This window comes from Mustela lutreola, chromosome 13 (assembly GCF_030435805.1).
Source record: "Mustela lutreola isolate mMusLut2 chromosome 13, mMusLut2.pri, whole genome shotgun sequence".
NCBI classification, from domain to species: Eukaryota; Metazoa; Chordata; class Mammalia; order Carnivora; family Mustelidae; genus Mustela; species Mustela lutreola.
The window spans coordinates 5,353,396-5,425,484 of NC_081302.1; the positions used below are offsets into that span (position 1 = coordinate 5,353,396).

Below are 72,089 nucleotides of genomic sequence, written 5' to 3' on the forward strand. Positions count from 1 at the left end.
TAAATAACCCCAAAGAGTGAAATAGTCAGATAAATTACAGTGTATTTACTTGAAGAAATACGATACAGAGTAGGATGTAAAACATGTTTATGGTATAGACGGAAGTAATTAACAGAGAAAAATATAGTCAAGCTCTGAGGACAATGTAAAAGTTCACCTGCACTGAAGAATAAGGGCCTGGAAAGAAAGGCACCTGGAGAATTAGGAATAGTTTTTAAGTCAGGTGGAATCATAACTGATTATTCCCTCTATTTTCTTTATCAGCTGTAATGTGGTCTGTATCCGTTTCATACTAAAGAAGATCTTATTAAATATTTTGGGCAGTATTATTCTCTTTGGGCCATATGGACAACAATTCTCTCATAAATACAATTTTGAATAAAAAGGGGAATATTAATATTTATGATCTTTATATCATGGTTTTGAGTTCCTTTTTTTTTTTTAATGAATGCAAGACTACGTGTGCTGACATATTTATCTTGGCATCCGGGTTCCTTGGTTTATCCCATTTATAAACATGTACCTTAGTGAGTTGTTGTAAATGTGCTCTGAATCTTGCTTGGCTAACAGTTGACAATCTCTTGAAAGATCTTTATTTCCAGGATTTTTTCCTTTCCTACTTGGCCAAGTCACCAGGGACTGGGGCAGCTGCCTACTCCGTGAAGCTCCTCAGCTCTTTGAAAATCAAGACCCGATTCTCTGGGACATAAGCAGGGTCCCTACTAAGCTAATATTTTCAGAATGCAGAGACCAAGAGCCTGTCAGCCCCTACCTGAAACCTCTCTCCCAGAGCAAGGATTGAGGTGAGAGATGGGTGGTTTTTCCAGTTTCTATGAAGGATCGGGCTGGGGAAGCAGGGAGGGGCTTTCTCTAACTTCAATTCCAAAGGCCATGTGGCAAGTTCTGGTGAAGCTTTGCTGAAAGTCCATCCAATGATTGATTAAAAGAAAAAAAAAATAAGAGAAAAAAAGAAAAATAAAGAGAAAGGATGAAGAAGGTGGAAGAAAAATTAAAATACCTTTAAACAATGACTGCAAATTATCCAAATCAATCCCCACGTTTAATTTTGGAGGGAAAAAATGTAATAATGTCAAATAAATTTATCCTCATTTCTCTCGACAGGAAACTGGAGGGGAGAAGGTGGGGAGGAGCCAGAGACTCAGTCCAGCACAGGAGAGAAACTGAGGCACAAGAGAAAAAATGAGGTATGGCTCAGGGACCTTGTGGAGAGCAGAAAGGAAATTGTAACCTTCGAGTCTGGTCTCCAATGAGAATAACAGGTTTCTTCTACATTCTAGTTAAGATGCAACATATGATTGAAAAGCTTTATGTATAACTCTTTTCTAACCACAAAACACTATAATGCAGTTTTAAAAACATGTTTTCTCCAAGGTGAAGGCTGACTGGCTCACTGAAGAGAGCCCTCCCCTCCCTGCCAAAATCTGATTGAAGCTAAAAATGACATAAATCACATAGAACTATAATTTGCAAATTCATTGTGTGAAGTAATTAATCAAAGCATGGCTGAGTTCTAGGAGTTGGGACTTTGATCTGACAAGTGGAAGAAATATAGTGAAACTAGTCGGAATCAGGCTGTAACGTTAGGACTTAAATGGCTTTCCATGCTAGTCACAAGTTTAATTACTTCTTTTTTTTTCCCACTGACAGTCCCAAATTAAAATAAATGGACCACATCGAGACAAATCTCGGATGCATGTAGTGCTTAAGAATATATTGTTCCTGATACAGGAATAGCTTGAAAGCCATGAATAAGTTTGCTCCTCCCGTTCCCTAAGTGGTGAAGGAGTGGGCCATGGGGGAAAGCCACCAGCTCATCCAGAACCAACGTCCACAGACTGCTCAGGGAAGCTGGGAGTTCTGCTTGTTGTACACTCGGGATGCATGCTGTTGTGAAGGTTTTAAAAGAAAAGACAGCCAGGGGGGAAGTGGAATAGACAAATGCCCTGTGGTCACTCAGTGTACCGGGCCAATTCCTTTCTAAGTGCAGGTAAATTGTCCTATATTTAGTGACAGCAATCGACTCTATTACGAATTCATGAGGGGTCGGAAGCTTGATTGGAGATTGTCTGCCCACACAGTTGCCATGATAAAAAAAAAAAAAAAAAAAAAAAAAAAAAAAGACTACTCATAACTTGAAGCAAGGAGCTATCGGAAGACATCAGGAGGGGGAGTTCTAGAGGCTTTGCACTGGCTACACCATTTCCAGGAGTCGCTTTGAGGGTTTCCCTTCCGGCTCCTCCTCGCCCTCTGGTGAACTCCTGGTCAGCGTTCTCACTTTGCCAGACTCCATCACGCAGAGTTCTCATGTCACCCGACCTTCTTGTTTTTAAATTCCCGGTTTCCTAGTATTTTCCCAAGACACATTGTATCTCATTAGAATGACCTGGAAAGTCGCCGTGGTCTAAGGCAGCAGTAAACAGGAAGAGAGCTGCCCCCTCAGAACCGGGGCCTGCTGCCCTCATGCTATTCAGGCTTGGGAAGCAGAGATAAGCCAGCGCACAGCAACAGTCATGAGTATGTGACACTTTGACCAACTCAGTGAAGGGGCTCAGCAAACATTTCAAACAGGCTTCATCCCAGAGATGACGTTCTTCCAGCCGATGTCATGTTTTCACAAGTAAACCATGTGTGTGTCTGTGTACACGGTTGTGTAATCTTATGTCCATCATGCACACCAACACTGGACAGCACAGCCAGAACTCGTGTAATCTTAGGTCTGTCATGCACACCAACACTGGACAGCACAGCTGGAACCCGTGTAATCTCGCGTCCATCATGCACACCAACTGAACGGCCCCACCAGAACTCGGCACCTCTCTCTCCAGTCTACCACAAAGCCTGTTTCCAGCTTTTTAGTTTTCCACACACTTCCACTGACCCAGCGTCTCAGTAGTCCGCCACCCCTCCTCCTTCACAGAGTGCATAGGTGGGTGGGGAGAGCAGCTCTCCTCAGCTTCTCACCACTAAGCCAGACAACTGAAGTATAAGTGCACCTGTCTCCCAAAAATCTCACGGGCTCCAATCCTCCAGACTTTGTTCTTTCCTGTGTCTTCAAAGCCTTGCCTCATTCAACCAGTTACTGAAGGCCTTTCCCTTCACCAGACACTGGCTAAGCACCTTTGGTCATCTCTGTGAAAATATAATGATGGAAAGGCTCCACTCCCTCTAGACTACACCTCCTGGCACTACACCAAAGCTGAATCTCAGCCCCAGGGTGACCCCCTCCCCACATAACCCTACCCTCTCCCTGCCATATCAACACGGCTGCTTATGCTGTTCCTTCAGACCCCAGTGTTCAACCAGTTCCATGCCAGCTAGTTTTTTTTTTTTTTTTAATGTAAATAAAGAGAGGAAGGTAAGGAGACCCAATGTCAAGATCTTCTCCTCCTCTAGCAAACCCCTATTTCTCATACACAAGCTTTCTGGGAGTGTGGTCTCTATGTTTCTAGTCCTCACCTTCCATCTGGTCTTCAGTCTACTAAAATCTGCCTTTTACCTGGTTTCTTTGCTGAAATCACTGTCATAAAAATCTGTTTTGTTCTTTGTCACCACTGGTGTGCTGTGGTGTGGTGGGCCACTCCCTCTTCTCTGGGTTTCCATGCCCATCCCCCCCCAAAATGCCCCTAGTTTCCCTTCTATCTCTCCAACTGCTCCTTCTAAGCACACCTCGGCCAGCCCCTTGAATAGTGAAGTATTTCCAGTTACTGTCTTAAAGTGTTTTCTCTTTTCACTCTCATACTCTCACTGTTTGGTCCCATTCATTCCAAAATTTCAATTACTGTATCTCTCTCAATGACGATCCGGCTGAAGAGCTCCTGAACTTCAAACCTACAGGCCCAAATGCCCAATGGACAGCTCTACTTGGATGGCCAACCAGCTCTCACGATCAACGAATCTCAATATGAAACTTTCATAGCTCAGCAAGGGATATAACTAGGAACTCAGTTGCCCTTGCCAGCAACTAGGGCAGGCTCCCTATTTCGACATTCTTTTCCATTCCCCTCCAAACTAACTGACAAGTCACCTCCATTCCGTTTGCTAAGTGGCTCTCAGCTCTGGCCGGTGGTATGCTTACGCTCACTACCATCTCTCCAGAATTCTGAGTGTCCTGCTTTTCCAATCTCTCTTCTTGTCCATTTCTATTCCACTTTCCAGAATTATCTTTCCAAAGCGTAAGTATGACTTTGCCCTCTGCTGCTTAAAATCCCTTTGCTTCTCCTTGTTGCCCAAATACACAATCTAAAACTCTTTACAGTGGCTTCTATGGCCCTGCCTAACCTAACGTCTGTTTTCTCTGTCCTCATCTCTCAGTATCGCCTCTGTACACTAACTTCCTCTGGCTTCTGGAGCATATCTTACCTCTACTGTCCCACATACCGTTCCATCTGCCTAGGATGTCAGCTGTCTGATCCTCTACCCAACCACTCTGTAGCTCTAACCCCGGCCCTTCAAAGTTGGACCTGGCCATCACTTCCACTGGAGAGCTTTCACTGATCCCCAGCATCCTAACACCTCCAGGTCTGGGATAGGTACTAAAGAAATTAAGGAAAATTACTGAGTTGCATAAGTTATGAATTCAAAGAAGTGTCTAGCTTTGATAATGTGAGAGGCAGGTCTACATTTTCCCCATGTTTCAGCAATGCTTATCTCTGGCATGGACTTCATTCTTGTGTTAGCTTGCTTTGGGAGGCTGGAATAATGCCAAGGCTGCATCGTCACTGGCTGCTGTCCCAAGGAATTAATAACAAGAGTAGAAGAATGGAAAATCAGGAAGGCGGGGAAGTAAGTAAAAAACAAAAAACCAAACAAACAAAAAAACAAAACACAAAACTGTAGTGGTCCAGGAAAGCATCTTTTAAGCTTAGTAGAGGATAACAAAATATATTATACATGAAGTCCTAGATCTTTTCTTTTTTTTTTCTTTTAAATTAAGGATTTTATTTATTTATTTGACAGAGAGAGCACACAAGTAGTGGGAAAGGTCAGAGGCAGAGGGAGAAACAAGCAGGTTCCTTGCTGAGCAGGGAGCCTGGTGGATGTGGGGCTCGATCCCAGGATGCTGGGATCATGACCTGAGCCAAAGGTAAATGCTTAACTGATTAAGCCATCCTAGATAATTCTTTTTTTTTTTTTTAATTTTTAAAATTTTTTATAAACATATAATATATTTTTATTCCCAGGGGTACAGGTCTGTGAATCTCCAGGTTTACACACTTCACAGCACTCACCATAGCATATACCCTCCCCAATGTCCATAACCCCACCACCCTCTTCCGACCTCCCTCCCCCCAGGAACCCTCAGTTTGTTTTGTGAGATTAAGAGTCTCTTATGGTTTTTCTCCCTTCTGATACCATCTTGTTTCATTTATTCTTTTCTTACCCCCCAAACCCTCCATGTTGCATCTCAGGGAGATCATATGATAATTATCTTTCTCTGATTGATTTATTTCACTAAGAGTAATATCCTCTAGTTCCATCCACATCATTGCAAATAGCAAGGTTTCATTTCTTTTGATGGCTGAATAGTATTCCATTGTGTATATATACCACTTCTTCTTTATCTATTCATCTGTTGATGGACATCTAGGTTCTTTCCATAGTTTGGCTATTGTGGACATTACTACTATAAACATTTGGGTGCATGTTCTCCTTCGGAGCACTACATTTGTATCTTTAGGGTAAATATCCAGTAGTGCAATTGCTGGGTCAGAGGGTAGCTCTATTTTCAACTTTTTGAGGAAACTCCATGCTGTTTTCCAGAGTGGCTGCACCAGCTTGCATTCCCACCAACAATACAGGAGGGTTCCCCTTTCTCCGCATCCTCGCCAGCATCTGTCATTTCCTGACTTGTTAATTTTAGCCATTCTTACTGGTATAAGGTGGAATCTCACTGTGGTTTGATTTGTATTTCCCTGATGCCAATCAATGTGGAGCATTTTTTCATGTGTCTGTTGGCCATCTGGATGTCTTCTTTGCAGAAATGTCTGTTCATGTCCTCTGCCCATTTCTTGATTGGATTATTTGTTCTTTGGATGTTGAGTTTGATAAGCTCTTTATAGATTTTGGATACTAGCCCTTTATCTGATATGTTGCTTGCAAATATCTTCTCCCATTCTGTTAGTTGTCTTTTGGTTTTGTTAACTGTTTCCTTTGCTGTGCAAAAGCTTTTGATCTTGATGAGATCTCAGTAGTTCATTTTTGCCCTGGTTTCCCTTGCCTTTGGCAATGTTCCTAGGAAGAAGTTGCTGTGGCTGAGGTCGAAGAGGTTGCTGCCTGTGTTCGCCTCAAGGATTGATGGATTCCTTTCTCACATTGAGGTCATTCATCCATATTGAGTCTGTTTTCATGTGTGGTATAAGGAAATGGTCCAATTTCATTTTTCTGCATGTGGCTGTCCAATTTTCCCAACACCATTTATTGAAGAGGCTGTCTTTTTTCCATTGGGCATTCTTTCCTGGTTTGTCAAAGAATAGTTGACCATAGAGTTGAGGTTCTATTTCTGGGCTTTCCATTCTGTTCCATTGATCTATGTGTCTGTTTTTGTGCCAGTACCATCATCCTAGATAATTCTTTAAGCCATCTCTCATCACAGCCCAAAATGACCATTCTTTTCTATCATGAGATGATTTCAGGAGTTACTGTGGATGGGGTGACAAGCACTGGGAATACACAATTAAATAAGACATGATTTGTCTTCTGAATCTGGACAGACTGTAGGTTAGTGAGCAGAGATGATACCAAGGTCCAGCTGTTACAACGAAGGAATGCTAGATGATACGAAGTCCACGGAAGGAGTGGAATCCATCTTTGTGGGTAGAGTCATGGTTGGAACCGTGCACAGAGGGCCATTTACACTTGTTTCAGGGTTTGGGGTTTATCCAAAACAAGGCAATGAAGAAATTTAGGACCAGAAGACAGACAAATCAACTGAGATAAGAAAGGGGTAGGACTGCCATGGCTTCAGCCAAGGCTGGCAAGCATAGGAATGGGGATGAAAGGAGAGACTAGAAAGCTCCTAGAAGAGTATAGAGGGTTTTGGGGTGATTTAAAAGTGGATAAAGAAGGAGAGAAAAGAATTAAGAATTATTCTCAAGTGATTCTGTAGAGTTATTTACTGAGCTCAGGAAGACCGTGTGGGGCAAGTTGCCTATAGTACTTATGGTATGACCAACAATCATGGCCCTTGACATATTGCTTCCAAAAAGAAATAATAAAGGAATCAGCTTCCCTTACACTGGAAAATACATCCTAATAGTGATGGTGACATCTGTGTTATACTCGTATGAGTCTACTAAGGAGGACAATTAGGAGAACAAAGACCACCAAAGAAGCTACAAGGATCCTAACTTGAGAATTCTCCAAGTGGGATTGGAATAACCATGTGTGTTGAAGGGCGAGGCAGAGTTCTGTCTAACCACTAGACAATTGTATGTATGTATGGTTTTTTTTTTAAGATTTATTTATTTATTTGAGAGTGAGAGAGAGCATGAACAGGAGGGGCAAAGGGCGAGGGAGAGACAACCTCAAGCAGACTCCATGCAGAGCCAGATGCAGGGATCAGCCTCATGACCTTGGGATCATGACTTGAGCCGAAACCAAGAGTGGGTCGTTCAAGTGAATGAGCCCCCCAGGGACCCACAAGCCACGGTTTTTAAAATTGTTTTTCTAGACTGTTTGACTCAACATCTTACAATCACATTGGATGGCAGAGATGCTTGAAGTGTTCTTTTGATTGCTGAAGTGTTTAATTTTTATCCTAATTCTATCCAGAATAATTTTCTTCATATCCAGAATCCTCTTCTTAGGAACTGAAACTCTGAATTTAGCAATTTTGCATTACTGGGTAGCACATTAATGAAGAAAAGTGAAAACTATAAATAGCCTTGATGATGACACCTTATCAGATCAAATACCACAATGAATGCTTTTCATTTAAGCATTTTGAATTATTTCTTTAAAAAAATTCTCAGAATCCTGAAAATCAGGATAAAACTTTCCTTTATAAAATGCCCAGAAAACTGCCTGTGTTTTAAGAAACCAAAGAGCAGTGAGCTCAACAAGAAAGCTCAACTAGAAACTAGAGAAAGATGTTAGTCTGCAAACTAAAAGAAGGAGAAAGTAAGAAGTATCATTTAACGGTAACTAAGTTCTGTGTCTCTCTAACCTAGTTGAATCACTATTCCCTCTTCTCTTCAAAAGAGAAGCTACTTAGGAAAAAGTTCTTCGTGGTAGCTGGACTATTTTCAGTCAGGCTGCCAGTTAGGTATAAATGAAAAATGTATTTGTTCAAGTTCTATAAATTGGGGGAAGACACTGGGGGATGGGACCGATAACCTGACCAGAGAGAATAAATGGGGATCAGAGAGAAGCTCTGAAATTTACCAACAGACTATTTGTCTTGTCGCTTTATTATCTCCATATGGAGCTATTAAAATAGAACAACACAGAAACAGTACATTAAGCTATAGCCTGAGTTCAGTCTTCAATTATGTGCTTTTTGATTACACAGAAAACTGTATTCAAATTACCCCTCAACCCACATTTTATTATCTGAGTTGAGGATGTCTGGATAGAAATCAGAAACTTTATTGGAGTGACCATTGACTCTGGAAAGCTTTGCTGAGCATGCTCAGCCTTAGTCCAGCGCGCCCATCTGGTTTTGCCCTGTGCAAATGTATAATGCAAAAGCTTTTAAGTGGGTGGAAAACAATGTGATAGATGTCTTATTTTCCTCCATAGTTAGAAACAAAGCTTTGTGACACATTTACTAAAAAGGGTAGTTTATCTGAATGTGTATACATGTGTGTTTGGGATTAAATAAAGGCTGAAAAGAATAAAATAGAGTGTCTTCTAAACATTGTAATGACGGGGACAGCGGATCATGTCAATTACAATGACATTGTTTTTAAATCTTCTCTAGGGTCTCAAAATAGTTCATTAAAAGAGAATGCCTCGTGCAACTGGGTGAGTGAGTCGGAAGGTTAACAGAAGAACCGCAAATGACCAATCCGATCTTTCTCTCTGAATTAACTGGATTCTGAACTGAATTGATCCGCTGACTCGTCTTTACAGGAAGGCAGCCAGAGTCAGCTTTGCGGTTCTGAGAGCCTCGTACAGCCCATCTATTTGTGTCCTGTGTAAGGACCGCACAGGCACTCCCAGCACAAATTGATAGCAATATCTAACATACATTTCGAGACATTTTCCTTTCTAATTTATTTTGTGTAATTCTGTTTTATTCCAGAACCATTCTCCTTTCTCTTTCCACCTCTATTCTGAAAAAGTAAAAATACCTCTCAGAAACCTGGAAACGCATTACGTTTCAACACATAGTTAGGAATTTCACATTGGAGATAAAAAAGACTTTGGGAGCAAAGCAAGGGCATTTTAGGAAGTTAGGACATCATCAATTTTAAGTAGAAGTAAAAAACACATTTTCCCAAAAAGAAGCTACATACACATGTGGCAGTCTCAGAACAAAAGACAGAGGGAGTCTTTTTAGGGTTGAGATTTCAGACTCGGGGAATGAAGGCTCTCTCTCTAGTCAGACATAATAGGGAGCAGGAGTCGAGAGGAGCGTCATCAAACTGGAGCACAAAAATTGGTTGGAGGGCTTGTGAAAACAGATTTCTGGGCAGTATCCCCCGGGGATTCTGGCGCAGTTGGTCTGGGGTGAGACCTAGCACTGCACTTCTGAGCCTAGTGATGACGCTGATGAAGCTGGTTTCACGACGGAAGAACTTACCGGCATCTGGGCTGCCGCCGGCCAGCCTCCTCCAGCGGGACAGGTCCCTTAGTCAGTCTCTCTAACCAAGTGACATCTGGAAGGAGCAAATTTGATTTGTCCTTTTCTCCCCGCCTTCTTGGTGACCTCCAAAGGACTAGATCAGGGTTCCTCGCCAAACCCCGTCTAACTATACACCTTCTAAATACTTTTCCTTTTTAATTAAGTTTTTTGTTTTAACTTCGACACAGTTAACATACAGTGCTCTAATAGTTTCGCTTGTTCAATATAGTGATTCAACAATTCTGTACGGTTCCGGACGATCCTCACGACCAGGGCTCTCCTTAAGGCCCGTCCTCCATCTCCTCCACTCCCCTGCCTCCCCCTCCCGGTGACCTCCGTGTGTTTTCTGTGGTTAAGAGTCTTTGTTGGTTTGTCTCTTTTTCCCCCCTTTGCTCATGTATTTTATTTCTTAAATTCCACACACGAGTGAGATCATACAGTATTGGTCTTTCTCTGACTTATTTCACTTAATATTATACTCTCTCTCCATCCATGTTGCTGCAAATGGCAACATTTCATTCATTTTTATGGCTGAGTAATATTCCATTATATATCTATATTCCATCATGCATACACACACACACACACACACACACACACACACACACCACCTCTTCTTTATCCATTCTTCTGTCAATGCACTTTTGGGCTGCTCCCATAATTTGGCTTTATAAGTAATGCTACAATAAACATACAGGTGTATGTATCTCTTTGAATTCGTATTTTTGTATTTTTTGAGTAAAGGCCAAGCAGTACAGTCACTGGATCCTAGAGTAGTTGTATTTTTAACTTTTTGAGGATCCTCTGTACTGTTTTCCACAGGGATTACACCTGTTTGCCTCCCCACCAACAGTGTGGAGAGTTCCTATTGCTCCACACCCTGGCCAACATGTCACCTAATGTCTGTCTCCAGAAGTACCTTTCCAACTACTTTTTGCAAGGTATTGTGATCTACAGGTGAGAGCAAAGGATTTCGACAGGGTCTTCCTGCTCCCAAACTCGAGTACCATCCGTTACTCCTTTTCCAAGCTTGAGTACGTCAGGTCATCTCTCCAAACCTCAGTCTCCTTATGTATACACACGGTGGCGGTATAAAATACACTCTATACCTCTATAACATCTCAGTGAAGATCAACAACAAAGCCAAGTCCCTTTGAAGCTGCAAAAAGCCCAATAGGAATTTCAAGAACTGTTATTACACATTCCTGAAAATGTTTTAATAAAGGGAACAAGATCCTTTTGGAGCAAAGAAAGAGAAGACCAAAAATGCACTTTGGAAGGCGAGTGAACGGAAACTTGAATAAAACATTCAAGATATAAACAAGAAACCTACCCGGCTATCGGAGTGCTTCCGGTCTGGACGGTAAAGAGAGGCAGAAACCTGAGAAGGCAGAGGGAGAAAGTGCAGGAAGAGGAAAGAGGAGGTCCTGAAGACAAAATGGCCCGTGTCACAACCTTGCCTAAAGTCATTAACCAAGGGCAGGAGCAAGGATGAAAGAGCTCAGGGTTTCTCCTTTTTGTAAAGCCCAGACCAGCAATGGAGATCTTTGTGTTGTTTGTTTGTTTTGTTTTGCTTTGTTTTGTTTTGTTTTATACTAGGAGTACTTCAGCTACGGAAGTCTGGGTCCAGCAGTGTCTTTCAAGGAAATTTTTAGTTACATGCTCTTTTTTTAAAACCATATCCTCATTCAAAGAAGGTGTGATTTTTACATGAAACAAATATTGCCTTTCATTGTAATGATAATATCTTTTCTGCCTCGAACAGCCTCTTAGACCCAGAAGTCGCAGGAAACCATTTCTGCTCCTGTCTCTATCTACTCTCATTCTATGAATTTTGTGTCTCAGATGAGTCGTTTATAATTCGGTTATTACAATATTTATCTCAGAGAGAGATTAGGAGCCTTAGCCAATGTTTTTAGACTATTCAGAAAGTCCCTACTGTAAGATTTAGAAGGAATGAAAACGACATTAATATATTACAAATAATGAAAACACAGTAGCAAAAGAGATGATTGAATTCCAAATGTTGCCATTACTCTTTTTCAAAAACAATTTTTTTTAAATAAATGAACTCCTGCTAGACATTCTCTTTCTGGAGAGATAATCTTTCTATTAGTCGAGTAATTTGCAAAGCAAAACCTTTGTCTTTCCTTGGGTTAGCTTGTTTTTCCTCTTTTTAAATAGATAAAAGTTCTATGAACAGGTTGTTTAAGGGGCCGATTTCCATTTGCAGAACACGCGAGCCTTGGGCAACAGAGGAAGGGGACACAGTGTACATCACATGTGCAAGGTTCTGCTGAGAGAGAGAGAGAGAGAGAGACCCTGAGACTTCTATCACCAGTCTGGCTCTGGGATCCATTTAACAACTTGCTTTGAATGCATATGAGTCCTGACTGCTAAATTTGCAAGTGCTTCCCCATAAAGGTTACGCATCCACTGTAAACGCAGCATCTATTCAAAAAAGATGGCCAGGTTGGTTGCTAGGAGATGGTGGGATTCTCTTAGAGAAAAATCAGTCCTGACAAATTTTTTTTTTTTTTTACATAAAGACCTTTTAAATATAAATACCTTTGACAGCAGCTATTATTATTCACTGAGTTCCTTCACATCTGAATAAATGGCAGAAAAATGATATTATTCATACGCCATTATACACTAAAGTGTTAAAATAGAAAAGAGTCTTATTCCCGTCTCTCTCCCTCTCGCTCTCTCTCTAGCCTCTGCCCCTCCCTCTCTTTGTTATTGCTAAAGAGAACGGAGGAAGCTTTTTTTTGTTTCTTTCCTCTGGATTTCTCTGCTTTCCTTTTCGGATTCCCAGAGTAAAGGAACCTCTCAAAACCTCAGACCAAGGATGCGCATCGTCGCGCTTTCCTTCCAGACCCAGACGCCTGCTTCTGAGGGAGGTGGACGCGGAGAAAGACGCAAGCAAGTTCCCCCAAGCGGGGTCCGGAGCCTCCGTGCGGGAGGCTGTGCCCCTTGACACAAGGCACCGTCCGATTTCATTTCAATAATGCTGGCAATTTTCTTCCCACTGGGTTGACTGGAGGCCTCGCTGCCCTATGTGTGGGTCCCTGTGCTCGACTTTTTGCTCAAAGGGATCCGAACAAATAAAACATCCAACAAGTCATAACTTGCTGTTCATAGACTGCGTCGTAGAGAAAGGAAGCTGCGATCCCTCCTAATTTAGTGTGCCCTGCCTGCCCAGTGAGGACCTGAGAACCTCCCAGCGGAGGCTCTCAAAGGCCCAGGGACACACAATGCAAGCGGTGGGGGGGGGGGGGGGGGGGGCAGGGCCTGGGGCCTCCCTTTGACTACAGCCCGGAGACTTGTCGCCCCCAAAGCTCACAATGAGGGATCCGTGTTGAAACACATTTCATTACCATGAAAATGGCCACCCCCGACTCCAAGTGTATTATTTTTGCTGTTATTGTGAATACTGTACGAAGTTTCTCAGGAATTTTTTGTAGCAGGCCTTGGAATTGGACCGACCCATGTTTCCTCACACAAATATTGACATGAATCCCTCCGTTTACTTAGCATTTTCCTGTGAAAGGCGCTGCATGGTAATGTCCCTCCGGCTCCTTTCACACATTTGTTCTGACTCTTGGCACCAGGAAGTTCTTATTGTTCTAATCAATGCTCACTGGCCCAGTGACATTTTTTCCCCTTTTAGTGACAGACATGGTGTGTTTCCTTTCCTGAAGTTCTCATGAGAGTTTCTTGTACTATATTCGATATCCACCAAAAACATAAAAAATAAAAAAAATCAATAAAAAAGACAACACATTTGCAGGTTCTTCTTCCCCTGGTTCTTTTTTGCTTTCCTTTTTGCCAGAGCCTCCACGGTCAACACAGCAGCGAACTGAATAAAATGCGGGGAAGCCAAATAAGAAAGCCCCTCAAAATTCCAGTAACTTGCTCTAAATTCATGAGACACGAATCCACGGCTGGATTGTGGCAGAATCCCTTTGTGACTGTGCCAACTGGGTTACATGTTGGCTTTTTTTTTTTTTTTTTTTTTTTTTTAAATGAAGGAGCTCAGTTGAGTACCTAGTGTTTCAGGAGTTGCAGATAACGCCCGTGTTTTTGTGCCCTCCCTCAATGATATAATTTCTGGGCAGAGAGCGCTCTCCCTGCTTGGGGTGATTATCTCACTTTCAAGAACGGGTCCGTGCGCCCTGCTTGCTGGAGAACTCATTCCTAGATCTCTCCACTGAAATACGCAACACAAATGGAAACGGCTGGAAACTGGCTGAATACGGAGCCCCATGCGGGGTGGGATGAGCCTGTGCCTTCCAGGTTGTGGGAGGAGAATCGGTGGACACCCCCCTGCGTCGCCGCTCCTACCCGTTCCCGGAGGGATCCCCGTGGTCCCAAGTGTTTCTGGACCAGTTCAGTGGAGTAAACTGCGGCAGAGCCTCTCTGCTCTCAACTCTCCAGGGGAGACGAGTGTCTGGGGAGACCGAGTTCAGGGCTGACCTCAACCGCACGAGCGGCGTACAGGGACGACCCCTCACATCATGGCTTCCTCTTCACCCCTCTTTCTCCAAAACGTCAGGTCTGTTTGGGGAAACTAGTTTGATCAGAGAAAAATCCCTATGGGAGAAGGCTAAGACCACTGGAGATTCCGGGCGCGTTGACAGGACCAGAGATCTGTCGGGTGCCAAGGGCCATGAGCAGCTCAGCTGAGGTCAGGACCACGCCCGTCGCCATGGACTTGGGAGCAGAGCCCAGGGAAGGAGCTGTGCCCTGGCCCAGCGCCCAGCAAGGCTCTCAGGCCCAGAAAGTGTGGCCTCCTGCTGCCTGGACAGGCAGAGGGGCACCGTGGAAGGTCAGGGAGAGGCTTTCAGGGAACATTACCAGGCATCAGGGAAAACCCTAAGCATTCCTCACTGTCTCTGTGCCCCCACCCCCTGCCCCCTCCCGAGCTCTACTTTCACCCCAGATCCAACTGAGACCCTCGTCCTCCCCGAACTGTAAGCCAGCCCAATTGCCACCCAGTGTGAAGGTTTCCAGGGCTCAATGCAATCATGTCTCCTTGTTGTTAGGTTCTTTTGCAAGTTACACTCCAGGTATGATTTATTTCTGGTTCATTTCCGGTGACTCAGTTACACAGGATGCAAAGTTATGATAATAATGCTTGTCTCCAGATAATGAATCAGGGGGGTTGGATTTCTCAGAGCAGAGATGTTATACAAATGCAAAGTATCATTACAGCTAAAATCCATGACTAAAGAAATTAAATTTCCTGGAATGTTTTATATCTAACAAGAATGTCTATAATCCTCTGCGTTTACCGCTAAACGAGGTGGACTACAAGAAAGAAGATATTTAGAGGGAAGGCATGAGATCAATGGGAAAAATTAACAAATGGGAAAATTGCAGCACTGTATTTTGTACTTTATGGAGAAAAAGGGTTTGGTAAACATGCAACAGGAAACCCTGTTTGATTTCTGCAAGGGAAATTTAACCAGCAACAGACTCTAGTAGAATCTTCAAAGGAGAAGTTTCTATACTTATTTCCCTCTTGATACGCAGCGGAGAGAGGACACCAAGGCGCGGGCTTAGAAGGGGGATATCATGAATAGTTTTCCCAGCTCTGCGACATGCTGGATACCGGACCAGGCACAGAGCTAACGTCTGACTGTGAAAAAGCCGAAGAAAACATATACTACATTTTTGGAGGTGGAAGGGGTGACATGGCCCGAATCATTTCCCGAACTCCGTTCTCTTTATTGTTTCATAAACATGCGAAGCCATCCAACTCAGGCTTGTTGTTTGTTTTACATGCCAACTGTATTTGGAGAACGCAACCTGTTGGTCATTTTCCACACCTATTTCCGACTCCCCTTTAGTTGTGGGATACTGACTTCTGGCCTTAGGAGATCAGAACAAAGACGGTACCAGACCCTCTGGAAACCTCATACATTTATATACCGTGCACCCCGACTTAGAGGTGTTTCCTCTAGCTCGGTAATGACTGGCATTGCCTCGAGCTGTTGACAAGAATTGTCAGTTGCTCCAGTCCACCTCCACCAGAACAAAGAACTCCTCTTCGAGCTGGCACCCTGCCACTGCTGGGCACACCTGATGCCAGCCTGGCAGCAAGGAGAAGGCGGTGAGTTTAGCAGCACCGTTGGGGCAGTGGGCAGTGTTTGCTCCAAAACCTGCACTCTATCTATACCTATACCAACCTCAGCTCTATCGCCCAGTAAACACCCTCATCTCTCAACCTGGGACATTCTCTCCACGCCCTGAGCGCACTCCACCTGCAGGCCACTTGGATGGAGGCCACGCTCCCGGATTCCAGCGTAGTGCTGTTTGCAGATCTGGGACCAGACTCCACAGATGAAGAGGCGTCCTCATGACTCCAACCTAGACGGGGCTGTGCTGTGCCCACAGCAGCTTCCCTGGCCCCATAAATGGTGCAGAACCCGCAGGTCAAGTACTGTCCCCTTATACGTGTCCTCACACGTGCCCCCGCCTGATACCCCCAAAGCACCTTCCTCAGACCGATGTCTCCCACCCAGGACCCACAGGCATGTCACTGCCTTCGCACCGGGCGTGATGGAGAGGTCAGGAGCTTCCTAAGGGAGGCGGAAGGGATGAGCCACACCTTCACGCACGCACTCAACGGCGGCAAAGACTTCTCTTCTATGACTGTATCAGAATGAGATTTGCCCAGAATTTTTTTTAAGATTTTATTCATTTATCTGACATAAAGACATAGCGAGAGAGGGAGCACAAGCAGGGGGAGCAGCAGAGGGAGAGGGAGAAGCAGGCTTCCTGCCACGTGGGAAGCCTGATGCAGGGCTTGATCCCAGGACACTGGGATGGTGACATGACCTGAGCCGAAGGCAGAGGCTTAACAACCGAGCCACCGACACACCCCAAGATTTGCTCAGAATTTACTTTGGGGAAAATAAGTTTAATGGGGAAGCTGAAGAAAAGAGTCAAAGCTTTAGATTTTAGTACACTCAAGGAGAAGTCATATTCAATTAGTTACACTTTTAATTATTTAATTCTAAATAGTTCACACCTGTGGGCAAGTGCCAAAAAATGTAGCACATGCCTACTGACTTACCACAGACATTAAACAAACGCAATCCTTCTTCAACATTTGATTCCAATCTCTTAGTTTGAAGAGATGAAGTTAAATATTTTAAATTAAACAATGTGCTTCTTCCATCTCTTACTCGTCTCTCTCTGCAGAGGTAGCGTCTAATCTAATAGCGGTGTGTATTATGGTTGTTTCGGTGCCTTATCTGTGTAAGAATTGCACATACAAATTATATCTGCCGCTGCTTCTGTGTTGTCAATTTTATAGAAATGTTTTTATGCTGTCAGTTCCTTTCACAGCCTTCTTCTAGATTCCATTATGTTTTTCCACATGATTCACATCGTTACACATGGATCTAGTTCTACGTCAGTGGTCTGCTGTCCCATTCTAGGCTTATGCCCTCGTTTCTTTATTCCTCACACTCAGACAAGGATGGGTAGTTGCTTCTTCTCTTTGCAGCTATGGGCAGGGCTGCAATGATCATCATTTTACACGCCTTCTTGAACATCCGCGTGGAAGTTTCCCTAGAATGAGACTCCCAGCGGTGAAGTGGCTGGCACCTTCAATTTTCCTCCATGTTGTTCAGTTTCTCTCTGAAGGGGCAATAGCAACTCGCAATTCTGCCAGGGATGTGTACACCTTCCCGTTCCCCCACAAGTTCATGAGACAAGTAGGAATCTACTGTTTTATCTTGCGTCTCCCTGGAGGCTGTTGTGGGGGACCAATCCTCCGTCAGTGCCTCTTTCATGTCGTTTGCCATGATTTTCCCATTAGGTATTCAAGCTTTTTCCTCTTGGTTCATAAGAGTCCTTTATATATTTTGGATACGAATCTTGGCTATGCAGCCTACAGATACCTTCTCCAGCTTGGTTATCCAATTAATATGAAGGAAAGCCAGTGTTTATAGAAGAGTTATGACATTAATATTGGATAACTTAAACAAATGTCTAGAGATTGTTCTTTTTTGGAGAAAGAATTTCCTTCTTTTCAGGGCTGAGCATAAGTCCCCTTACGTGTATCTAAAATGTTATACTCTTGAGCAGTTTCAGAAGATGACAGACTTTAAGGTTCTTACCTTCTTGACGTCCTTTCTCTGTTTATGGATATCGCTAAAATTAATTTATACAATGAAAAGCCGATTTTGTGTTTGCTGAGTCTGAGTTTGGAGGGGAGAATGCCAGTGGAATCTCCTCCAACAACTACTTATCTTAGAAATCACTTTATAAAACAAATCCCATTCTTGGTGACATAATTTGTTCTCTGTCCATAGTACGAGGGAGAGCTTCATGAGAAGTGAATGTCTATCTGTGTACATATGTGTATATTTGTATTATGTCTAAGGAATATCTTTATTTTAATCTTACACTCCACTTGATAAATTAAACTTGGAGGAAACTATGTTTTTAGGGCACCACCGTAACATATGCATCATGGAAAAGTAATTTAGTTATGTCTTAATTCTTCACTCATTTCCACTAAAATAAATACAGAACAGATTCAGAAAACTGATGCTGAGGACAGACTTAGTGAATCTGTGAGCCTGTGGCTGGAAGCCTAAAATATTATTTTGAATTAGGCTATTAACTCATTTGAGATAATTCTATCCAGATTTTGGTCTGTATTTATTCAACTGATTTATTGTCTGTTTTTCTCCCTCCCAAATGGGACTCATTATGTCTCTTTAAAGCAGTGTTTTCCATGTTTTCTACCATTTTTATTTTTCAGGGTGTTTTATATCCTAATTATTGGGTTATGTATCATGTAGTCCTATAGAGAGGAAACGTAGACCTACTGTGCTTCCACTTTAGTGGGTATGTGTGTGTGTATGGACATACATACACACGTTGTGTCAAAACGGCCTTTTTAAAAGATGGTGATTACGCTTTTAGAAACTTTGCCCTCTTTTAAATATTTCTACGGAGTTGTGGAGATCTCTGACATGAACGTGGATTTCCCCATGGGACCGGAAATACTCGAACCGACCACAGCCCCCCTCAGCCATCTACCTGGTGCCTTTGTTGACCTGCCCCAGGGGAAGAACGAGCTGAACGAGATGGTCTTTGCTTCACAAAGAGCCTGGGCGGTCTCTGGTGGGGGCTCGCCTCTGCAGCTTGTTGCCATCTTGTTAGAGATACTTAGTATTTGTTAACTCATCTGTTGTAGGAGAACCCCCATCTTCTGAGGCTATTGTGAGATCCGCGGTCCTAGCTGAGGGCCAGCTAGAGTAAGCACGCAGTCAGTAGTGGTTTCTTCTCCTCCTCCTCCTCCTTCTTCTTAATTACCATATACTGTCTTACTTGCTTCAAGGGTACAAGTCTGTGAACCGTCAGTCTCATACACTTCACAGCACTCATCATAGCTCATAGCCTCCCCAGTGTCCGTCACCCAGCCACCCCTTCCTCCACCCTCTCCCCTGCAGCAACCCCCACTTTGTTTCCTGAGATAAGAGTCTCTTATGGTTTGTCTCCCTCTCCAGCCCCATCTTGCTCCATTTTTCCCTACCTTCCCCCACGACCCCCCGCCCTGCCTCTCAAATTCCTCATAGCTTCTTCTTAACCCCAACAGTGTCTCCCCGACTCCTGAGAATACCCTCATTAACAGGGTCCTTCCCTAGTTTTTTTCCACAAACTGGAAACCATCCCAAAGTTAGGAAACCTTATGCTGATCAGCGGTTACCAGCTCCACAGGGAGCCAGGGAGGTACCCGTGAGCCTTGAGAGGCACCTAAATGGGGAGGAGATTATTTTCTATGAGTCAGGGCTTTATAATGACCTGGAACAAACCGTGTCACCTTCACAGCCTTACATGTACCAGCAACTCCAGAAATCTGCCTAAGCACCACAGGAAAGATTGTCCTCATAAACTATAACACAGCCTGGGGAATTGGACACTCCCACCAGTAATAACAGGTAACATTTTTTTTTTCAGGTAACATTTTTAAAAAATATTTTATTTATTTGACAGAGAAAGAGAGCATAAGCAGGGGGAGCAGCAGGCAAAGGGAGAGGGAGAAACAGGCTCCCCGCTGAGCAAGGAGCCTGATGTGGGATTCGATTCCAGGACCCTGGGATCATGACCTGAGCAAACGCACAACCCACTGAGACGCCCAGTATGTCCCAACAGGTTACATTTTTATAGAGGCCGACAGTTTGTAAATGTTCTCTTATGCTTTATTGGCTTCCAGAGTCTCTGTGTGAGAAGGTCAGGTAGATGCTTCTCCCTCTCTTTTCAAGAAAACTGAGGCTCCAAGTGCTCAGAAGACCAAAGCAATGAGAGGGGATGAGATTTTAGAGTCTCTGACCACATGACGGCTGTTATTTGAACACAATGAAATTGTCATTCTTGTAGCCGCACTGATGAGATCATACGGTTTTGTCTCTGCGATGCCATCTTACCCAGACACAATGGAGCAGCACGTAAGACACACCGTCACCAGCTAGTCTAAGCAAAACTAGGAAATCGAATTACTGGAGGCACGGAGAATCCTGCGGTGTAGCTAGTGTCCAGCGGAGACGGACAGAGACTCCCACATGGAGTCACCCTCTGCTCCCCTTACCTGGACATTCCTTGATTTTGTGACTGGGCAAGCCTCCCTCGTGTAGTACAAAGCTGGCTATGGAATGCTCCGAGTCTCCCTGGTCCTAACAGCCAGAGAGATACCAGCAGATAGAGGGCTCCCGTCTCTGGTTGTGTTCCACCAAGTCCTGGTCTGAGCCCAGCCCCACCACCAGGACACTGATCGAGGTTTGGGGGATGTGTGATTGACAGCCCTACTGGTAACAGGAGGGGCCTTCCAAAGTTACAGAGGAGCTATTCCCAGAAGAAAGGGGGAAAATGCTGCTCAAGCAAAAATAGCACATACCCATTCACGTAAAGTACGCACATCTACCAAGAGTCTAACATTGACTGCCCCGAGACTAGACTGATAAGAAGGGAGAAGCAGAATGAAAAGACAGACAGAGGGACAATGACTAAGAAGGACAGAGAAACCTAGTCAGAGGCCAATTTAAAAATGAAACAAAAAAAATTGGCAAATTTGGTTAACAGCACAACAGAATTAGCCTCTTGTAAAGCTAAAGGAATGTATTTTCTTGAGTTTGACAATGTTCTTCTCTAAAAAAAAAAAAAAAAAAAAAAAAAAAAAAACAAGAAAAAGAGTCAAGTTTTATAGTGTTTTTAAATATCAGAAGTTGGCTTCTTTTCACACAAAGACAATGCTTCCTCTTTTATCTATCAATGCCTTGTGATGTTACTTGACAAGTAAATAATGGGCATCTACCAGACAGCCCAACTCCGTTGCCCCGAATTTCAGTTGAGCAGGAAGCAGAATTGATTTCAAGTCAGAAACAAGCAAGCTATTCACTCTCCCCTATGAGTCGTACAGGCAAGGGGAAATAAGAAAGAGCCCGCTGCGCCTTCACCACACATTAGGGCTCTGCGTGAGAAGCACCATCTCGTGCAAGCAAGGGAAGCTATCAGTCCATTTAGTATATTTAATATTTCCTTCATTTTTAAGTAAAAACTGAAGTTACCTATTCCAATATTTTTCTTCCACAACCCAATCAGCTACTGGGCATCACTTGAGGTCAGATAATGCTCAAGTTCATGCTGATGTGGCTGCATGACCCCAGGCGGAGCTGGCCCCAGACTCTGTGGTCCCTGTGGAAGACAATTATGCTCTTACTGTTTACAACAGAAAACTGGTGACACAGCACAAAAGCAGAGGAGAAAATTCAATTCTGGGAGGGTTACAGACTTTCTTCAAGCTCATGGAACTGAATTACTCAGACGATACACTGATAAGTCGTAGTATCCAAGAATCACGGTCCTATGCCTTAGCGAACACCTTGCAAAATGATTTCAAAAGTATTGTAGCAGAACATTTTAACTGAATTTGCTATTTTCACCCCCAAACCAAAGTCGTTTCTTTGATCAATGAGTAATTACACGGAGCAAATTTTTCATTTAAACGCCATGACACCTGATCTTGCTAAAAATACACCAGAGAAATGAAGTCTCGAGCATGTCTTTTTCATAAATCTTTCAAAGCATTCATATAGCATCCAAAGCTCATTTTTCTGTACCATATTATTACTAAGATGAGCTCTTCATTTTAACTGTATACCAATAAAATTTTGACATCTACACATTTCATGGGGAAGAAATTGAAGAATTTCTGCCAGTAAAAAGAGAAAATTCCATTTAGTAAATACAGATATGTCTGCATTTCCAAACATAAATGGAATAAACTGTTGGCTATTAGACTTGAAGTTATTTAATCAATTCCTATTTCTGTTAAATAACAAATTTTAAGGAGACTGAAGGATCTAACTGCTCTGATTCTTTCGTGCACGGACTCCTGAAATCTCCAAGACGTTTCAAATCACTTGCCTCACCTTCCAGGGAATGCCCTTGAGAAATGGGACGGTCACACATTGTCAGCGTTTTAGGACATCTTGCAGAATAGCTGCAAAGAGAATTCAAGTTTAGAAGAGAATCGTGTGTGACTCGGTTTGATTTCTAGCTGACCCAGAATCTCAATAGTATTTAACACTTAAGTTTACTGATTATTTAATTATCATTAGGCAACAACAAAAAAAAAGAAAAGACTTTGCCTTGTCTTGTTTTGCCTGCTAAAAGACACTATTTTGAAGTAGTATAGCGAACACCAAGGTTTTCAAATACACTGTAGGAGCTGCTTTCTTCTTTCAATGACTCTACATTTAATTTCATTTCAAGGAGAAGCTATAGTTCAGGCATCTGCAATGACCGTGTTTGCTGGGTAAAGACCAAATGCAGTGTATATCTAGCAGGTTAAGTTCTCTTTCAAGGCTTAGTTACAAGTAAAGAAAGAAGGGACGGAAAGAGCCGTAAAGTTTCAGAACGATCGTGTGTTCCAAGAGAAATCCATCATCCAACTCCTGCTGCAGGGTACCCGCTGATGGGATCAAAAGATAAAAAGTCTCATTTGCCAATCACGTCTCCTAAATGGGAAAACATCTTAAGTGCCAGGCAGAATCCAGTCTATAAATGCAGATGTGCTCCAGATTATGTCCTCAGGAAATCTACGTTACATGTTCTTCTAAGGGAAACCTTGAAAGGAATAATTATTGAAGTGGCATTACCCTGAGCTCTTCCAGACCGTCACTGCACACACAAGAGGATCCCGTGGCTTTGGTTCTCACCCTCGAATGGCTACTCAGTTCCCTTTTCCTGACATCTAAGTCCCCTTAGTTAGACGATGGCTTTCATTTGCTTTTCATGTCAAATTCAAATTTGAATTGTCTTCTACGATTTGCCTACTTCTAACCAAATGAGAGAGACGTGAGTGGTGAGACCACTGTTAGTCATATTACATGAAGAACATGCAAATCAGAACAAAAAGAGGAAAGCAGAACATTATTTTTATCTTCAAATGTCCAAAGGCTTGCCAAGTGAAAGTGACATTATATACATCTTGTTAACTTCAGACAGCTTAACCAGGACCAAGCAGGTTTCAGCAGAGGAGAAGGATAAAGACCTCCACAGTCACGGTTGTCCAAAAATAGAATGAGCCGCCTGGTAAAGAAGTAAGGAAAGACAGTTATTGATCCGACAGAAGAATAACGCAGAGATAGCTCAACGGGGAAGTTTGTTGACCTGAATAATAGCTGTGGACCATTTCAGCTCCGAGAGAACTTGACTTCCTCTGGGCTTCTTCCCATGTCCCCTAACTCCACCGTCCAATCTACCCTCCTCTAACCTGGCCGAGATAGTACTGTTTGCTTCTGTTCCTTCATCAACAGAATATCTCTGTTGCAGACAGTGATGCCCTCCAAACTGCATGATCATAAGCAAATTATTTAACTGCCCAGTCCTGCAATTTCCTATCTACCTCAAGGGGTGGTTGTGAGGGATAATTAGATCATTTGTGCAGCATTTAGCACAAGCCTGGCACACAGTAATTACTAAACAATGTTTGCTATTATTAGCTATTATTATTGTACCCCAACTCCCAGCTCACTGTCTCCACGAGGCATGCATGCGCTAATCAGACCCAGGTTTGGTTGACTCACTGAAACGATTTCTCTTCCTCTTCGGCATGCAGTTGTTTCCAGCTGTTTTGAATTTGCTTAAGAGACTTTTGGAAAGAACAGTAGGGTTGCCAAGGATCCTCACGTGAGAATCCTACCTGTGAAAAGCAAAAGTCTACTGAACTTGGTGTCACTCCATCTGGAAGTCTTCAGAGACATAAAATGCCCCCTCAAAGCCAAGGGAACATCAGGCTTCCTGTGGCTAGCCCCATCTCCAGACAGGCCTGGAACTGGAATTCCAATCAGAAAATGGCACAGACAGGAACAAAAGGAACAACAAACCCACACTTCATGAAGACATTCAACAAAATAACTGACCAGTAGGGGCGCCTGGGTGGCCCAGTCGGTGGAGCATCTGACTCTCCATTTCAGCTCAGGCTGTGATCTCCGGGTCATGAGATAGAGCCCCACATCCGTCTCCAAGGTGGGTGCGGAGTCTGCTTGAGTTTCTCTGTCCCTTTCCCTCCACCGCTCACCACGCTATTTATAAATAAATAAAATCTCTAAAATATAAAAAACTGACCAGTACTCCTCCAAAGTGCCTGGGACATGAAGGACAAGGAACTGAGAAATAGTTTACAAAGAATCAATGGGTCACTATATTCAATATGGAATCCTGGATTGGAGCCGAAAACAGGCCTTGCTTGGAAAACTGGTGCAATCCTACAATGGTCTGTGATTTACCTAATGGTATTTTATCCTGCCCTGTTCCCGGAGTCTGGTAGGGTAGTGTTGCCGTAGAGGACGCTAGAGAAGTGGGTAGAGAGTAGGGGAACTCTTTGCATTGTTTCTGTAAAGTTTCTGCAAGCCTGAAATAATTTTAAAATAGAAATCATAAGGTGTCTGGGTGGCTCAGTCGTTAGGCATCTGCCTTCAACTCAGGTCATGGTCCCAGGGTCCTGGGATCGAGTCCCACGTCGGGCTCCCTGCTCAGCGGGGAGCCTGCTTCTTCCTCTCCCGTCACCCCCTGCTTGTGTTCCTTCTCTTCCTGTGTCTCTCTCGATCAAATAAAGAAATAAAATCTTAAAAATAAATAAATAGCACAAAAAAGGTAAAAGATAAACATTTTTAAAAAGAGGAATATTTTATTTTATTTTTTCAAAGAGTTTATTTTTAATCTCTACACACAATGTGGGGCCCAAACTCACCACCCCGAGACCAAGAGTCTCATGCTCCAGTGACAGAGCCAGCCGGGTGCTCCTGAAGGAGGGATATTTTAAAGAGAGATATTACAAATACTAAATACTCTTACCTCCATGCCCTTAAGCACTACACGGAAGTGAAGACAGAAATAATGAAAATTATAAAATCAATTGTTGTGGACAGAACTGTGTTCCTCCGAAACTCCTGTGTTGAAGCCTTAACTCCATTAACCTTAACCCTTTCGAAGGTTATCAAGGCTAATGAGGTCATAAGAGTGGGGCCCTGATCTGAGACCATCATTGTTGCCCTGAGAAGACATGCCAGAGAGCTTGGTTTCTCTCTCTCCGCCATGCGGAAAACACAGTGTGAAGGCTGCAAGCCAGGCAGGGGGCTCTCAGCAGACACCACTCTGCCAGCCCTGGACCCTGGGCTTCCGGCCTCCAGAACTACGAGAACATAAATGTCTATACGTAAGCTGTTCAGTCTGTTCTGTTGTTATGCTGGCCTGAGCTGGCTAGTAGATCAGTGTATTTTCTATCCCTGACATTACAAATTGCCACAAACTGAGGGCTTGCTACCACACAAATGTGTGATTTTTACATTCCCGGAAGTCAAAGTACGATTCGATCTCACTAAACTAGAACCATTGTGTCAGCGGGCCTGCATTTCTCCTGGGGGCTCGTTTCCAGTCTGGGGACACCCTGCCTCCCTTGGTCCTTGCTCCCTTCCCCTGTCCTCAAAGCCAGAAACAATGCATGTCTCTGACTTCGCTCCCATCGACACATCTGTCTCTGATTACAGCCAGAAAGGGTCTGCCCTTTCAAGGATTTGTGTGACTCACTGGGCCCACACAGATAATCCAAGATCATCTCCCTATGTCAAGTTCCATATCTGTAATCACATCTGCAAAGTCCCTTTTACCATATGGCAAAGCACTCCCAGGTTCCAGGAGGGAGGGTGCTGACCATCTCTGGGCACCATTATTTCTCTGCCACAACTAATCTCTGTTGGTGTAAGGAAATGACAAGGATTCAAACTCACAATACGATTAGGAATGTATCAAACCATTGGGACCAATTTAAGAAGGTCACTGGGGACTTCTATATAATTTCCCCAACACGTGGGCACAGAGTGGCATGACTAGGAACGCCATATATAGACACTATAGCTTGGCAGGTGAGGAGGGAGAAAGGAAGAACAGAAAACACATCGTTCATGTGCCACATGCGATGGGTCGACGCTGGTGAGATGAGCGGAGAGGACTGTCAGTCTGGCTACGCCCGTGATGTTCCTTCCGAACAAGCATCCCCTGTTGGAGAAGCTTGGTCTGAGCCCAAGGTCAGAGACGATGAGGAGGAGAATGTGTGCTCAACCGCAAAGCTAAAAGTCAGGCTTACCAATGAGTTTAAACCCACCTTTCTCATCAAACTGGTGCACTCGGCCACAAAGGAGAAGGAAACCAGCACACAGGACAACACGAACATATAAAAATCTGTCATTTCCCAGGAATAAACCAACTAGAAAACATACGGAAGGAAAATTGCATTCACAAAAGTTACTCAGATCATGAAATAACGAATAAGGCATAAAAAACAATTACAGAAATTTTAAAGCTCTCCCAAGGGACACAGAAGGCGCCCTCACTGCATGGGGAGCTAGAGGTCAACCTTAGACAGATAGAAATGTTCCGGTTTTCAGCCTTGAGGAAGAAGGGCAGAAGCAAACAAGCTATAGAAGGGGAGAAAAGCAGCTTAGTGCCTTGGGTTGGTGAGTGCCAAGGCCCGATGAATGTTTTCAGTAGTATCAGCTCCATTTATGCCTGCCCAAAGCTTGCATGATGGTTTCCTTGAACACAACTGGGGATCAAGTAGCCTGCTCTGTTACTCTTGTGTGTGACGGTTCATTTGTGAATCTCAGCTTTCCCCAGGGGAGTTGAAAGACCCCAACATAAGAATAGTTTTTACATAGACTCATGGTACCGACTCTAATTCTTATCATTTTTATTTGCTGATATTGAAATCCTATCATTCTAAATTATTTGCAAAGGAACAACCAGCAATGGATGGAAATTATTTTCCGTTTTATGAGAACGTCTACCCTACTGTTCCATTTTTAACCAGCCTAAGTGCTATAGTATATGTAAAAGGGTGAGTAGACTGAATTGATTTGTCCTGATTTTTTCATTTTTTAAAAGGGTCTTCATATGGACTTTATTATCGTGAAATCTGCTTTGCATTATTAAAGCCAGCAGGATAAAACATTGACAATCATAGAGGGGGTACAGCTTATTTTACATTATGGCTTAAAATACCATCTTGGTCCTTTATCTCTAACATCCTTAGAAAGATGAGAGATTTTTCTATAATAGTGAACTTCTAAGTACAGTTACTATATATTTTAGGTTTTTCTTTCTTGGATAAATATGTCAAAAGTGATCATTTATAAGTTTGAATAGCAAATCTTTCGTGTTTAGAGATTTATGACTTCATGTTTAGGGATTTAACATGCCTCAAAATTTATAATGAAAATCATGAACTCTAGGTACTATCTCGTATCTGAATTGTTCAAATATTATAAACCAAATATGCAAGAAGAGATCTTTACGATTTCTTTGTAATTTGGAATTCTTCCATCTCTGCTTCATTATCTACCTGTTCCGGGGGAAAGAATTTATTATGAAGAAGTTAAAGGAGTTATGAGGCTTTTACTTAACATGACCCTTTGACACTTCACTCATGCCTCCCGCTGGGCAGTCATAATCTTGGAGTCAGGTTACAACATACTTGCTTCAAATACGTGTGTCATTTTGATGACTTACAAAACAAGTCCCATTCTTCATCCGGGGGGAGAAAGACCCCACAGGGCTTGGATGACATGGGCAGGGAAATCACCCAAGCATTTACAACACTGAGCAGGAAGGAGGAGTCCACCACGAGAGGACATTAGAAGCGGGGAGCGTTGAGGGCAGGCTGACGGAAGAAAGTCAGAGGCAGACGTAAAGAGCAGTGTTCCTGAAAGCAGGAATCCTTTTCGGATGAGCACAAGTGAGCTGGGACATCACGGGATCCGTTTCCCTGACTGATTAGGAAACACTGAAACCCTCCGTGCCCTTCACTCGGTGTGTAAAACAGAGGGATGAAATCAACACCTCTCATGGTATTTCACTACCAACCTAGTTGAGCTGACCTGGTGGCCTCTTGAGTTCATTGAAGCTCTTGTCAGTGAAACCTTGTTCTTTTCTGTCTACAAGTGTTAAAGCTGTTTAGGGAGATAGCCGTCTCTCTAGACTGTTATATACTTCAGGAGAACGGCAGTGAGGTCTGACCAGGGTGGAGGAGCCTGTGGTCCGGGAAAGTAAGATTAGAGTCCCTACAATCTGGGGTTTCTGGAAAGCAATATTTGAAGGGGGAGAACCGCCCATGTCTAGGACACACTGTGTACCAGGATCCCTGCTTCTTTTTCCTTCTCACACCCACACTGGCCCCTCCAGTAAGGCCAGGTCCAGCTCTCCTGGATGTGGGAAACGGGAAGATCCGACCTCCACCGGGCCTCTCTCTGGCTCCTTCTCCGGGGACTTGCAGTACAGTCTAGGGTTTGGAGGAAATGGAAATAAAGTTTCAGAACTAATTCAATCGAATTGTCAGCTCTGGGAATCTGTTCCAGCAGTGTTTTGGGGATCTGAATCAAGCAATACAGACTTAAAATACAAGGATTTAACCCTTTGCACAGAACCCACAACACTCGATGCCCAAAGAGGTGGGCCCCTCAGCTTCAAGCTGCTGGCCAGGGTGGGTTGACCTGGCCACGATCAAGAAAGGTAGAAATGGCCAAAGTAATAATAATAATTGAATGAATAATCCAAATGAATAATCAAATTCATTTTTTAAAATATTTATTTATTCGAGAGAGAGAGAGAGTGAGCAGGCAGGGAAGCAGAGAGAATCCCAAGCCCAAGTGAGGTTCCATCTCCCAACCCTGAGATCATCACCTGAGCCAAAACCAAGAGTCGGACACTCAACTGACTGAGCCACCAGGGGCCCCTAGAAATCCGCATCTCTAAAGAGTGATCAGAACTACAGGAGTTAAATATGCAAAAAAAGAGCCAGATCACAGAAGATGAAAAACACAAATCTAGTAAACATAGAGACTTAAGATCTAAATATTGTATCTCAATCCTCTGCCCTCACTTGTCACCTCTGTTTCGGGTTTTCAGGGAGCAGGATGGGACACGACTGAAATGGACTATTTCACCCAACGGATTACGTTCTCCTTCTGTTTCTCTCCCGTATCCATGTTCCTTCCAGGGGGTTCCTGCTCTGCAGCCGGTGCTGCCTTTCCTCCTCCACTAGAGAAGTAACTGCTTCACATGCGGCCTCAGAAGATGTTTCTGCATCACATAGAGCACTGCATGAGGAACCTGAGAGTTTTTTCCAGGTATACAAATAATCTGAATTATTCTCTTTGTTTCCTTAATATTGGTGGAGTTGTTTTCAGTTATTTTTTAGCTTGTGGTTTGTTTCTGGAAGGGCAGAACAACAACATCGTTCCTTTACCTTAGACTCAAGCAGTTAGATCCACTAGCCTGCAAGCATTTAGGAAGTTAATTATAGAAATGACATTTCTGTTGTTGAACTATTGGTGTAAACCCGTATAGGAGCCGCTTGCCTCACCCCAAGGCGTTAAACTGCGGTGGGAGGAGGGAGGAGGGAGGAGCCCTGAGACGGGGAGCAGGAGGGGCCAGGGGAGAAGGAGGAGGGTGAAAAGAGCAGCAGATGTGCCCCTCGGCCCTCTTCCCCCTGTGGACAACACCTCCTGAGCTCACTCCTTAAGAAGTCACTCCATTTCTAGAACAGCTCCTCACCCCCCAGACCCCGACAGCTTCCCTGCAGGCGGAGGGCTGGGAAGAAGCCCCACGCTCTCCCGGACTCCATCTGCCCCACTGCGCTCCGCTCCCCTCGGCCAACAGCGAAACATACTCACAAGTAGGAGACCCTGATCTCTCCCACGTGTCATTCACGGCAAACACTTCGGCCCCCGGTGCTTCAGGTCCAGGCAGCATGATTTTTTTTTTTTTAATTTTATTTATTTATTTGACAGAGATCCCAAGTAGGCAGAGAGGCAGGCAGAGAGAGAGGAAGGGAAGCAGGCTCCTTACCAAGCAGAGAGCCCGACACGGGGCTCGATCCCAGGACCCTGGGACCATGACCTGAGCTGAAAGCAGAGACTTTAACTCACTGAGCCATCCAGGCGCCGCCAGGCAGCATAATTAAAAAAAAACAAAAACAAAAACAAACAAACAAAAAAAAAACTTTTACTGATACTCTTTTAATTATTTTGTCACAGGATAGAAAAAAATTCAACCACAATCCAGCCACCACTCACCTTGCCTCTTTATTATTATTTTTTGTTGTTCGACACGAGCTCGAGGCTCGTGGCTTTTTCTCACATCAGCCGGTTTTGCCCGGGGCCCCACAAGACCTGGTGCCCATCTCTACGGATCCGAGGTGTCACTGTCGAGGGCTACTGATGGCAGCCCCCTCTGGGAAGGAAAGCGCTTTCACCACGGGCAGATTAAATCTGTCCAGATCATCCACTTTAATCACTTGGTTAAGCAGATAATGCAAAGGAAGACAATGTTTTATTTTTTTTTTTTTAATTCTCAGTAGGGACAGAACGATGTTTAATTAGGCATTTAAAAACTACTGTTAACGTATACAGACCTCATCGCAACTGGTTTTTCAACCAGCTCAGTGATCTGAAACACCAATTAGTTTCAATTCACACTTATTATCTGTCCCTCATTAAAGCATTTACTTCAGAATCTAAATTCCTTCGTATTCAAGAAGGTGTTGATGTTTTACTACGGATAAGAAGGGTACTTTTTTTTTTTTTTTTTTTTTTGTCCTTCTAAAAAAGACATCCCACAAAATATCTTCCTCTGGATTTTGTTTTTCAATTACCCAAGCATGCAGAGCAGCTTCCCCTGAAAATGCCCTTTGCGGAGACTGATGTCCTTGCTTGGAAGTCCTATTTGTTCCCCTGAAGCCTTTGTGGAGGGACAGCAATTTCCCTCCCGAGGCAGCTGCCCCAAGAGCATTCGCAGCTGCCGACCTTCAGGACTCCACGGTCAAGGCCACCCTGACCGCGATGTGGTGCGCGGTCTGTCTGAACACCCTTGCCTCAGACGGAGCCAACAGCACGCTGCTCACTCAGAAGCCCAGCTTTCAGACGGATAGAAGTCTATCCGTCAGATTTTTCCAGAAATCGGTAGATTATGACAAAGGGATAGATTTTTAGGAACTGGCCCACATGATTAGGGCCGCTGGCCAGTCCAAAACCTGTGAATCGGGTCGTCAGGCTAGAAATGCAGGGAAGAGGAAATGTTGTCGCCTTGAGTCCAAATTCCACTGGCAACAGGCTAGGCATTCAGGTGGGTCTTCTGGGTTGCAGTCCCGAGAACATTGTTTTCTTCTTTAGAAAACCTCAGTCTTTGCTCTCAAGGTCCTCCGTGACAACTAAGGATGCCCACCCAGACTGCAAAGGGTAATCTGCTCTATTCAGAGTTGGACTGATGTGTTCGTTACCTCCAAAATATACCTTCACGGCAACATCAGGCTGGTGTTCGACCACCAACGGGTCGCTGTAGCCCTGCCAACCGGACCCATGAAATAACCATCATGGAAGGAGACGGCACACTGAGTTGGACTGAACCACAGCTCTATCATTTAAGTGACTCCAAGACCTTCCTTAGGTCTCAGGTTCCTTATCTGTAATATGCATCCGTGAGACTGAACGAACCGACGAGAACAAAGAAGCCTGGCGGCTGCCTCAAGGATGAGGCGCATTCGGTAATAAAGTTGGATTTCTTCTTACCGATTTGCCACCTGTAATAGACTAAAGGGACATGGGTCATTCTTGGAGCCATCCAAATCTGAATGTAGATAATCATGGAACTGGTCATGTTCTGTTGTATTCGAACAAATATTGTCTGACAGTATGGCTCAGGTAGCTTCCAGCGGCTCTGTCTTTGGGGGGAGTTTCAGTCTGGAGGGTCTGTATGGGAATAGGCTGAACTCACTGAGTTAACAGAAACTTTTAAAAAAGTCCAGCGAGGGATGCCTGGGTGGCTCAGTCAGTTAGGCATCTGCCTTTGGCTCAGGTCATGATCCCAGGGTCCTGGGATCCAGCCCCACATCGGGCTCCTTGCTCAGTGGGAAGCCTCCTTCTCCCTCTCTTTCTGCTGCTCCCCCGGCTGTGCTCACTCTCTCCATCAAATAAATATATAAAGTCTTTTAAAAAATCCAGCAAGATCGCTTTGTACCAGGAAGATAATTTATTAATGTTCCATGAAGGACAGTGATACAGGGTGAAGACTACTACAGTGGAACTTATGCATCCTAATTGTGTGACACTGAATCAGTCACTTGACCTCTCTTCACCTCAATTTCCTGTCCAGGAGATGGGAAAGTTGGACAAAATGACTTTAACCTTCCCTCCAACGTCAAATTGGAGTGCATGAGGATTTGTGTTTTCTTCCTGAATGGTTTATATTCATTAAGGAGTATCTGATGTTGGTTAATTCCAATGTTTTAAACTTATAAATGTAGTAGGCATAAAGGTAATCTGAAACTTCAAGTCTAAAAGATTTTATTTTCCTAGGCTCTAGGTCACACAGTGTAATAACTATTTCTATTAACTACTGCAATGAAGCCCGTTAAGGGTTCCATTTTTATATTATCTCTTCAAACTTTTTATTCTCCAAAGAGCTTACAAATAAATCTTCCTTTGGCCAATTTGGTTTCAGCTATTTTTCTTTGACAGTATCTAAGCTGATATTCATTACATCTGTTCTTTCTCCAATTTAATACTCCTCCATGGAATACTCTACTTTTAGGGATTAATGGTCCATATTATTACACCTTTTTAATCAGTTTAGATATCACCATTTTTAACTGTTTGGCCTTTGCTTCTAAACCGCAAGGTGCGTGAGAGGATGGCTTTTGAAATGGGGTTATTTTCAGGAACAACAGTAAAGCCATATTGTATAAAAAGAACAACAAACGTGTGTTAAGTGAATAAGTGAATAAGTGAACGAAGGCAAGGAGGGATGACACCAAGGCCTCGCATCTTATTTGTTGACTGTGCACCCCAAAGCCCCTTCTACAGGGCGTGCACCATATATTAAAAAGAGGCTTAAAAGAGGGGAGGACATATGTACAAGAAAAGAAAAAATATCTAAGTGTGAGCTACAAAGCCATACACCCAACTCTACCTTCCTATTTCTCTTATCCCATCAACCATCCGCACAATGACTATCGGCTGAGCATCTGCTGGTATCTGGCTCTGGGAGCCACTGAGAACATGAGCAAAGTAGGAAGGGTCCCTGCCCTCCGAGAATTCACACCTCCTCCCTTGTCTGCTAAAAACCATACAGTAGGGCAGCAAGTAAAGATGATGTCTTTCTCACAAACTAAGAAATCAGGGAAGTTTTGTTTGTTTGTTTCTGTTTGTTTAGAGCTGTTGATTTGGTGTTGGGTGTTGGTCATCATGGCATGAACTTACACTGCACTCTTCAGGTTACCAGTTTTGCCTTTGGAATAAAGGATTTAAACTGCGGAACCCTAAAAGGTACTTGGGCATTGACCAACACCAGCCAAAACTGATCATCAGTGGGAAGGAAACTTCCTGGGCATCATTATTAGTCATGACCTCAGGAGACTCACCAGGGGCCTGCAAACAACTCAAGAGGACAGGTGATTTTCCTGGCCTATGGCCACGCCAGCTGGCGATCAGCCTGGTTGGGTGGCCGCTTCCTGTCGCATGCTGGTTGACAGTACCCCGACAGGTGTATGGCCTTGGAGGGCTGGGACATTGTGTCCGTTGGACTTGGCATGTAGACCTAGTCACTTGCCACCTGCCCCTTTGACCCTGCTCTTCTCTCTCTGTTATACATATTGGTACCCGAAATAACATTAAAAACAAAATAATTGATTCAAAGTCTTCCTAAATCGGAGTCAGAAAGACATAAAATTCAAACAAGTCGACTGAAACAGGCATTGAGTGCATGAAGAAAAGAGTCACTAGGAAATGTGGCTGGAATTGAATAGTCTGGGCTTGTCAACAATTTACAATTATTTATTCAGCCTGGCCATCATCGGTGGCATCCCTGCTACTTGCCAATGTAGAGCAAGACCCTCAGGGACACAGAGATGGATAGAGATATGGCCCCCACCTCATGGCATGGCCTCAAACACCAGTCAGATTTGGTTTCTTGTCAATGAACGAAGGGTGAACCGCGTAAGCCTTCAACTCTGGTGTATGCCGGAAAAACACCAGTATTGCAATTACGGCCACATTACTTTTCACCATTTCTCCCTCTGGAAATATAACTGTATTTAGGATGAATGTTCATTAAAATGCTCGGCACACACTAGTCATGCTTCCTATGTGAAAACTGGTAACTCACGATGGATGTTAATCGGAACATTAAATGAAACACATCTTCCCAAGCAGGGTTACTAACAGAAGGACACTAAACTTGGATGAGAGACTCATCATAAAAGTTATATGACATAGAAGCTTTTCCGCCAAGAGGATTTCCAAGCATGTAATTTGCAGGCTCTGCTCTCCCCTGCTCAGTCCTGAAATGAGGATTGTTGTCCAGATGATTATTTTAGGCTCAGGAATCCTGCACCATCACCCAGCCCAGCACATAAATGCAGATCATTTACTTCTGTCATGCCTGAAACCCTCTTCTCCTGATTACATCAGTCAGGCGAGATGCCTGCCGATCTTCTTCTCAGAGATGGTTCTAGAAAAATGATTTTGAAGACTCTTGATAAACTTCCTCAAAATTCCACTTACAGCTCTAGATATTAGGTACTTCCTTTTGGCAGGTTGAAAATTCATTGAAACTCTTCACCCCCAAGCCAGACCATCTTCCCCCTTTCTAGTCCCAATCTGGCGGAACTCTAAGAAATATGCAAAACTGTGTGGGTGTTACTGACCAGAGACAAACTCTGTGTTAAGCTGAGCTTAAATTTCATTTGCTATCATTCAAAAATACTTTTCTTAGTCTATTTTATTATGCAATTTCCCTGCCAACTATTATGCCTTCACAGATAGCTATGGAAGTAGCTCTCCTGATTTTAAGGAACATACTGCCTTCCAGAAAGCGTAATACTAATGCGCCCACACAGTTAATTCCAGTGTTCTCAGCTCCTTCCTTGTCATTAGCAAAATAGAATAGAACAAGTGAACAAACATATCGCTAATCATTGAAATGATAATAACTCAACAGGTAGCAAATTACATCTGCCTACAGTATCACTTAGTATTTACTTAACAGGGCACTTGTTTAATCTGTTTCAAAAAGGATTTCAGACGGTTTCAGTAATTTCTAAAGGATATTCAGTGGGTTGAAAGGGATTTTTAACTGATAACTTATATGAGTGTTGGGTAGAAAATTGGTAGAAAATTACATCCAAGGCACTTAGAGCAAATTGCACATCTCACCCCGTGGAAATGACAGCCTGGCTGGAAGGGAGTCAGTGGACTCTAGATACGGTCTGAGTTCCTTCAGACTTCCGTAATTACTTTCAATTGTGTAGTTTTCCTGATATTTGAGATTTCTTAAGTAAGCCTCTAAAATGGTTAGCATTACATAACACGGAACCAGTGTGTTCACTGGCCAAATAATGTAGCTCCCCAGTGCGGCTCCCGCGCACCACCCCCATCCCTCACCCCATCCCCCGCCCCATCTCCTGCCCCATCCCTTGCCAGAAGCGCTAGAATCACAGAAGTACCTATTCTCACTTGCTGCTTATTTGGAAACGAGCATTTGGTGACCTCAAAAACCACGTGCTCACTTTTGTCAAGCTTCTTAGACCCTTTGTGACATAGACCAACACTAACCCTCTCATCATAATCATTAAAAAACAAACAAACATGCAAAAATAAAAAACAGATGATGCTTTACCCCAAGGCAATTTGTATGGGATGAGTGACAAAAATAAATAATAAACCGCTGACTTCTTGTCTTCCATTCTCTTTAGCAACCGGTCCATCCAGTTTTCTACCAAATACATTAACAAGGAGTGGACAAGGAGGCACAATTCCTTTTAAAGGCTTAGAAAATACAAACATCCCCTTCCCGAGGCAATTTCAGTTTTCTTTCTTAGACAATAGCACAAATATGCTTGAGATTTATTTTCTCTCTGTTTCCAAATCTATATGCTAAAAATATATATTTAAAAAAAAAATTTACCTGAGAAACTCCGCGATGTATCTTTTGACACCTGCTTTTCCTCTTCCTCGACATTCTGTCCCTCTTCTGGTTTTGAAAACGGTGCCCCCATTAAAACTAATGTCGGGCTTGTACGTATCCCTTTCACTGTCATAGGTAGTACGTAATAGAAATCGACACCCTTGTTCTCTCTCCCAAGTGTGTGCACTGCAGGAAGAGAAGGCTTTATTAGCAGTTAGCCCCACTGTGTCCTAGACGGCCCTGCTGAGTCACATATGCAGAGAGTCCCTTCCAGTACTGGTAAAAATACCGAGATGCAGAAAGCAATGGTGAGCAGTGAACAGACTGCACAAGGAAGAGACAGAGAAGAGTGGAAAATGCCGGCTGTCTCCAAGTTAATGGTCTAGTAGGGGGTGAGTAAAGCAAACACACAAATAATTGGAGAATGAGGCACAATAAAATAAGCATCAGTAGAAATGCAAAATAATTTAAGAGAAGGAAACTCACACTTACTGTGCACCTTCTAAACACTGAGCTGCGCATCTGTTTCCACAGATAATCTTACAGTACCATTTCGAAGAGATATTATTACCTGCACTTGAGAAATGGGCTCATTCAGTCTAATATATTTCCCCAGATCAGGTAGCAGATAAACAGCAAAGCCAGAAATGAAGCCACGATCTTACGGTTTCAAGGACCAGGCCCTTCCCGCTACACCGTGCTATCTGGAAACTAAGGCGGGACCACGTCTTGTTGAGAGAAAAAACTTCACAGAGTAGCTGGCATTGGATGGCTTTGGTGAACAGACAGGAGTTCCACAGGCGGTGTTTAGAGTCAAGAGGAAAATCCAGGCAAAGGTGGGGACATGGAAAACAGTGAGAGAAAGTGAGGGCACAATGGTCCTGCTTACATTTAAGGTGACACTGAACAGCACGGCTGAGCATGATCCTAGATCCACAGTGCCCGGGTCCGAATTCCCGCCAAATCACTGTGTCGTGAGGCTTAAAATTGGGGTTCAGGATTAAGTGCTGTCTTGACTTCTGATACCATCAGAAAAGCTTCGGGGGTCCTACCCACACATCCTCTTCTCCATGTTCCTCTTGTAGAGAAGGTCCCCAACCAGACGTCACTTCTTATCACCAAGAATAGCCACAGTCCCCGCGCGTCCCTGGGCAGCGGGCTTCAGTTCCCTGCCAGCCCACGGGATGATCCACAAACCGGCCGCACCCCCCCATGGGAACCGGGGGCACCCCGCCCCCTTGTTACCACAGACCCGGCAGGTTCACTCTGTCCACAAGTCCCCGTGGGGTCCTGCAAGCCAAGGCGTGTCCTCTATGCCCGAGCTGTGAGAGTGACAGAGAAATCCCTGGGCGTCCCATCTGTCCAGCATCAGGCCTCGCGGGCTGGGCCATGCCCGTAACTAAAGGGTACAAATCCCTCCTTCGCCAGCAGACTGGAGGGCACGAGTCCCTCTTCGCCAGCAGAGCAGAGAGGAGACAAAAGAACGGCCTCGTTCAGCGGTGCCGCACCGTGCGCAGGGAGGGCCCTGACTGTGAAAGTGAGATGAGATCCATTTAGTTGAGAGGGGAAGAACGGGGGAGGGGCAGAGGGAGAGCATCTCCGGCAGACTCCCTGCTGAGTGTGAAGCCCGACGTGGGGCTCGATCCCGCGACCCTGAGATCGTGACCTGAGCCTAAACCAACGCTCAAACCAACTGAGCCCCCGAGGCGTCCGGATGCGACCTGTTTCCCGAGGCTGCTGTGAGGGGCAAAGCCGTGCCTGGCACAGAGTCACCCCACAGAAGTGGGGCAGCTTTCCATCAGAGGCCTCTCACATGTCAGTCCCTGCCTAGACGTGCTATGGGTTTTAACATCTTTAATCCCTGTCCAGAAGCCTATAGAGCAGAACCCGTTGTTATCATTGTCTTTTGCCATCAGTGAGGAAACTGTAGTCAGGGGTAGGGGTTACCCGTGGGGCGCCTGGACGGCTCAGCAGGTTAAGTGTCTGACTTGATTTTGGCTCAGGTCCCGGGATCGAGCCCCATGTAGGGCTCCCACTGGACATGGAGCCTGCTTGAGATTCTCTCCCTACTCCCCCCAACTCCCACCGCTTGTATGTGCTCACGCTCTCTCTCTCTAAAAAAGAAAGGAAAAGGAAAAAAGAAAAAAAATACTTTAAGAGTAGGGATTACCCCGCTGCTAAGAGGTTAAACCATCACAGAGATTCCGGTAGCCGATTCCCGGGCCCTCGCCTGTCGGGGGAGGCCTGACAGGTCCCCGGATCCATCTCCCGATATTAGAGACAAGGACACCCCTACACGCCCCTTGTTACAGTGCTTGGCAGAAGGAACCCTGGTTCTGTGTGGATGTGCCGGTGTCATTAGAATGCATGCTCCCTGAAGGGCAAGGACAGGGTCTGTCGTCCATTAGGGACTCTCGGTCTAGTTCCTAAAGCGGCTCCCAGTGCCCGGCAGGTGCTTGGCCTGAGGCTCGTCACGCCCCTGCTCTGCTTCTCCACCCCATCCCCGGACGCTGCAGAAAGCCCTCCCCTTTGGGAACCAGCCCTGGTTTCCAAAGTTCTGCGTTTCCCCTTCTTATCCCATCCGAGGCCTGTCTACCTGTCCCTGAGACCTAGAATTTCTCTAAAGCTCTGTCCTCTGCCCTTGCTCTGTCACCTGTGCATTCTCCTACAAGAAGCTCACAGGGCCCCGTTTTAGAGACTCCCCTGTCTGCTGTTGACTGGAGAGTCTGGGTCTTCAACAGCCCTCTCTTTCTCCTGCCTTTCGCTCACCTGGCTGACCTTCATTCCCCACCAGCTGACCGGCCCCACAAATTCAACCCGTCTAAAATTAACCTCCCTATCCACTGCCCCATCCGCCCTCCCCTTCTCCTCTTGTGGTCCCTGCATTTGTAACCCCTGCGTTGTTTTCTCCAGCACCCAGGCTCGAAGCACGCGGCGCCCGTCCACCAGCAGCTCGCTGGCTGGGCTGCCCACGGTGTTCTCCACACCAGCGCTCTCCTATTCTGACACCTGCCACAACCCCAGCACAGCTCCGCACGGCCCCCGGCTTCCTTAGGCTTGTGATTGCCACTAACTGGTTTCCCTCCCCCAGTGTTTCTCTGCTCCTCCACCTCCACACGGCTGCCTGCTCATTAATAAGCCAAAAGTCTTAGCTGTGAACATTTATGGGGAGTTTGGGGACCGAAAAAGACTCCCGGTGTAAGTTTGAAGAGGGATCAGAAGGCAGGCGAACAAAGACCAAAATGCACACATTTTCCAAAAACGTCACTTTTCCAGGAAAGAGTCATTTCACAGTGAAATCACGAAAAGCACTGGAGCTCTGTTTCAGGGGTCAGGGGTCGGGACTTTTTGTGTCTGAAAAATAGATCTGAATGACTCCTTCGTTTGCAGATTAGTTTGTCGTTGACAGAAAGAGGAGCTGGAAAGAGGAAGCAGAGGTGTGACATAGTGGTAAGTTGAGGCAGGCCTCGGGAGGGATGAGATCACAGGCACAGGCTTGCTTCCCAAAAGACGAGCCATGCGCTCGGCTTCCGGGTGGACAGTGCGACAGGGGCCAGGCGGAGGAATTCTGAGATGGACGGTGAGAGGCCTGAAAAGAAAACTCAAGAAAAGTGGAAACCAAATGAGCTTCCGACACGGAGGAACTCAGCAGACCCGAACACCGGCACAGTCCTGCTGTGACGTCACGTCCCGGTTTTCAGCGTCACTTGGGGGCTCAGTGTTGGAGCCCAGGTCAGCCCTAAGGACTTCCCTCCATCACCCCTCCGTCACCGTCCGGCGGGCTTGCCCTACGCCCTGCAACACTAACCCAGGCTCCTGCCAGGATTTTCATGGGAAAAGACTGGGCGAATAAGGGAAACCGTGGCAAGAATTGCTTTTGACGTAAACAAGCCGTGTGTGCTTCCCACATACTAGGGAGACAGTTGGATTCCACATCAGGGTCTGGGGACTTCAAACAATGCTACCAGGAAGTTAATGGGACCGGGACACGGAAATTACTATGACTCTCCCCTCCATAAAATAAATAAATAAATCAAGTGTAATTTATCACTTGAGAAACAATGGGGGCTGAGCTGATGAAATACCCAGAGAGCCGACGTGAACCGTGCGATCGGGCTGGAGCGCGGTAGACGGAGCCCGTGTTTGCGAGTCCTGGCGCTCTCCGCCACGGCAGACGCAGTCTCAACGGAGGGCAGGGAATGTCATTCTGGGGCGCACTTCTGCCTCTAAGTCAGCCAGCACGTGTGCAGGTGTTAGGGGTCCGAGTGAAGAGCACGTTGTCACGCCGGATGAGACCCTTTATGTTTTTTTCACGCACCTTTATGGAGTGTGTGTACGTGGAGGTCGAGGAAGTTAAATAACAGGGTCTGCCCAGGAATTGGATTTTTGTTTTTGAAATTCTGGAGAATAAACTTTTCCTTAACGGACCATTAACATTTCACGGAGTCTGGTTGCCTGCTCTGTGGGGAGCAGCTGACTCACTGAACCGAGGTCCTATCTCCACCCACCCCGCCTCCCTGCCACCCAGGGGGGTGCTGGGCAAGGCCTTCAGCAAAACCACCAAGGACGCAGTTTCTCAGGGGCCCTGAGTCTCACCCGTCTCCTCTCCTCCTCGGGAGATGCTCAGGACCCTCCCGTCCTCCTCTACACCCAACAATGTCCTTGGGGCCATTTATTCATGCCAGGGCATGCGAGAGACAGCCATCAGCTACCCAACAAAATCACCTCTAATCTGCCAGAGCCCGCACCCCCAGATGATGGCCGAGCCCTTCCCGGGAGTCTTCAGAAGGCTCTGGCTCCCAGGATATCTCCCAGCGCCTGGAACTTGGAACCACCTGCAAAGAGCCTGTCTCAGCTGTTCCAAGGGCCTCGTGGTAGCGGCACTTCCTCCTTGGAGAGCGAGTTGGAGTTCTGGAAATAGCTAAAAGGCATTCTGAACCCAGTCCGCTGAAAAAAGTTGGGCCATGGCTTTTTTGGTCCAAGATGATTTCACAGAAATGCCTTGCGAGTGAAAGCACTTCGGGAACAGGGAGCCAAGCAGGCACGGGGACCCGAGCGGCTCCGAGTAGCTGTGGTTCTCCTCGCCTGCCGCACCTGTGCCGGCAGCCTCGGAAGTCAGATGAGACTCACCGCAGTAGTTAGCTGGCAGCAGGCAAGGGTCCCCATCCCTTGCTGAATAGACAGGAGGAGACATTCTGGTTCAGAGGCCAAGTTAAGCTTTATAATGCTGACGGGCTGGCTTTGTCCATCTTGCCTGCACCACTTCCCTCAGCTCCCCGCTCCGAGCTACACACCTTCAGTGCCCAGAGAGCAGACCCTGATTTTTCTACTTTCTCCAGCCCCCCACTTCCCAAGAAGGACCCTATGTATTCAGGGTAGGTGCCCCAGTTGTTAAAAGAGAGCTGTCCCCCAGAAAAATGCCAACTCTTCTCATCACCTTTAGATACTTGCTTGTCGCCCAAGACCCCCAATCAAATCCAGAAACTGGGGTCTCACCTCACACCTGTTGCTTTTAAATGGGTCGGGGGCAGGGGATACAAACCAAAGTTGAACAGACTTGCCTTCCATCAGGGTCTTCAAGCTCTAGGAGGTCTCAGGCTCACCTGGGAGTTTGTTTAATGAGAGGGCAGCAGGGCGCACTCCTAGAGTTTCTGATTCAGTTGTGAGGCCTCCAAACAAATCCAAATCTCTCACCTGGTTTCCCCAGATTTGATTCCTTGGTAAGCTTTCCAGATCACCAGGTTGTTTACAGAAGCAGAGGTGCTGCTCCCCCAAACTTAGTGACCATCAACCCCAGTTTGAGGCACTTCTCTCCGCAAACTTGCATGTGGGGGTGAATTTCCTAACTTCTTCCAGCAGCCTGCACACCTGCAGATACTGAAGTGCTTTCTTTTCAAGTATCGGCAAGAGTCATCCAATGTTTTGCTGCCCTGCTCCTCAGTTTACAGGACTGCACACAGAACGATGACTCCTGGTGGGCAGCCTGATATACCCAAGTGAAAGTCCCTTAAATCTGGCTGCGTACAAGAAATATCCATGCCATCCCTGCAAAGAGACAGGTCAACTTTATCTTGACTTCTCACTTTGCCAGATGCACTCTCTTTAGTGTTTATATTCTTCCTGCTAGACCTTGAGACTTTGTTTGTAGGTTATATTTTAAACAACATATTTTATCACCAGCCACCACTGTTCTTAAAATAACTGGCAAAAATGTGAAAGCAATGGTTGCAAATAGGTTTCAACTTAAGCTCTAAGTCCCAGATACTAGTAGTGATGCCTGGAGTCCTGTGTTGAGAAAGATTTTGAGGCTGGACTCCAGATTCAGCATCAATGTGCAATGATTGATTAGTGATGTCTGCCATGGAAAGGGGGATACGAAGTAGCAAGATGTTCTTGCCAACCTCGGTTTTCCGACATACATGTTGCTGAATTGTTTATAGGGATTTATATCTGAAGCTAAGGAATACATCCACATGAAAGTAAACTGGGTCTCCTGGGACACATGAGCATCCTAGATTCTCTAAAATCTTACAAAAGACATGTGTGCCTTCAGTTCTGCTCTGTATAGAAACATGACTGCCAAGGTCCATTCTGGAAGGAAATACTTCTTTGGTGCCCGCTCACAACACCCACGCCAATGGGAGAGACAACTTCTCTTACTCTCCAGTAATTCCCACTCCCTGGTTCATCTTTAACATTTAAGGAAGTTTATTGAGTTCACCCCAAAACAAAGTAAATCTAGAGCAGTCACTGTCAACTGGATGAGATTTTTTTTTTTTTTTAATCATTAGAACTTAAGGGGAAGGCGGTGTTGCTGGCTGCTAGTAGGCAGAGGGCAGAGGTGCTACCAAAAAAAACCCCTACAATGCACCCAACAGTTCCACAGTAAAGAACCACTGGACCCAGATGTGAATAGTGTTGAGCTGAGAAACACTGACTTAGAGAATCAAAATCCAGGTCTCTGAGCACCTGATTCAACCAATAATAAACCCTTAATTTATGAATCACTCAACGGAGAATGTAATTCTTCCAATAAGAGGAAAATGAACCCACTTCTTGTTTTTGACCTATGGAAAGTGCTATCTATATGTTGTTTTCATGAAATTAAGGAAACTGTTTCTCAACTCCTCCTACTCTAGTATTTCTGCAAAACCAGGCATAGGACTTTCACCTTTTGATCTGAACACAACACCTGTGGCCCCAGCAAATTTGTTCAGGAGACATGGTTGGGAGGGTAACTTACCACTCCTCTCATGGTTAAAAAGGGTCAGACTAAACAAAGCACTCCTTGGGGCCCCTCTGCTTACTTGTAGTAAATGATAATTGTAGTTTTCACCATCTTCAAGATCAAAATATTTAAAGGACTTGTGATTCCCACACCAATAAAAATGACATGTTTAAAATGCTACAATCTTTAAAAAATAAATATTAAAACCTCAATTCATCTAAGACATGGGGGGGCACTTTTTGGGTTTTTTTTTTTTCCTTTCCTGATCAAATAAGGAACAAAATCAGTTACAACACTAGATTTTGAAAACACTCGAAACTTTAGCATTTTATTGTAATGAGTCTGTGGCTTTGCAAGGCAAGCTGAAAAGTTAGGATAATCAACTGGATCCCAGAGGGAAGAGTTCACTTGTGTAAGCACTGGTTTGGGGAATGCATATTCTGTAGAATCAAAGATTCCAATAGTAGCTGGGTTTTCTCAACCCCAAATTCTTCTAAAATGCATAATTGGCTATTGTACAGTTAACTGAGAAGGGCCTTCGGAGAAAACAAAAACCAAAGTTCTTTTAGATCTTCACAAACATGAGAAGCGAAGCTTTCAACTCTCGCCAAATGCCATTTACCACGAATTTCTTACAATATATTGTTTAATCATAAAGCTTTATCCTTGATACGACATGTGGTCCTGGAAGTTCAAAATTATAAACCAAGACTCCAGGACTTGCAATCGCAGACATACTCTGACCAACACAGGGCATGTGATACTGTGTGTTGTAAAAAACTACTGATGATAAGGTTGAACTGTGTGGGATTTGATTAAAGTCTCCCCCAAGTGCTCTGTGAGTGTGGCATGGAGAAAAGTGGGCGGGTCCCTCCCAGTGGATGCAATGGCAAGGCAGTAAGAAGAGTTATTACACGATTACAAGAAGGGTAGTGTTTCTGGCTCAAAGCCTCCAGTGCTTAAAAGAATTCTGGACTCTCTTGGGCTCCAGAATAATCCTTTCCTTGGACGTCTCCCACGGCATCCTCAAGGACTGTATACTCCATCACTGACAACTGTGGTGGGAACAGGGAGCAACAGCTTCCATGCCATCTAAGACAAGCCATTGAAATGGGGCTACTCATCCCCACAGCTCTCCCGTTCTCCCTTCCCTACCTTCATCTTGACCTCAAACCCATTCCCTGCTCTTCTCCACTCTCGCTGACACTCAAGCTGACGTTTTGTCCCCAGCACCACCCTCCCTGGTCACTTTGCCACCAGGGCAATCCACTAGGGGGTCTTCATCAAGCCTTCTCTCTGGCTCCTGCTGATGCTGAGACAAGACGACCTTGGGCTCCCGGTGTGGCCCCCTGGAGATGTTTGCTGGCTGGATCACGTAAGCACCCAAGCCCAGATGGGCAGCTCGGCGATGAAGGAACATTTTCATTTGGCTTTGAAAACTCAGTCTGATTGATGTGACAGAGAGGAAAAGAGATTTTCTTTTGCCGCCTGAAGGAGTAGGAACAAAAAAATCGCAAGGCAAAGGTGTCAGGGCATTTCTAGCAAATACTTGGTCCAGGAGCTCAGCAAGGAAGCTGGAAGCAATGCTTAAAAAAAAAAAAAGTTTTGTTTTGTCCAACAGGCCAAAGGAGTTATTCTTGTTTTGAGGTCAGAGTGGTTAGATGATCAAAGTGTTTCGGGAAAATTAATTAGATGGTGTTATGGGTTGGGATGCAGTGTGGGTAGAAGAGACAAGTCCGTTCGGAGCCATCAGTGATGAGGAGTGGGGTGGGGAGGCCCGGCTGGTCTCACAGGAGACGGGGAAAGGCACTGCAGGAAGAACCGGCAACAAGCAGCAGTGCCCAGGACGGGTCCGCCCAGGACGGGTCCGCTCCCCTCGGGGGAGGGGGAAGGGCACGGGATCAGAGGTGACCAGCAGGGCGTCAGGCCTGCTCTCCATCAGCTGCCTTGTTGGGCCGGGCGGGGAATGTGGGGCCCCCGCAGTCCCTGGAGAGGGTCACCGGGTGGTACTTCCTAGTCACAAGCTGTCATAGATGATGTCTCCCTGGTTCTCAGCACGCCCGGGTCCTGGCCCAAGTTTGCCCCCATCTACCATTCGGGTTGAGTCTGATCAGATTAAATCTAACCGTTTAGAACTGACCTTCCCTCTGCTTTTGAGGTGCAAACCCTCATTTTCTGAAGCCATCCTGAGGATTCTCTCCTTCCCCGGTCCTTTTTGAGCCCTTCGAAGCCAGCCTCGTGGGCCTGGTACAAACCGCCTGTTTTTGCAGGGTCCGATCTGAATCCCAACCTTTTCCCTTCCATCCAGAGGACTTGGGGTAAGCCATTTAAACCAGTGGGGACTCAGTCTTCCCGTTGAAAAAAAAAAAAAAGAGGCTGACAGTAGCTCTGCAGGAGCGTTATAAACATTAAACAGCGTGCCACAGCAACTGGCACACTATGAAATAGTTACATACTTGGGTGAGAAAATTGGCAAAATGAAGTGGGCATTCTGTTGTTATTAAGACACATACACAACACTCTGAAGTAAGTATTCTCAACTCGTTTATACCTAAGGAGTTGATATAAGTGTGTATATTTATGCATAGTTGCATATATGTATATTTTATAAATACATTGACCTAAAAGGGTAAAAATAAATAAATAGCCACAAATAAATCACCCTGCCCTTTAATCTGCTACATAAAGACCCAAACACACCCGGGCTCAGTTCCTTCAAATACCGCTCGGCACAGTTAGGGTCCCAGGCCGCTCCAGTCATGTTCACGCCCATGAACTGGTAGGTGTAAAAAGGAAAAAGAGTCAGTTGATTCTAATCCCAGTTTAAGAAAGGGAATTCTAAAATACCAATGTATCATAACTATTTTTAAGTAAGTAAGCTAGTACTGAGCCTTTGAGTAAAAAAAGACGTAGGGAAAAAAAATGAATCTTAACTATTTTAAAATAATAAAAGTTGGTTTTGTTTTTTGTTGTTTTAATTTACCTCTCTCTTTCCCAACCCCGGGCCAGCCTCCCCCTGCACTTGGGAGAGTCCTGTTCATCATTTTCAGCACAACCAGTCCATTTACAAATGGGCCCATTTCTGAAAATAGACCTTAACATAAACATAAACCCTTCCCAGAAATCAGAACTTAAATAAGAAAAACAAGTCTGTTTGCTAGAATTTCTTTGGTTACTCAGCTTTTCCTTCTCCCTTTCTGCTCATTTGAGGGCACGCATTGACTATGAGGAAACCACAGTAGCCCAGTGTTCCTTTACCTCCGCCAAGGAAAGAGAAGAAAACTCAAGATGGCGGCTTTTGAGTCACTTACTTACACAGAAAGTGCAAGCGGAAGGCTGTGTTCATGGTGTTTATGATGGTTTGTGTACCTCTGGTAAACATTTGATCTGTGCTTGCTCCTTACTTGTAAAGCCCCCTTCAAAAGGAGTCTTATGGGTATAGATCTTCACCTCCCCCCCCCAACAGAAAGCTCTCTTCCCCATCGGAAGTCTGGGGCTTTAATCTCCCTGACCCCCTGCTTGCTCATCTCTGTGCACACACAGGAAAGTGGTGCTCTTCAGCGCCTAGCGAATCTCTTAAAACTTAAGGAAATGTGCTTTTTTAAAATTTCATTCTTCCTCCCTAAGGACTGCTCATAATGATTGGGTTCTGAAGAGATGTGGGTAATGTAGGCGATTCATGACCATTTTTATTACTGTTTAAGTTTTGAATTAAAGATTTGGTATTTCAGAAAAACAGCTTGATATATTAGCATCTGACTTGAATTTTTATGGTGTCCTTTGACTGTTTTAAACTTGGCAACTCTCTATACCTCTTTAAGCCCAGCCAGGTGTCGGCAGCAAGCTTCAGCCTTGATCTGTAGACAGATCCCCCATGATTACTGATAGTCCATTGGTTTTGCAGAAAAATGTAATAGTTATATTTTTAAAGATATGCATTGATTTTAATTAAATACTGATCCATTTTGTACAGTAGAAGAATTAGAAAATATATCAGCCAACCCCTCAGAAATAACTGCTTTAACATATGGGCATAATTTATTCTAGTCTTGTTTGTCTGTGTTTTCTACATGCTGGAGACTGTTCTTTATATACAATTTTATATCCTACTTTTGTTTTCCTTTAAAACCATATCATTAGGAAGGTCATTAAACACCCTTCACAAACATTTTAATGGTTACATAATATTTCCTCATATGGATATATTTTACATTAATTATCCAAAATGGACATTGGGCTATTTCCTACTTACATTAACACTGCCATAAATACCACTATTCATAAATCTCTATCTGCACTTCTAAACATTTTCCTAGGTTCCTGGAAGCAAAATTTCAGGAACAAAGGATCTTAGGTTTTAAGACCATTTTCCCCCACATTTTAAAATTAGACTGACTTCTACGGTTTGGTACAAGACGGTATTTCACTGTCGTGAAGGAGAAGACACAGACCTACCACTTTCAGCGGGAAAACACCAAGGCCCCATCGCCAAACATTTAAAAAGTTCCATGCAGGGAGCCTAGAGTTTCCTGTGTGCTCCTACAGGTATCTACATGTGTCTTCTCACTTTTGCCATTTGATTGATGCCATTGTTCAAAATTTTCTAAAAACCCAAGTTACAAAAATATAACTTTTGCCAAAACATTTTGGATGATATGGAAAAAAGGTAAAATAGTCTTCTCTGAAGAGACAGACAGAGGAGGGTGCAAAACGAGAATTTTACTTTTGCTTTACTTCTTTCTCTGGTTTTGGAACTTTCTGAGTGCACGAATTGTATCTTAAATAGCAACGAGGGTGAGGTTCATATTGTGACTACAGATTTCTTACTGTTTTCTTAAATAAGAGGTAATTTTTGAAGAAATAAACAAAAGGATCTATCATCCAATTTATAATGTGAGAGATTAGTGGAAAAAGTCAATTAAAAAGTTCAACTGTTGACAAAATTCATGGTAAAATACAAATAATAAAATAATAAAAATGTAATTTTAATAATGGATAATAAAAATGTAAATATTAAAATAATAGAATCATCCTCATTAAATGAGATGTGTGAAGTTCGGCAGGGGAAATTTGCACTTATTGAACAAAAGGCCAAGAAATAAAACCCTAACTGTACAACTGATAAAATTTTCATCTTCTAATATCTGATGCAGATGAACATTTTCATGTCTACGAGCTCTTGTATTTCCTCTTTTTAAAACCGTTCATGCCCTCTGCTATTTACGTCTTAGGCTCTTGCTGTCTTTTCTTATTGATTCACCTTACTTTTTGTATTACAAACCTATTAATGATTCATGTGCAATGTGTATTGCAATTTTTTTTCAGTCAGCTTGTTTATGAAGCATTGCAATGACTACTTTGCTTCTTGCATCATTGTCCTAGTCATTCCTGATGGAAGTTCCAAGATTTCATTTATTCACGGGACAGAATACGTACTTAGGATCAGCCCCTCCAATGCAGACCTGGGGTACTTCTGGGCACTGGGCATCTGAACCCCGTTCCATGTTTTGCCACAGTCCATGCCCCCAAAATAACGGAGTATCGAGGTTCTATTCTCTTCCTAGGGTGGCCCTCACAAGGTACCATAATCTGAGGGGCTTAACCGAAAGAGAGATTTCTTGTCTCACAGTTCTCGAGGTAGAAGCCCCAGGTCAAAAGGTCAGCGGCCTTCCAAGGCTGTGAGGGAGAATCCGCCGCAGCCTCTCCCCAACCTCCAGCGGTTTGTTTCCCGTCTTTGTCTCATAGATGCACCAGCTCCATCTCTGCCTTCCTCTTCATGGTGTGCTCCCCCTGTGCACATCCCTGTGTCCAAATTTCCCTTTTCATAAGGACACCAGTCATACTGTAATAGCAGCTGACCTAATGGCCTATTCCGAGGCACCGGAAGTTAGGACTTGAACATCTCTCTTTGCAGGACCACCGTTGGGCCCAAGACAAGTAATCGAGACCTGGCTGAATTATTCCTGATTCTTGGGGCAAAACAAAGAATCCCCTCTAGTTATTTTTAAACCGAAATAAATTTATTTAAAGACATGAGGTGACCCTCAAAACCTCTGGGTGCACAAAGAGCCAGGCTTGGGTGAGCCAGGCTTGGGTGAGCCAGGCTTGGACACTACACCACCAAAAATAATTTAGTAGAAAAAGGTCTGGTGGCAGGAACACATGACCTGTGCCTGCACACAGGGCGCCAGCATTCCAAAGGGCCTGGCTCTCACCGTCCTAAAACGTTGACCATCTCATCCCCGAGCTCGTGTGTTGTGAGGTCCAGAGGGATGCACACGTTCAGGAGAGCAGGTAACAAAGGCCACGCTCCGTTCTCAGTGGCCTCGTTTGCCTGTAGCATTCCCTGCACCTGGGGCCCTCCATGCTGGTGGCTTTGGGGGGCTGGGAGCCAGGGCAAGGTCAGTGTTGAGCCTAGGAGGAGTGAGCACTCTCCATGTGAGGTAGAACTTGCTTCCCACCCAGAAAGCGGCCACTGAGGGGCTTCTCACCTCCTCTCTTCCACTCAGCCGGGAAACCCAGCAGGTCGGCTGCCGACCGACCCCTGAGAAGGAAAGGGAAAGACGGCAACTCTTGCCCCGCAGCGCGCCGGGGTCTGACACTGGCTGACGTCAGTGTGCTGGTGGCAAGTGTGCGTTCCAAGGAGTGAAATTGAAACAGTTTGTGCAACTTTCCACTGTTCTGGTAAGTTCAGAACACACACGCGTGTATGGGCCAGGAAACACCCCCATCATGCTGTGATTCTGCGCCCTCCTGAAAGGCTCTTCTTACACTTAAAGCGGGCCTTGTAGAACACGAGCGTGGGGCGCCTGCGGGCCTCCGTCTTGGGCGTCTGCCTTCGGCTCAAGTCATGATCCCAGGGTCCTGGGATCCAGCCCCGCACAGGGCGCCCTGCTCAGGGGGAGCCTGCTTCTCCCTCTCCCACTCCCCCTGCTTGTGTTCCCTCTCTTGCTGTGTCTCTGTCAAATAAATAAATAAAAACAACATGAGGATAAAGATAAGATTCATGCTAATAACTCAACCTTTTATTTTTACTTACAAGGATATTAAAGAGTAAATAAGAAGACATCATGGCAAGCTAGGAACGAAATGGCAGAAGAAAACTGAGGCTTTATTTTTGGACACCTTAGACAGCTCTGTTTTCATAGCCACCACCCCCCCGCCCCCCAGTCACGTGGCCCGTCTAGCAGAAGAGCTCAGCCCGCCCCAGACCGGAGCCCGAGGCCTCCGCAGCCCGACCCGACCCGGCACAGCGACGCGGGAGACTAAGCGCCGCCGCTGGAGCACAGGTGTGCTGGCCGCGCGCTGACGCCGGACCGCACGCTCGGGGCGACCCACCGCGACGGGTGACCCGACCAACCCGAGCTGGGAAGCCCGGCGCTGAGTTCCCCGGTGAGGATCAAGTGTGTGAGTTCCTCGCGGGGGACTCGGGTGGAGCCGGCCGTCTTGCCTTTCCCCGCTGCGGCCCCTTCCTCCACCTGCCCGGCAGCACTCCAGGTTCAACTCTCTCCTCCTCCTGTTTGGTCTCTCTAATCCTGCCGGGAGAGTCTCTCTGATTTCCAGGGCTCGGAGATGAGAATGGGCCCGCCCTGATAACCCGGGATAATCCCGGCGCCCGCCGTCAGTCCAGCCGTCTAAGTCCCTGAGCATGTCCACCTCCAGGTCTCAAGGAAGGGCATCTGCCTGGTGCTGCTTACAGACCAGGTGGAACCTTTTTTTTTTCTTTTTTTAGGATTTTACTTATTCATTTGGCAGAGAGAGAGACAGAGAGAGAGAGCACAAGCAGGGGGAGCAGGCAGAGGCAGAGGGAGAGAGAGAGGAGCAGGCTCCCCACTGAGCAGGAAGCCCCATGCGGGACTGAATCGCAGGACCCCGGGAACACGACCTGAGCTGCGGGGAGACGCCCCACCCGCTGAGCCACCCAGGCGCCCCAACAGGTCACTTGCAGCAAGGGGGTGAAAGAAACACGGTCTCTGGTCCTCCTGGCTGGGTCCTGCAGGAAGACAAAGCAGGTGCCGAGACGGCAGTCCATGTTCCCTGTAACAGCAGAGTGGCTGGAGGGAGATGGCGAGAGAAAGGAGAATTCTGGAGGACAAGGATGCCAGCGCCACGTGGCGTCATGCCGCAGGAGGACAGGCCACGAGGGCGTGGTCTGCCATCCCGACGAGGTGGCCCTCAGCCCTCACACTAAAGGACTGGGTTTGTAATCTCTCACCATACTCCAAAGGAAGCAATTAACTCTGTTGTCTTCATTCTACTGCTATTGTCAGATACATATATTTTTCACCTTAGTAAATACTCACAATAATCATGTCGGGGAGAGATTAAGATACTATAGAAAACATAAAATTTACATACAGCTTTTGCTTTCTTTAAGTTAAAGTGGAACTTTAATACCTGGTTATTATTTATGGTGATATTAAATCTGGTTGCTCTTTTTAATGCAGCTTAAATTGCTAGAGAGGCATAAAGCAACAACAACAACAACAAAAAAAACAATTCTAGTAACACCTAACAAGCAGGCAATGTGATTTAGGCTAAAAGCCTAAAACTTAATTAACTCTGCTATAATACAGCAAAGGCCATGCACATGTGTTAAAGAAATCAAAAAGATGGAGGGGAAAATTTACGCCTACATCAATAGCAATTGCGTTTTTATACTGCTGATTTCAGAGTAAGCAAAGCATTAGAATCAAGGAGTATATTCATTTTTCGTCTGCATCTAATTTTTTGAAGTGGAGTATTTCCAGCTAGGAAAAGGCAGGCAACGATTTAAAAAGAAAATGATTTCTAAATGCTTTCATACAAAATTGTAATTTTCACACAACCTAGATGAGCCACGCACACTGAAAACCTTACAATCGCAGATCTTTTATTAGGGATGCTGGGGACAGGGGCAGAGGGGAACTTGGCAGTGTTGTGATTAGCCTTGCTGTTCAGCAAGCAGAGGTGGGTGATCAAATACCAGGATTCAGAAAGAAGAGACTATCCCTAGTGGAAGTGAGGTTTATTTCTTTGTAAAGACACTCTCTGTCCTGGGATCGGGAGGCAAGTCAGGTAAATCCTTGCTTTATGTGGAGAGGAGAATGGAGGTGTTTTCTCATCCTGGTTGGGATGAAAGGCATCTCGCAGTGGGGTCCTCAGTTCACCCCCACCCAGTGCAGCGGGGCTGGAGATGAAGGTCCCCGCGTGAGGCCGGAGGAGGGGGGCACGGAGGGCTCAGCCTGAGCCGCTCCAGCCCCACAAGGTTTTCCTTTGATCGGATCCTAAATATGCAGCATATGTAAAAGCTTGTGAGGCAGTGACACCACCAGGACCCCAATCGTCATAGTAACAAGGCAGCTCCGTGGGGATCCCCAAGAAAAGGCCGGACAGGAAGGACAAGGATGGTGAGCAGAGGACATCGGTCCTTTCACCTTCCCGGAATGTGCCCTGGAGTCCCGACAGAGCACACACAGGTGAGATCCCAAAATAACTACAGAATGGGGATGCAGTCCCAAATAGAAACATGCCTCCTCCATCACAGCACCCCCCGCCCGCCCGGCCCCCTTCGTTGGGAAACTTTCTGATTTATTCCTTCTGTCACACTTGACCTTCCTTACTCTCCTTCTCCCAGAGACAGCTCTGCCCCGGGGACGATGAATAAGATTCTGTCCTTCCTGGGAAGTTTGTGGACAATCTGTGGAAAAGCTATGTCTCCAGAAGGTTCATGAGAGTGGCACCCACAGCAGAACTTTAGGGTGCTGGGGCAGGCTAGTGACAGATCGTTATCATCAGGTGGCCTTTTCAGCGTCCCGTCGTCTCTACTGTCTGGTAATCACCATCACCATCATTTTCTGTTCTGCTTTGTCGCTTACGATGCATTGATACACATGCCGCTTCCTGCAAGCCAGTGTTAACGTGGCTGGTCTTCCTCAAGCAACCCTGAGGAGGGAGAGGAGGCAGATCCCAGTCCCGACAGTCCTGCAGAGGACCCGGGTCTGTGGCTGGAACCACGCGGCTGAACGAAAATGCCCACGTTTTAGCTGTGGAGCTGTGGCTGAGGAAGCAGCTCCTTCAGACTGAGGCAAAGTGTGGGGAGACGAGAGGAAATGTCCCAGGGGGAGAGCGTGGGGTCAAGGGCATTGAAACCTGAAGGGACTGAGAGGTGCATGTCAGGCACGGGGTGTATCCGGCAAAGCAGCCTGTGCACACGCATCCTCAACAGAGAGACCAAAGTCAGGATGGCACGATAAAGGCGGTTTAGAGCCAAATTAGGGTGACTTGAATATAATACAAAGAAACGTGATTTGACCCACACAGCGAACACCTCATCTAGATGGAAGAGACATGACCCCTTCCCTTTAACAGACAGGGAACCTGAGAGGCCAGAGCACACGGCTACTGGGCGGCAGGTGTGTGCCTCAGATCCAGACACCCCTCCCCGGTCCCCCCATCTCCGACAGCCTGCCCTCGTCACGTGGACCAGCCACGCAGGTGACCTTCAGTGCTGCTCATTCTGGTAAACTCAACTCTGCCCATGGCTGTGGTGGAGTGAAGTGAGTCCCCCCAGAAAGACTTGTTGCAGATGTCGTTCTTGGTTCCTGTGAATGTGACCTTGTTGGGAAAGACGTCTTTGCAGATGTCAATTAGGCGAAGTCTCCGTAAAACCGGACAGTTCATCCTACATGACCGGTGTCCTTACAGCAAGAGAAGAGACACAGAGACAACATAGCGGGGAGACGGCCACGTGAATACCCACACTCGTGATAAAGGCAGAGGTCGGAGTGATGCAGCTTCCCCCTAAGGCCACCAAAGACTGCCGGCCACCCCCAGAAGCTGGGACAGGGCTGTGCTGAGACTCCTAAGACAGCCCCCAATTCCTCGCACTAACACTTCCAGAAGCCCTAGGACATGAAGACCGTGTCCAGTGCAATTCTGGAGCAAACCTGGCTTGCTGTGTGTCTGGATGACTTCAAGGATGGGGTTTACAGAGACTCTGTAAGGATTCACAGGGTTCCCTCCATCAAGCAGTCAAATCTGGAAGTCACCCCACCTTCCGGGGGCTCCCCTCACCCACCCCGGGGCCATGGGTTTGCTCCTGTCCCTAGCTGGTCCCATTCAGAGTGGGATAAAAGTCAGTTAAGTATTTTCCAAAAAGGTAACCTGGGGCCAATCTCAGGCTTGTAACTTGTCAGATCATTTGAGAAACGTTTGACTCAAACAAACATTTGAAAAGCAACTGGAAGACACTCACCGTCCCCAGCCCCTCCGCTTGGGCCCTGAAACAGACTCTGATCTAAACTGCCTGGTGTTTACACACAAGCTTCATCCCAGAAACACATTGCGGAGTTAGTAAAACTGTAAGGATGCCAAGACAGAAAACTTAGAGGGCAGAAAGTCAAAAGAAAAGGGCTGACTTTTCTAAAAAATACAGAAACCAAGACCAAGTAACAATAATTGTTCTAGAATTCAAAACAGCTTGGAAGGTAGCTTCTTTGCCAACGATGTAAAACTCACTAGAGAGACAGAAGAGAGGCAAACCCTCACCAAATGAGGGAGGAGGCCTGCAGGAGTCAGTGTGCATCATGTCCGGCAACATCCCGGCGGATCGAAGTATCTTGGTCCTCCCGCAGCCCAGGAGAAGCCCAGGAGATGTGACAGACTTCGTTTCACAGACGAGAACACACACAGACATTTGTGCAAGTCACAGAACTGAGGAGTGAAAGATCCCTATTTCAAACTCCTAACTGAAGATTTAGTGTTTTGGTTGTTTTTTTTTGTTTCTAGTTATTTTTTATTCCCCCCCAGAATTCCCCAGCTGAGGCAAGAAGACTGGAATTTTGGCATCCTGATTAAAGCCTATCAGTGCATGAGAGGAATACGCAAAGGAATTAAAATGAAGACTGTATACACTGGTGTGGGGCTGTTTCTTTCTTCTTCTTCCTTTAATATGGATGATGAGAAACGAGAGCTTCCCAGCAAAAACCAGAAAATTGAGTTCTGCTGGAATGTCTTCGTTCTAAGGCACGTGTGAATAAAGCGGGCGATAATGCCAGAGGGAGAAGTCTGCGAAGGAAAATGACAATATGTTTCTTTTTTTTTTGGTCTGCCTTTGAATCTTAAAATATTTGGCACAAACCTTCACAATAGTTCAAAGATATTTCCTACCAGCTGTAAGTTAAGTATTAGAAGAGAATGTCCTCGTTGTGAATACAAACACAAATGCGGGACCATAAAGCTGTCGGTTTCAAAGAAGGTGGTGTTTCTCGTGCAGCTGGTATGCTCAGAAAGAAGCACGAGCACGTTCTTTGCTTCGGGCTCATCTGTGACCCTTGTGTCGAGGTGCCTTTGCCCTCAAGCAAGACGATACTCTCTAGAAACTTTTAAACACTTTGCTTAACTCCAAGCGAGGCGGGCGGGCAGGGGATGGGCGCGCAGGTCGTCTGCACGAGCGGTTGAAGCCTCCCTCTGCCCCTCCGGTGTCAGGAAAGTCAGTTTCTTCTCCTCTGCACCCTTAGCCATGAAGTGAAAATATCACCCAGCTGTTGTTAAGACTAAACTAGATATTTTGTGTAAAATGCTCGCCGTCCTTGACTGAATGGCTACCCTCCCTCCCCCATTCTATGTCTACTTCTGACCCCTGGAATCTGTGACTGTGACCTTGTTTGGAAAAAGGGCCACCTGCACTTCTCTAGCCGACAGCCTGCCCCGTGCCCTGCAGAGGAGAAATCACCTGCACCCCCTCCGCCATTGTCCCCGGGCGTCCCCACAGTGCACAGGAGCCCCATCGCGCCTTAGTGAGGTCCTGCAGGGAACGAGAAGCCGCTGTGATGCCCGCTGCCCATTATGGGTACAAATGGCCCTGTCACCTCTGTGCCGGACACTGTCCCCATGCTCCCCACTCACAAGCACCTGCAACCTCCGTAACCAGTTTCGGAGGCACATCCAGCCCCGTCTTATAGAAGAGAAGAAGGGCGCACGGAGAGCTTGAGTCACGTGCTCACAGTCACGAAGCCGGAGTGGGGCGGGGGTTGTGTCCAGCCCTCCTGACTGTGGAATACACGCTATAGTCACGATGTCCATTTTCCGTGGCTGCCCACATGGTCGTGTAACACATGGGCATGCAACAGAAGCTCATCGTCTCACGGTTCTGGAGGCCAGAGATCTGAAATGAAGGCGGCAGCGGTTGGGTCCCTCCGGGGCAGATCTTCTCCGGTCTCTTCATGTGGTCTTCCCTCTCATGTGTCCATGTGTCCCAATTCCCCTTCTGACAAGGACACCAGTCATCTTGAATGACAGTCTGCCCCGAGGACCTCATGGGACCTTGGCCTCTGTAAATCCCTGGCCAGACAAGCTCCCGCTCTGCTGGGTGAGGCGAGGGCCGCATCTGAACTTCACCGTCCAACTCGCACCAAGCACAACACCGCGCCGGCGCTCATACACGAAACCTGAACGACTAAGGGAGGGCGAGCGGCTGTCCCTCCTGCCACAAGTCACCAGCTCTGAAGCACTCTGCAGTCTGAGCTCATGCGAAACCAGCAGATCCGGCCACCGGAGTGTGAGTGCAGGCCGTTGGCATGGGATCCTGGCTCTGACACAACTGCATTCTGGGACTTTGGGGAAAGATTTCAACTTCTGAGTTGAGCCTCTGTCTCCTCTTGAGAAATAAATACAGTCCCCATCTCCTAGGGCAGTGGGAGGGTGGGGTGTGTGAGCCCACGTAGAGCTTAGGGCCCATAAGGGCTCGGAAGGTGCCGGCCCCGTTCGTAGCGACCGCTGTCTCCCTCCTCCGTCCCTGGCCCTCTCTGCTCATGTCCTTCACTGACCTCTTACGTGGGCCGTTCCGGAGTTTGCCCCTGGATGGGTCCCTGCCCGGGATCTCAGGCCTGAATTTCCCACAGCAGTGTCTCACCATCCTGCTCCTCCCTTTTTACCATCAATGGGAACCAGCCTTTTCCCAGGAACTGGTCTTTGTGGAACAGGGCAGAAGCAGGTCTGGGCGTGGTAAGAGCTGAGCAACCAACGGCTGGCCGTCAGGTGGCAAGTTGTACGAATTCCAGGGTCCAGGAAGGCAGAGAAAACTCAGCCTGGACTCGAGCCAGTGTCTGTCTCCAAAGAGGTATAATTCCGCTCAGTATTTTCATTTGCTACTCCAGTGAAGATTATGAAACTGGAAAACCAGATACTGAGATTTTCAACTGAGAATATGATGTCTTATGTGCCCATCCAAATGCAAGGGCCAAGGTCAAAGATGGTATGACTACAAACACCAGCAGAATGGGGCTCGGGGCCACCACGCAGGTCGGTTTAATTGGCTCAGCAAACATTTACTGAGAATCAAGGAATCGTGCGAGCCAGTCCTAAAAAACAAGGGCCTAGAAGTAGACATGGAGATGAGCGTGTCTGTGCTCCCTGGGCTCTCGCAGTAAGAGGGGAGCAGGCGCGTGGACACTGCAGGACGGACGTGGGCGCATGGTTCAGTGGAAGTCCTGGGAGGGGTGGCCCACCCAGTCAAGGGGTCCAGGGGGAGCCACACGGGGACCACTGGCAGGTTGGAAGAAATGGGAGGAATGAAAGAGTTTCCAGGAAGAAAGTGGAAGGGAAAACGGAGATAGCAGTGTGGTCAGCCTCTGCAGGCCGAGGGAAGAGCCGCAGAAGCTTGAAAAGCCACTTGTTTCTACTAACCAGAGAAGTGGGCAAGGGCAGTGTGGGAATGGAGCCGCGGCGGTCTGTGGGAAGAGAACCCTAGCAGTCCTCGGGCAGAGGCCGGAGACCAAGGGCTCGGAACTGTTTCGTGGCTGATGTGAACGTTCTCTTACAAGTAACAGGAGGCACATACGTGTTTTAAACAAGGAGTCAAAATCAGATTTGGATCCAAAGAACCACCCACCACGGAGGATGGGCTAGGGCAGTAGTTCTCAATCTTTGACATCAGAAGAATTTAATCAGGAAGGTTTGTTCAAACACGGACCACGGAGCCCACCCCTAGAGTTTCTAACTCAGTAGGTGCGGGGCGCTGCCTGAGCATTTGCGTTTCTAACCAGTTTGCAGCTGCTGCTGCTGGTGGTCTGGCAAGGTCCCTCTGAAAGCCAGGGCAGGAGTCTGCAGGTGGGGAGGCCCGAGGAGAGGCTCCCAGGTCAGGTCCGGAGCTAGGGCAGGGGCAGTGGGAGGGTGGGGGGTGGTCTGAGGCACCGCTGGGTCCGAGATGCATGGAAAGGCAGTCTGGTGACCAGTGGCATATGCCGAGGTGGGAAGGAGCCTGAAGTACCTCCTGGCTCCCTGGCTTCTTCGTTGGGTTGATTGGCACAAATATCTAAGTCAGTGGATGGTAGGTGATGGGGAAAACGGGCCAGACAGGTGCAACCAGACAGGCTTAAGAACTTGTGTGCGACAGGTCTTTCACAGACACAGGCCAAGTCCTTTAATTTGGGGCTCGGGAAACGGGTCTACACCAGAGAGCAGACTGATTTTGTAGCCATCTTAGGGACTCATTTCTGTTAGCCTTTACCTCATTAGCCGGGCAATCAATTAGAAAATTTCAATCTGTGTTTTCGCTTTAGAATAACATGATACAGTATTGGTACTTCTTAGTATGAGTTTCAAACACCAACTGTCCATAAATTGTCTGGAAAAGTACAAAGTAATTAACTCTGAATTTTAGATTAATTTGTTAATCACCTTCTTAAAATATTATTCTCCAGTGAATGTGGAATACGTGGTCTGTTACGCATCCAAAGGCCTTATCTTAGGGGTAAACAAGTTCATCTACTTTAGACACCAGAGCAGAAAATGTATAGTTTGTGCTTTATTGTTTTATTAATGATTTTACTCCCATAAGTTAAGTTCTATTAAATGACAGTAAAGAGAAGTTTAACAACCCTTGTCTTTCACTTTTTCCTATGGGCATTTCAAATTTCATTTCTTTCCACCATTATTACAAATACACAAATGACTGTATGTATTAGAAGACAACTAAACTATAGAATAAATAAGCAAAGATCACCTGATTATCATCATGCTAAGTTTGGCAAATATCACTTCCAACGTCACATCTATTACTCAAATTATTACATTACATTTATCGCTGAAATTTTCTGTTGTATCAGATTTGGGAGTCCTGGGTGGTGACCTGCAGGTGCCCCGCCCACCGCGTCTTCCAGAGACACCTGCCGGGTAAGCGAGCGAGCGGGAGTGTGGTCAGCGGGTAGAGCTGCCGCCCCCTCTGACCAGCACCCCACTGTAACGGGGGCCCCCAGCCAGCGGGCAAGCACAACGAGGGGTCCCTGGGCCTGGCTGTCTCCGCCCAATATGGGACTCCGCTAGAGAGAAGTCTTTGCTCCAGGATTCCAGACTTAGTCACGTGTTTTCCTGGCTTTCTTACCTCTGTGAACTCCGTGAAAGCAGTAAGTTTTATTCACACCTTTTCACAGCAGGAGTGCAGTTCCTGACACACAGCGGGTGTTTGCCCTGAGTGCTTGTGTCCTTCCCCAATTCAGATATTGACGGCCTAACCTGCAAGGTCATAGCATTTGGAGGCGGGGCCTTTGAGAAGTCATTAGGTGTCGATGAGGTCATGAGGGTGGAGCTTCCGAGATGGGCTTCGTGTCCCTTTAAAACGAGGACAGGAGAGCTCCTTCTTCCCCTTCTCTGTCTCTCTCCTCCTCTTTCTCCGGTTTCTCCCTCTCCCCCCTCCCTCTCCCTCCTCCCCTCCCCCTCTCTCCCCTGCTCGCCTGCCCACCGGAGCACCCAGGAGGAAGGGAGCTCTCTCTAGCACCCGGCCACCGGCCCTCTGAGCGCAGACCTCTGGCCTCCAGAACCGGGAGACACACGTTGTGTTGTTTGAGCCCCAGGCTAGGTTGTGGTGTTCGGGCAGCCCCAGCGGACGAGGGCAGCCCCCCTGAGTCATCCGACAACTGTCTCCTCTCCATCAGCATCTGGGGCTCTTCGGGCCCAGTCCTGCTTGTCCCCTTTCTGTACATATGTAACGGGTCTGCCCTGCAATCCAGAGGTCTGCTTGTCTCCCCTCAAACACGCGGGACCCCCTTTTAACCTAACCATACTTCTCCCATCTCCCCTTAAAACAGATGATGATCAAAATCTTTAAGGTGTGCCTTTAATAAAGCACGGCGGGGCCTGGCATGGTCTCCAGCCTCCTCACCACCCATGCTGGGCCCGCGGCTCCCTCCCTCCCTGCCCATTTCTGCCTGGGAGGTCGAGGCACCACGAGGCGACGTTTGCACACGCAGCTCTCCCTCCTGGACGCCGCTGTTTCTCTTCATGCCCCCCTCACCCAGGCAAACTCCTCCTTCCACGCTCAGCTCTGAGGAGTCTCCTCCGGGAAGCCTACCCCGACTGCAGCATTTTCTCCTACTATTCATTCTTGCACAACGCATGAACCTCTTCTTAGAAACACTGCGGTTGCTGTCTTTCCGTTTATCATCACGGTAGAGTCTACTCCTCTCTAACGTGTCTAACGTGTCTTCTCCACTAAACCATGTCTAAGCTCTGCGAGAGCCGTAAGCACAATTTCTTTCCTGTCTTTACCATCTCACCCACCGTGTTCTCTCCAGCATCAAGACCTGGCACAGATCGGACTCCCCGACCCAATTTGTTGAGTCAATGAATTAATACACCTTGTATGATAAACATGAAAAAGCAGAGGGTCTCCCAAGCCAAGTGCCATGATTCCGGATGAGAAACTGTTGCTGGTTTTCCTTCTTTGCTTCTTGCCAGTCTTGTTCCCAGTCTCTCTTCCTGGAATCGGCGACTCCAACTGAACTCTGGGACACAGCCCCAGACACAGTGCAGCATTTGTAAACATTTAACCCAGGACGCGATGCCAGAGAGCATATGCCGGACTGGCTTGCGGCCATGTGGCATGGAGCTGCGCTGAGATTCTTTACGGTTTTTAATTGAATTGGGGTTGCAGGCCCTTGCTGTAAGGTCCTCCCCTGACCTCCCAAAATAAAAATGTTATGAAACCTCTAGAAAATGTCCACATTTAAACTGATTCTCAATTTCGACCCCTTTCTACTGCAAAGTTCAAAAGTTGGAAGGTCGTCTTGCTTAACTCCTAATTCATTTCCATCATGAGTGGGGCTTTTCGTCCCAATATGGTGGTAAATAGGCAAGCCACTGGGTCAAACTTCTCATGCCCAGTTCAGCAGTGATGGACCCGTAAGTCCTCAAGGAAGCATTAGCAATTCAGAGAGAATGAACAGTTTCAGAAGGAATGCATTTCCGCCTTCAGTCTCAGCAAGGAATCAGAAATGCCTGATGTCAGCACAGCTAGCGAGACCCACACAGCCCATAACCCGCCCACGTTTTCAACATATGAGAAGTTTGGGATGTGAAGAAAAGGATGAAAGTACACAGATCTTCATGGTCCCATGCCCCCAGGAGAGAGCTCCATGCTGGGGAAGACGTTCGCCCGTGTTATCCGTGGCCTAAAACCATTCCTGTCCCATAACTCAATACATATTTCTTGAATGGTGAGTGAGTGAATGCACTAAAAACTTGGTAAGTTGCTGACAGCTTTCTAACTACTCTACATGTAGCGGCTCATTTCATGCCTATGGCGTGGCAACTCTTGTGATGCCTTTCTGATGAAGAAACTGGACAGGGACCGTAACTGATGCAAGGCCACCAAGCTGGACACTGAGTCACATCTCAGGATAGGCTTAACCCTCACTTGGCCAGACCATGAAGCCATGGCCCCGCCCTCGCCCTGCATGCCCACACTTCCCATGGCCAACTACGGTTGGTTTCCGGTCAAGTTTCCCTGCCATGTTGTTACTCATCTGTACAGGTCTTCCTAAACTTCTAGGCTTAGGGTAGATGAGCCTGGGGTGCCTCATTGTCACCCCAGTGGAAAGAGAGTTTGTCTGCTGAGGCGTTTTTTTACACCAAGCTGACTTGTCCATGTGTGAAGAGTATCTACGAAGTAGAGCAAGTACTTGGTGGGACCAAGAAGTTCTTGAGACTAGAGAAGCAGCAGCTGTGTTCTGTTCATCTGTCATAGCCCATAGAGTGGCTTCTGTAGCTTGTGACCATAAAATGAGACCATCCTTTTTTCTAACGTGCAAGAAATGATGGCGAAGCCTCCAGGCCTACACGCCCAGCGGGCATGACTCCTCCATCCTGACTTCTCCCTGCAGCCAGGCTGCTGCCTCTGCTCCTCTGGACGACACATCTCTCAGAGATGATGCTGTCGATACCCTCCACCGTCTTGAAGATGAGATTCAGCTCTCCAGTCTCTCCAGCACAATGCCAGTAACTGTGACCTGCTCCCAGGGTGTGCGGGAGGCTGATGGCCCACAGGAAGACAGCACCGTATGACACAGATGCTACTGGAAGGGGAGCGCTGAGATCCAAGCCAGACTCAGCATTCCCACCAAACCTCCCCGGCCCAGAACACCCATCTGGGGAGGGCCACCACTACCCCCTTCCATGGGAATCTTGGTGGCTCCAACCCTCTGCTACCAAACTTAGCTTCCTCCTGATCCCAGAGAGAGTCCGTCTCCCGGTCCCAGGCGCATCTCAAGGTCAGCAGGCACAGCCATTTCCTTCAGGGTGTCTCCCACGTCCCGCCCTGCTGTGTCTGACTTGGAAAGCCTGAACCAAACGGCGACAATCATTCACACAGCAATAACCCAAGTCTGACTTATTCAGTTTTAAATAACACCATGTGTGGGAACGCACCCATCCAATTCCAGAAACTCTGTGCTGAGCCCCGTTTCACCGCCTTCTCCCCACACAGGGAAAGAAAGCAGCAGGCCTGCTGTCCCTCATGCCATGGTCCAGTTTCCCAATGTGCCACGTAAGGGCTTAGGCAAGAATTCTCCCTCCTTCTCTCTCTCTTTCTTTCTCTCTCTCTCTCTCTCTCTCTCACACACACACACACACACACACACACACTCAAAACAAGCAATAATTTTCGGGCATAGAGCACTTGACATCCTGACTCGGGGTGAACAAACGTTGTATATGATTCAGCAGGAAGAGCCCGTTGGTAAAGACCGCACGGCTCTGCCAAACACCCACCAGCCCAGCAGGACCCGTCTGGCTGCGGAGGGTGCTGCGGGCTTCAGGGCTGTGCCCCATGGCACCCATCCGCCCTCCAGACCCACAGCCCCTCCCCCCTCACTGTGCTCCCCACCCGGGAAGGCAGGCCCGTGTGGAGCCCAGGGGGCACCCTTGCCCCGCAGCCAGGCTTGGCCAGATAGGGATCCTCACGGGGAAGAGGCCCCCTCCCTGTGGGGTCTCCGGGAGCTGACTGTGCACCCCCCCCACATTCTCCAGAGGTGGTCCTCGCCATGTGACTCTCCCACATCCCAGCAACAACCACACCCCACGTCCCAGTGGGCCCAGGGGCGGGCAGCTCTGTTTCTTGAACTCTGGTGACTGCGCTGTTCCTTGGGACTTTCCGACAGCCCGCCCACACCTTTGAAAAGAGTCTCTTATCCGCCCTCCCCGGACCATCCTGATTTGAAATGCCAGCGGTTTTCTGGTGGGATGTCGGTGGACACGGGGCTTCTCCAAGACAAGGGTCGTATGGCGCACGTTGGAACAAAGGGAGGGTCTCCTGGGAGTTGGCGAAGCCACGGAATGTCTCTCGCTTCTGTGAGGCAGTGTCCCACGTCCGGTTCTTCTCTCTTCTCTCGTCTCCACCCAACACTCTCTCCCCCACACGAGAGCCAGGCTTTTGTCTCCAAACATAATAAAGAAAAGTGTCTGGAAGTGAACAATACAAGTCTTGGCACCTAAAGGCACAATACATTATTATACTTGTTTTTGTAGGACCTGGAAAAGAAGCAACTGGAGAAGAGGGAATTTATTATAAGCTGGATGCCTCAATGCTGGCCTTCCTAAGCTAACCTCTGGAACTCGCCTGGGAGTCTATTTCACGGGGAACATTGGCTATGGGCACTTTTACCCCCATTGTAACCACTTGCTTTTTATATATTATTAAGCATTTAATCCTACATTGAGGTTCTATTGCATTTTTAAATTCTAATATTTCTCAGATGATTTGAAAGTGCCCACTTGGAGCAATGTTAAAAGGGTCCACAGATACTGTAATTACAGTACTCTGAACCAAGACGTGGTAGTTCTGTTTGCCTTATGGAATACCCTTTTGGGACTGGGAGCTCTGAGCTGTACTTGGCAAACAGTCAAGGGAATCAGATATCAGCAGTGAGGACAGACGCAAAGCAGACGTCTGGGGTGGTGTGAGGAAGGGAGGGGTCTGATGTGCTGGTGTCCTCCGGAGGACGGCAAAGACAGTATCAGCCTCACTGGGTTGCTGTGAGGCGTGAGTCAGATAAGAAATCTGCAGGTGTCTGGCAGAAAGTATGATCTACTTCATTAGAATACTGCAGAGTGTGCATCTCAGTGACCGATTCTTTATTGTTCTTATCCCACGAAATGCCTACGATTCTCTAGTGGACGTTTGCTGGTACCGGGTCTCTGAACGAAAGGGTAAGGACAAAGCGCGTGTGTGCGGCACCAACGGCCAGTGGCAAGGCTCCTGGGCAGCATTTCCATTCTATTCCCTGGCAAGCGCCATGTCTAATCAAGGATGGGAACGTCCTGGGCCGATCCACAATGACTGAGAAGATGCAGAGACCCCAGGCTGCAAACGGAAAACAGAGGCTGCAACCCAAAGAAAAGGAATCCCTAGAGGAATTTCCTAGGCACCTTCAAGACTAAGGATACAGATAATCTGTTACTGATTAGCTACTATCGATCAGGAACCCTGTCACTTTTTTTCAAACCTTCACCACCTTGCTGTAAGTCAGGTTTTAGAATCGTTGTCGTGCAGAAGAGGAGACTGAGGGTCAGAGAGAACAGGACCCTGCCAGCCCACAAACCCTTCTCACTCGAGCCCTAGCCTCCCCTCTGAGAGCTGAACTGCTGTCACAGAAAGGAAAACAGGCCTGTTTCTTTCGGGGTCTGAGGCACAGAACCAGGAACAATAGGTGGAAATGACAGGAAGACAGATTTCAGGTCGATAGCAGGAAGAACTCCATAACACGGGGGTTGTTCACAGGCGGGAGGCGTTGCCCGCCTTTGGAGACTGAATTTCCCATCGCTGGAGATTCTTGAGCATTGTTGGGAAGAGGGATATTGGAGAGGAGAATCGAGTCACAAAAGTACATCTATGTTAAGTGAGCGTTTAGATCTCTTTCCGCCCTCCTAAAATTCGTTCAGTCTGTGAAACAATCATATCGGAGGAGAGAGGGGGATGGTTTTGTTTCCCCCTTCCTGGTCTCTGTAAAGACTGAGCAAAAAGCTGTGCAGAAAGCAAGTACTCTAGGGAAGAGCTTCCCATGACCACCTCCACACCATCCCACAAGCTGAAGGGCACTGAGGTCAGGAGATCGCAATGAGCCCTGAGACCAATATTAACATCTTTGCGTGCATGGGACCTCAGCTGGTAAGAAAGCCCTCCCCCTCAAAGGTCGTACCCCATTCCAGATACCTTAATCCTTACAGTCATGCGTTGTGTGTGTGGGGGGGAGGGTAGTCATTCGATATCTCACACAAAACCTTAGCAAAATAAAAACGAAACACAAAATGTAAAATAAGACAACTCTCTTGCAAACAAAGCTTTAAAAAGAGAGCTGGCCAATGTGTTTTAGACATCTCACAAAGTTCACATTGTCTTGCAAAATTATTTTTAATGAAGCTGTTATTATGCTGCAAGAATGCAATAAAACATCCGAAACCTGAAATTTCCTATTTTTATCACCTCCTGTAAATTCTTCAAAAAAGCCAAAATGATTTGTTTCAAAATGTGTACAGGAATAATTGGATTGAGAGTTTTCATGCCAACTTTCCATTTGGAATGAAATCTAGAGTCTGTTACTTCATAAACCACTGAAAATATGAGCACAAAATGAAAAGGGTAAAAAATTATGGAATCTAAGTGTAATCAAACATAGCACACCCTGGAAGGAACCACTGATTTACCATCTCCCAGTGTGTGGTTCAACACAGAGAACTCTTTTATATAATATCTTGTTCACAGACACATACACACAAAAATTGGTTTTTACCTGAATGCCCTAATTACTTCTGGAAAGAGAAAGGTTACATACGTGAATTTCCGTATGCAAACACACAATACAAAATGCTAACCCTGCCCAATATGAAGCATAATATTATTCTGGACTGTTCACAAAGGTGACACACCAGCTCCCTTAATTTCCTCTTTGCAAAGCAAATCTTAGCTCTTCCTTGTTTCAAACTCTGGCAAAAATCGAATCCTTGGGTGCTAAAAGCAAACGCATCATAGCACACAAGTATGAGAAGTTTATTTCTGACTGTGATTTGTTTTTAAAATCCAGCTAAATGGCCAAAAATTAATCATATGCTCAAACGTGTAAGAATCCAAGATGATGTTACTTATCTCGTGATTTCAGATTTAATTTTCAGTTCACACCTTTCTTAAAGCCATCCTTGAAAATGATGAGTCACGGAGGAAACACTCAAACCCTCCTCAACTACAAATCAAGTTTCTGTTTTCGGTGAACGCCCTTTCCCAAGCGTTCATCTCTGTCAGCGTACCCAGTGCACGTTCCTTCATGAACAGCGTCCAGAATTAAGTAGAGCAATTCTGTCTACCATCTGGCTGCATGAGCAAAGGTTTTTTCCTATGCAAAGACATAAAGCTGACCTGCCCCCTAGTCGAGACTTACAGTCTTTCCAAAGATATCATTCCTCTCCTCATCCATTCCCAAGGCATGAAATCTTAGAGGGACCGGCCATCAGAGGTAAAAGGATCGGAATCTTTGTTTCATGTGTTTACTTAAGTTGTTTGTAAAGAACATAGGAGCTGGAGTTACTTCTTTCAAGAGAACCAACATCTCTGGGAACCAACCCAATGTTTACTTTTACTCTGTGACAATTGAACGCATTTTCAGAAATGAGGTAGGAAACAGTGCATAATGCAAGCGACGTGGGTCTTACTTAGCTTTGCAGATGTCAGTGGTTGAAACTATCCAGCTTTCACTGGTTGATCTGGAATGAGATCTCCCACCCTTGCTAACAGTCTAACCACATGAGCTTAGGCTAACATAGTAGATAAAATCACAGTTGGAGAGGGAAAAAAAAGGCATAAAAAAATCACTAAGTGAGCTGGAGCTCTCTTTAATTGTTCTTTTAATTCAAGGGGTTGTCTGCATGTGCAAAGTAAGTTGGGGTTTCAGCATCAGAATTGGGTTTTTTCCTCCATCTTTCTTCGGCCCCACCAAAACAGTATGCTGCAGACTGAAATACGGTCAAGGCCACAAACTCTGTGTTCATTTGGCTTCTGCTACCGTGAAATTTTTAAACTGATCGTTTTTTTTTTTTTTTCTTAAACTCTTAACCCACCACGAGAAGACCTTTTGAAAAGAAATCTTACTGTCTTTGTTTGCCATAAAGCAATGAATGGAATTGTGGTCCATGGGGTGGGCAGGAACCATGCAAACCCACAGAAATTAAGGCCAGCCGGATTCCAACCCATCAGTATAGTCGTCAGCTGAGAATCCTACAGGATAAGACTTAGTTTTGTGCACCAAGTGAAGCTTTGGTGCAAAACTGTCTTCTTTCAGACCCAATAGCACTGACAGAGTCACCCAAATATCTTGGAGGGCCCACTGTAACAGGATTGAGTCGTCGTCTGGCTCCACGTCCCGCTGTCAGAAAAGCTGCTGCAGCTGGAATGCCAGTCTCCAGGGCTGACATCGGCCCCCTGGCTCACTGGTTAAATGACTCTAATAAGCAAGTCCCTGAACTTCTCTATGCCTCAGTTTACCTGTGCGGCGAACAGCGCCTCGCTCCCCAGGCTGTTGGGGGCGCGAAGGAGGTAACGGAACTAAAATAAGACACAAAGGTCTTTCAGCTCCTGAACTAGACCGCTGACATTTCTGGGGGAGAAATTTTCCTCAGGACTCATAAGACATCAATTTTCATAAGCTGTGCCCAAGGAGAGCTGGGGATAAAGCTATCACACTCATTTTCCACCTCCTAGAATGTTCCCCGTCCTCTGTCCCTGCAGCTCGTTCTGGCTGTAGCGTGACCCTTGACCCAGCTCCTTACGGTACTATCTTGCCCCGACTTTCCCGTGGCCCGGGGTTAGGCTTTCAGAGGTGTAACCATGGAAAGGACAGAAAGCTGATCATTAATGGACTCTGAGGACAACTGCCTACCAATATGAACATGTGACTTGAGTCCAGGGTAATCCTGTCACGTTGGGCTGAGTGACACAGGGTGAAACTTTCAGGCACAGCAAGGGTCCTCCATTTTTTTTTTTAAATTTTTATTACGCGGCTCAGCCCATCCTCCTTATGACTTTCCTCAGCCTCGGCTATGCAGACATCACTGGCTGTTACATGGTTCTTTTCAGTAAAGCCTGTTGGCTTCACTCAAAGGACAGTCCATATGACCGAGAACAAGTTCGCGGAATCGACTTCATTTACAGTGCATCTCAGATACAAACGCTCAGATGAGAGCTTTTTGCTTTTCATCAATGATAATTTATGTCTAATGAGGAAAACATACTTCAGGCTTGATTGTGTAAGTTACAGTCTGATTCATAGAGTTGTACTTTTTCGTGTGTCTATGTAAGTCAACCAACAAAGGATAACCGTCTCAGTGTTCACGACAGGACTGGGCGTGGTGGTTGAGATGAAAGTGGGGCCTCCTTGGAGTGATAAACGCTCAGCTTCGTCTGCTTTTTTTTTTTTTTTTTTCCTATTAGATGGAGCAGGGGAGCCCAGCTTCTGGAAGCCACGCTCCAGCGGGTGATTTATCCGACTTGCCGCTAGGGGGAGGTGAAGTTAAACAGTGACCCCGGTCTGCAGAGGGGAGAAGGGGAAGTTCGGGGAAAGGTAGTGAAGGCCACTGCGGCCACTGCGCCTGTAAGGCGAGCAGAGAAGGCTGGAGGAAGAGGAAGAAGACCTCGGGCTGGGAGTGAGGGATATTTAGGTAACATTCACCGAGTTCTTCAGATGAGTCATTAGGAGCCCTGATAAAGCTGGGAGCCTGCCGAAGCTGGATGGCCAGGAGCTTCTGCTTCCGAGGGAAGGGGGGTTTCTGCTCCCTCGTTCATCAGTGCTCCCCACCCAGGAGTGCAGGGGAATGAAGTCTCGGTCCCTGATAAGAATGCGGATCGTGGAAGAATGATCCACCACAACATGGAACCCACTACTGACACCAGCGTGGTCCCATCTCAGTTCTGTTCAGTGTTTGTACTCAACAATCACAAGCTCCTTCCGTAACCTCGGTGACCCAGATTAGAGACCGGGTGCTGGGCTAGGAGGGGACAGTGAGAAGCATGGGGCCTACAGACCAAGCTCCAGTGACAGGCTCGGTGGAAATGAGCATTGCCTCTCCGTGTCTGAAAAATAATCTCTCCTCCTAGAAGCCATGTCCCATTCAGCAATTCCCAACAAGTATGGCAAAAGCCACCGCTGAAATGGATTGTTAATGGTCTGGGTTCAGTCATTGATAAGATAAACCTGCCCAGGCAGCTGGCGTCTATAGCTTTGGCTCATAAGCAATATCGCTGCAGCGCCGGGGATCCCGGGAGGAGATGGGGAAGGAGGCGCGCAGGGCAGACAGCCTCACCCTCCAGGGAGAGCCCACCACCCAAATGCACGCATCCAAGGGGCCATAAGGACCCCCAATTCAATCCTCACCGGAGGCCCAGAACTTGTCTCCATGGGAGTCTCTTGTGCCAAACCAGAGCCTGAACTGTACCCCAAAGATAGTGGGAAGCCCGTGGTGGTGTTCAGTTGGGCAGGGGATATTACAGAAACCAGTGCCATCAGCACTCAGTCAGATCGTCCTAATCTTTGACACAGCAGCTATCACGACCTAATACTTAATAATCTACTTGTACGTTCATGTCTTCTTTGTCATTGCCTGTCTCTCTCGCTAAAATGTAAGTTCCATGGTGGGAGGGACTTCATCTGTTTTTTTGTTGTTTTTGTTTTCTTTTTTTACGATTTTTTAATTTATTTGACAGACAGAAAGCACCAGTAGGCAGACAGGCAGGCAGAGAGAGAGAGGGGGAAGCCGGCTCCCCACCAAAGCAGAGAGCCCGATGCGGGACCGGATCCCAGGACCCCAGGATCAGGACCCGAGCGGAAGACAGCGGCTGAACCCACTGAGCCACGCAGACGCCCACTTCCTCTGTTTTGTTCACCAACGGACCCCAGCAAATAACCCAGGCAGGATACTGCCAGCGCTCAGTAAGGACTCCTGCATGAAAAAAGATTCGTACCTGCGAAAGTGTCCTCCAGCAGCAGCGTGGATGATGGCCTGTGGTTTTGGAGGAGAGAGGAAAAACTGGATCCTGAAACCAGAAGTAGGACACTCGCAGTAATGCATCCCATTCCCGCTCCCAGATGGGTCGTGCTATCCGAGCTGGGAGGACATGGAAGCCACAAGCCAGAGTCCGCGGCAAGGGGGCAGGGCAGAGGGCTGAGGGACAAATGGGGAGCGGCGTTTGGGATCAAGAGGAGCGCACAAAGACACGGTGGCCGCTGTCATGTGCCCGGGTCCCATGTATTGTCCCCCAGCAGCTGGGGGTGTTGGTGGCTCTGGGTTCCCCACTGGGCCCCTCTGGGAACTGCTCTCGGCCGAGAGCCACCCTGCCCAAGTTCACAGCAGCCGCATCCAACAACTGGTCGACGAAGGGGCTGGCTGACGGGGGGCCGGCCCTTCCCCGATGGTAGGACACTCAGAAGGGCCACCCCACAGCAGTCTCCCACTGGGATGGGTTGAGGCCCTCCTTATGACCTCAACAACGAAATTCAGATTCTCCTTCTGCCCAGGGTTACTTCTGTCCTTCCTTTACATAGATACCGAGGTCACTCTTCCATAAGCTTGTGTCACACAGATCTTCATCTCTACCTCTGTTTCCCCAGAGAACCCGACCTAAGACAGTTGGTGCCAGGAGTGACCCGAGGAATAGATGCTCAGACTGAATACAGAGCTGGATTACCCCCCTGCCACCGGGAAATGAAGACCCATCCCTGGTGTAAGTGAAACCCTGACACACCCCCACCCCCAGCTCTCCAGAGAAGCACGATTGTCCAAGCCTTCACCAGGATGGGCTTCGAGGGGACACAAGGAGTGGGAATGTGCTGGACGGCCGGGAGGTACAATACTCAGGCCTTCGAGGGAATGTGCTGGACGGCCGGGAGGTACAATACTCAGGCCTTCGAGGGAATGTGCTGGACGGCCGGGAGGTACAATACTCAGGCCTTCGAGAGACTCTGAAAAGCTGCCACTCATGGGAATGAGGGAGCTGGTGGCTTTTGCTGAGTCACTGACACATTAGAGAATGACATGTGGGGCCCAGGGCTGTGAATCACTGCCGGAAGTAAGGTGTGAAATTTAGAAAGCCTCACGGAGAGCACCCGAAGAGCTCCGATGCAGTCGGGGCCAGAGAAGGCCGAGGATAATGAGCAGGGCCCACGTATGAGGACAGCGGCCCTCTGAGACTCGGACCCCCCGGCCCTGGCAGAGCTGCTC

General features: G+C 46.5%; 2 long non-coding RNA genes across 2 annotated transcripts; one reads left to right on the forward strand and one right to left on the reverse strand.

The window, feature by feature from the left end:
• Positions 1–593: 593 nt before the first annotated feature.
• Positions 594–12,938, forward strand: LOC131814032 (uncharacterized). The gene is made up of 3 exons (XR_009347098.1): positions 594–803; positions 1,123–1,205; positions 12,526–12,938. It is a non-coding gene; the product is annotated as an uncharacterized LOC131814032 (long non-coding RNA).
• A 6,896-nt stretch (positions 12,939–19,834) lies between these two features.
• Positions 19,835–23,096, reverse strand: LOC131813770 (uncharacterized). The gene is made up of 3 exons (XR_009346961.1): positions 22,993–23,096; positions 22,264–22,334; positions 19,835–21,526 (listed from the first exon to the last, which is right to left on the reverse strand). It is a non-coding gene; the product is annotated as an uncharacterized LOC131813770 (long non-coding RNA).
• Between the last annotated feature and the right edge of the window lie 48,993 nt (positions 23,097–72,089).